The sequence below is a fragment of the Schistocerca serialis genome, chromosome 6, assembly GCF_023864345.2.
Source record: "Schistocerca serialis cubense isolate TAMUIC-IGC-003099 chromosome 6, iqSchSeri2.2, whole genome shotgun sequence".
Taxonomy (NCBI): domain Eukaryota; kingdom Metazoa; phylum Arthropoda; class Insecta; order Orthoptera; family Acrididae; genus Schistocerca; species Schistocerca serialis.
The window spans coordinates 231908894-231980982 of record NC_064643.1 but is presented as its reverse complement, the minus strand read 5'-3'; the positions used below and the strand labels follow the sequence as shown (position 1 = coordinate 231980982).

The 72089-nt window shown below is 43.6% G+C and overlaps 1 protein-coding gene across 1 annotated transcript; it reads right to left on the bottom strand.

Annotated features, from left to right (window-relative positions):
- Positions 1-35310: 35310 nt before the first annotated feature.
- LOC126484790 (rho-related BTB domain-containing protein 1-like) lies at positions 35311-61059 on the bottom strand. Its single transcript, XM_050108387.1, is given in 4 exon segments — positions 35311-35721; positions 48894-48945; positions 59504-59594; positions 59597-61059. Coding segments are annotated over 4 exon segments (1608 nt in total). The 5' UTR covers positions 60651-61059.
- Positions 61060-72089: the final 11030 nt, after the last annotated feature.

Here is a 72089-nt window from a genome sequence, read left to right as displayed (position 1 = left end):
ATTACCTCCCACTACATATTCCTTTGGTATCACTTTCTTGTCACTTCACGCCTTTCAAAACTCTCTTCTTGCTATTAATCTGTCCACAGATACAGTAGCTTTTCCATGTATTTCTTTCCTCCCGAGAAACTCCTCATTGCAAAACTTATGAATCCTACCATATTTCAACTTCGTCTGCAGAACCACATCTCAAATTCTTCGTTTCTATCCTGTCCTGGTTTTCCCACAGTCCGAGTTACTACCAACTAACGGTGTGCTCCAAACGGACATTCTCAGAAATCTATTCCTCAAGTTAAGGCCCTTGTTTGATGCTAGCATATTTCTTTTGGCCAGGAATACCTTTTGGCCAGTGTTAGTGGGCGTTTGATGTCATTGCTCCATCCCTCATAGGTTATTTAACTGCCTAGGTACCAGAATTTCTTACTTTCATTTACTTGATGATCAACCATCCTGATGTTAAGTTTCTCGATGTTCTGTTCCCTGCTACTTCAAATTACTTTGTCTTTCTTCGACTTACTCTAGTAAATATTCTTCAGTGTTTACACTGTTCGTCGTACTCAACCAAAATTGTAATTCTTCTTCACTTTCACTGAGGATACCAATACCTTCAGCGAATCTTATCGTTGATATCGTTCAATCTTGAACTTAAATTCCGCTCTTGAAACTTTCTTTTAGTTTCTTCATTGCTTCATGGATGTATAAATTGTACACAAGCGACGAAAGACTACATCGCTATCTTACACCCTTATTAATTCGTGCATTTAGTTCTCGGTCATCCACTGTTATTGCTCATTCTCGAGATTTGTACATATTGTACATTACATCTCGTTTCTTATAGAGTAGCTCCATTTTCCTCAGAATTTTGACGATTTTGCACCATATTACAATATCTAACGCTTTTTCCAGGTCGGCAGATCCTACGAACGTGTCGTGATTTTAATTTAATATTGCTTCCATTTTTAACACCTTACTTTTCCTAAAGCCAAACCGATCGTCATCTAACACATCCTATATTTCCTTTTCCATTCTTTTGTATATTATTCGTGTCAGCAACTTGGATGCATGTACTGTTAAGCTGATGGTGCGATAAGTGTCGCGGTTGTCAGCTCTTGAAATTTTTGGAGTTGTACTGATGATGTTTTCCCGAAAGTCACACGGTATATACATTTTACGCAGCAACGATATTACTCGTTTTGTTGTATTTTTCGCAATTGATTTTAGAAATTCTGATGAAATGTTATCTAGATCTTCTGCCTTATTTGATCTTGCGTCTTCCTCAGCTCTTTTAAATACTAATACGGGACTCACTATCTCTTCTATATTGACTTATGTTTCGTAAACAGTGTTCCCTCTTATAGAGGGCCATAGTTTACTTTTACCTTCTGTTTTCTCTCTCCTCTGCGTTTAAGAGTGGAATTTCCGTTGCACTATTAATGTTATTTTCGCCGTTTGTAATTTCACCGCGAGTTGCTTTGACGCTCCTGTAAGCTGAGTCAGTCGTTCCGATAATGACTTCTTTTCGATTTTCTCACATTCTTCATGCAGTGATGTCACCTTAATCTTCGTATTCATTTCATTCCTCAGTTGCTTGTGTTTCTGTTCTCATGAATTTCCCTGATAACATTTGTGCTTCCTTTTTTCACGAATAAACTGATGTATTTCTTTTGTTACCAATGATTTCTTCGCAGTTATCTTCTATGGACCGCTGGCCGGAGTGACCGAGCGGTTTTAGGCGGTACAGTCTGGAACCGCGCGACCGCTACTGTCGCAGGTTCGATTCCTGCCTCGAGCATGGATGTCTGTGGTGTCCTTAGGTTAGTTAGATTTATGTAGTTGTAAGTTCTAGGGGACTGATGACCTTAGAAGTTAAGTCCCATAGTGCTCAGAGCCACTTTTGCTATGGACCTGTGTTTACTTTTCCTCATTCTGTGATTGCCCTATTCGATTATGTCCATTCCCCTTCAACTGAACTGCTTACTTAGCGATTCATTATCGCAGTATGTATAGCCTTAGAGAACTTCAAGCGCGTATGTCTTTGTTCCTTATAACTTCCGTATCCCACTCTTTTGCGCATTGGCTATTCCCGGCTAATCTCTAAAGCTTCAGCCCACTCTTCGTCACTAATAAATCGTAATCTAAGATTATGTCTGCTCCTGGTTACGCCTTACAACTCATAACTGATTCCGGAATGTCTGGCTGACTACAATGTAATCTAGCTGAAAGCTTCGCAGATCTCCTTTCACGGAGAGGTGCGGCCATGAAACGGCGATCAGACATTGGGCTGCATTGAACAGTGAGTTCGCCAATGACAACGCGCCGGGAGAGGAAAATTTCTATTAACAGTTGAGCTGCGAGAGGGATGAGAAGTAAAGGGAGAAATCAGTGAGATAGCGCGGAAGCAGGAGGACATTGGAGATCTTCCATCCATCGCCAGCCTCCATCGCAGCTCTTCAGCTGAGGGGACCCACACGGCGACCCGTCAATGTGGAGACTACTCTGCGTCCTCGCTGCACAGCAAGAGAACACCCATAAAAGCAGTCGACTCGCGCCGCGCAACTCCGAGGCGACGCATCGTACTACGGAGCGCGTGCCGATGCAAGCACTACACATCGAACGACGACAAGTAATGAGGCGATGAGTCTTCCCCTCCCTTCTTCCACTTAATAACTGAGTCGTCTCTATGCCCAGTCTAATCGTCCCTGAGAATTGTAATTCTGTTTTGTGTTGTGTAAACGGTACTGAATTAAATGCATTTCCCACATGTTTTAATCATGTAAGCAATCTGTTCCACTCTTACATCAACCCCTTAATCATATAACCTTTTTGGCTGATTTCATTTAATTATGAGTATCAGTTAATTGTTGGCTCCCAGTGTGGGGCAATCTCGTTGCTAATCTTCATGTTATGTGATGTCACAAACGATTTCTTGAAGTCACTACATTTTCGCGCCCAACATGTGGCGTCTTTTTGTTTTCATTGTCACGGTGTTACTAGTGTGAGAACTTCTAAATTTTCCGACATGACTCAGGAGGAATTAGCTTCCCGCTCCTTTATTAGCATACGCTAGGCTCTTTGTGTTCGATGTCAGATGCACGTATGGCGTGCTTGTGTGTGTTGAATACTTTGCGAAAGGGGTGTATGAAGTAAATAGAGCGGTAGGTAATGGTTTCAGTTTCCGTTCACACAGCCTCCCATGTATTTTGTGATGTAGTCCCATAACATGTAGTTTGCTGTTGTCATTATTCTGTTCCACGTTCCACTGCCCTGTTAGTGGCTACCAGCGTTGCCATCAGCGTTGTATTGTCTCTGTTCGTTCTGTGGAATGGTTTTGGTTTGTGCTTCTGTTTTTATATGCAACTGAGGTTGGAAGATTGATGAATACATACTCCGCAGGACCAATGGAGGAGATTTCATGTTGAGTGAGGGAACACAAGCCACTTCTGTGAGGGACACGCGAAATCAAAGTCCACTGGACAGAATAGAAAACCACACATCGCAATTAACCGCCTAGTGAGAGGCAAATAAAACACTATTTTAAAGATTGGAAACCGAGCTAACAGTTACAGTCAAAGGCCTGATCGGCAGATCACCGAAGTTAGGTACGAACTGGAGAACTGTTGTGTACATAGTTCCGCGTAGTCAGCGCGTACACTACTTTCCCACTAGAGTGCGCCCCGCTAAGCACAACAGCGCAGGCGCAGCGCTCGTCCATCTCCGCACTATGAGATGGCGCTGCCATAGAGACGGACCCAATTCTGCTTCCGCCGATCCGCGTATTAATATGTAACGCAGCCGATGACATTGCTGATAACGTAGAACCTTTTCTCCTCGCGGATCACACTCGCGCAGTGATACATGAACGCACCAGGTATTATAACGAATGTACAGACCTCCGATTAGTCAGTCTGCATTTGTCTGCACTGGTCTGTACCAGTCTATTGTCAAGTTTCAGTCTGTGCCTAATAAGATTACCATATTCCTGTACATAGCCATGAAGATAAATGTATAGACACTTTTGGCAAGGATCAGAGATATATGTGAGAATAAGATTAACGTACCAATACCAAAGGAAATTCAGATTGTCAATTGTAAATAGCATCCAGAACCAAGTTAAGTAATTCTTATGCTTGTTATTACTTTAATAAATGTGCGTGAAAATTAATCAAGTTCTGTTTAAAGTTGGTTACCATCAATCTGCTACTCTACGCGTGCAACTGGCATTTCTATCGTCTGACCTAACGGCAGAAGATCAACACGCCACGATAAGACCACGAGACTTATTGCTGACACTCGCCTACTGCGTTAGAGCGACAAGTCAAATAATCTGAAGGTGTGTGTACTGAAGGTCTTACAGTATGGACACCACAAGAACGAAACCAAAACTATACTTTTACGTCTGCCACAGACTGCCGCTGCCAGGCAGACTACACTCAAGACACCCCTGTGTACCATATAACATACACAATCACTTCCAGGCGCAACCAAGAGGAAAACAATTTTTCAAAATAAACTGAACTTGCTAGGGATTAATTCGAACCTTTTTCTGCAGAGGTCGCCTCACAGACACAGGGAAACTTGCAGTACTCCGCCGACCTCCGCCGGCTTTATAAGGCCAGTGCAGCAGCAGTACTGCCAATTCCTCGCCGAGCTAGGACCAGCTCCGATAGACCTCTTGATGAATAGTCGGCTACATGTTATTTGTTTTCTATGTGCGTGTATAGTGATTGTTCGAGAAGTGTAGTTCAGTTTCCATAAACGCCGTTATACTGAGTGTTCTACAATGCTGAGCCTGGAAGATGAGAGAAAAGAATGTGAAACTCGGGTTGACAGCTTATAAACGCGGTTACACTGGAAGACGACTGACATCTCTGTGCGTATGTATGAGGAAAATAGATTTTCCAAGGAGACACAAACAAGAGTGTTTGTCCTCGAGCAAGATGTGCCTGCAATGCGACAATGTAATATCCTTGTAAGGCAGCTCATGTCAACGAATTTGCAAGCAGGACCCCCTATGAATGGGGTACAAATACCATCGCCCAAGATCGTTCGAATGGGCTGCACACACCATGAGGCATACCTGAAGTGTTAAGACGCGTATCTGTGCGCGAAAGGAGCGGTGGAATGTAACGCTTTACTCGTTGCACGGCAGACGCTCGAACTGTAGAAGGGTGCGTGGTTTGGTGTAATTGTCAGCGAGAACAGTAGTTCCAAGCATTTCTGCACAACGTTTCTGGAAACGTATTGGAACCTGGTCATACACGCAAGTGCATTGGGGACAGTATGAAGCACAGTTACGGCATTGCTTGGCAACATACTCTGCTCACTTTGTCGTTCTGGCGGAATACTTAGACGACAAGATGACTGAAGAGGAGTGGTGCAGCGCGATTTGCTCACATTTTCCTACTCACCTACAACCTTGCACGTGTCCAGGCAGTGTAGAGAGAACAGTTCCTCGATATCTTAAGGTCCTTGGAAGACATCGAAGATCAAGAGAAACGAAGGACGGTACACGCTAGTCCAGTGAGGATAGAAAATCATGCGCGACAATGGTTTGCTCGGTGCAATGACAGGCGGAACTGACACAATAACGGACGAAGGAAAGTAGAAGGGAATAGGCGTGAGCGACATAGAGGCCCTGGTCCACACCAGGCAGAACTGGGCCGGGAACGAAGAGCTACACCACTTACGCCATGTGAATTGTGTGCCAGCATCGAATAGTTACAAAGAGCATGTGATTAGTGGTTCACCTCAGGCAGAGGTGCGTGAGATCACCCTAGTGAATGACCAAAGGCAATGAGTTATCGTAGGGTACTCCACAATAGAGAAGAAACGTCACATATGCAATGTGTGGCACTGGCAATCTCAGGCGAAAGACGACATTCACCAGTACTATGATGTCACAGAGTGGCCGGTGACCCCTGATCAAGGTAATCGTGGAATGAATTAATGAAGAAGAGAGCACGTTTGGATTGTAGACAGGAATTGACGGTGTATTCGACGTCTTCTTACGCAGAACTGGTTGAAATTGGTAGTAGTTTATCCCAGATATCCGCAAAAGGAATCTCACTAATTCCTGCTTTTGGGGTGAAAAGGAAGAAGGCAGAAAAACAGGTCTTGATGTCGCTGAGTGACGGAAGAAGTGGCATCCAGGTGAATGCAGTTGTCATATGTGGTCTGTCACCCGATTTTGTAGTAGGTGATGACATACTCTCAGTAGAGCGAATGATCATGGACTGGACCACTAAAATTGTGGTCATTTCGTTCAAGGTTCCGGTCTTATGGGGTGTAGAGTTCTTGAAGGGCACAATTAATTTAGTGAAATGTTAGAAGAACGAAGAAATTTTCATAGGTGAGGTACGGGAGTTAAATGCTGATTTATTAGATGTAACATGGGTTCCAGATGAAGTCAGTTTGCCGTCTGTAAGTCAGGATGAGAATTCCACGCACACAGCCTGATGTATCTGCGCTAGCAAAATAGAAATGAGGAAAACACAAGTCCGAAAACAGTTTATTGGACTGACTAAAACGAAACAGTAATACAATTTCCAAAAGAACAATACTCGATCCCAACTGCGGATCGTCACCAATATACAATAACAAGCAATAATAGAAAAGACCAGACACTGCACGGGGAGAGATCACAATCAAGCAATTATACAATGTCAAGATGTTCGTCGATTATGCCAAGACAATCGGCAAGAGACCAACCAGCTAGAAGATTCGTCTGACCATAGCTGCCGCATTGCTAGCTCTGCATACTTCCAAGCGGTGAGTCGAACTGCTCTTTGCAGGCGTTGCGCCGCCCTATTAAGCCCGTTTGGCCGATGTATCTACCGGAACCATTTCCGTTCACGTGCCTAGCGTAGGAAAGCAGTTCCTGGGCTAGCTGCGACCTCTGGGGAAGCTGTCTTGCAGGCTCCGCGAACGGGTAGCGGTCCCTGGCGGCCGTTGGTGGAGACCTGGTGTTGTGCTGTGGCCACCGGAGTATGTTTGTGTTGAGAACACAGACGACGTAGGTTTCTCTCGTGAATATACATCCTGTGATGAAGGCATCCCGTTTTGGCTAGATGTGAAGTGGGATGCCGACAGAGTAGCCGCTACGATGTCTGAAGTAGGGGACCACATCGCAGCCAACGAAAAAAAAATCCGATAGACGTGATGCGGCTGGTGAAGGGTTAGAGACCATCGCACATGTGCTGTTGGGACTTAGAGGGACATGGGCCGGTAAGAAGTACTTTCCTGTGACAACCCTAGCGTAGCTAAATCAGTACGGAAGACACGCTCCAAAAGAATATAATTATATACAGAGAGAGACCACTGTTAAATGCCCTGAAGACGTGTCAATATAAGAGGACGAAGATGAAACCTCCAAAACAACAGGGGAACTCATGTTCAGTGTAGAATGCGAAAGCGATTGCAGGGTGGCTGAAGAGCACTGTAAGCTGCTCCACGATAGGGAGAGTGTAGTATACCCTCAGTTGCCAGAAGTGAATGTTGTACCGTCTACAGTCTAGAGGTGTGAAAAAGTCTGAAGGTTATCGGAGGATCACAAATTCTTTCACGCATCGAAGTGGCGAGATAAATTGTTCACGACCAACTCAGAAACAGGAGACATTGCAGATGTCTCCCTGTGTACTGACGGTCAGCCAGAAATGGAAGTGGAGAACGTTAAGGCTGATATGTTTTTAATACTTGGAAAGTATGGGTGCGCCTGGAGCAGAGACAGGGGGTGAAGAAAATGATAATGGAATTCAGGCATACATTCTCGTCCCTACTATAAAGATTTCGGAGAGCAATTCACAAGTTTAACGTAACGTGTGAGTGACCGCCAACAAGGAAAGCGTTCTGAGTGGCCTGGATGCACCAAAAACCTACAGTTGATGCAGGCAGCCGAAGTCATATCGCAGGGCACGTTTGAGTATGTGAATCCGCTTGCGATTGTGCTTAAGAAAGACGGATTGATGCTTTGTTGTCTCAATGCAAGGTTGTTCAATGATCACATTGAGACAGATGGAACAAGACTGGATCCTATTCGAGAATTACTGCCCCAGTTCTCGGGAGAAATTCCCTTTGGCATTACAGAATGACAAATTTCCACCCCGCAGGGAGAAGCACGGTCATGAGACGGTAATCATTGGGCGGCATGGCAAGTTGAGTCTACCAATGACAACGCTGCAAGGGGAGAAAATTTTGAGGAACCGTTGAACTGAGAGAGGGATGAGTACTGAAGAGGGCTATGGGTGAGACAGCGAAGAAGGAAGAGGGCATTGCGGCTCTAATGTCTGTCGCCAACATTCGCCTCCCGGAAGGCTGTTTTGCCTATAGGGACATATGGCGACCTGTCAACATGGAGACCACTCCGGGCCGCGCAGCACGGCCTCGGAACACCAGGGCAGTGTAGCCGACTCGCGCCACACAGCTGCGAGGCATGCATCATAGCAAGGCAGTGCGTCCCATCTTGAATAATGGTGAGATGAAACTTCCTGTCAGATTAAAACTGTGTGCCGGACCGAGACTCAAACTCGGGACCTTTGCCTTTCGCGGGCAAATGCTCTACCATCTGAGCTACCCAAGCAAGACTCACGCCCCCTCCTCAAAGCTTTACTTCTGCCGGTACTTCGTCTCCTCACCTCAGATGGTAGAGCCCTTTCTCGCAAAAGGCAAAGGTCCCGAGTTCGAGTCTCGGTCCGGCACACAGTTTTAATCTGCCAGGAAGTTTCATATCAGCGCAGAGTGAATACCTCATTGTGGAATGGTGAGATGATTCGTTCCCACCCCTTTCCATTAGTAACTTAGTCGTGTCCCTGCCCAGTCAGATATGTGTAACTTGGTTTGATTTGTGTAAAGGGTACTGAAATAAATACATTTTTTTCATGTTTTAATCCTCTACGCAATCTGTTCCATTCCTACACTAAACCTATAACCTCATAACCTTCTGTGATTGGTTTCACTTAATTATGGACATTGATTAATTATTGGCTCCCAGTGTGAAGTGATCTCATTGCTATTTTTCATGTTATGTGATGTAACGAACAATTTCTCGAATTGATTACAGAGTATTAGTCTTATATTTCAGGCATTGTTTAAGAAGGGAGTCTTTGAAATTCCTACCAAGGGAATGAAATAGGAGAAGAGAGTTATGAAAATAGTCCGCTATTAAGCAAATTTTGAAGCTGTAACTGTTATTTGGTTTCTCTCTCAGGCGTAAAAGGAGTACTTGAGAATTTTTGGGAATTCCATCCCTAAGGGGATGAAGTAATGAACGCATTTTTTAAAAGAGTAAATCATTATTAAAAAACTGCTAAAGCATTGTGAAAGCTATATCTATGAAAACTGGTACTTGACTTCACGATTGGGAAATTGATTATGTGTTTCATTACTTTCGGATATTCATCTCCTACAGAGGTGAAATACGGGATGAAAAGTCTTATGAAGATATTTCGTTATGAAAGCACTGGTGAAGTTAAGTCTATCACAATTAGTATTTAATTGCTCCTATAGAAATAAAAACTAGGCGTTTCAATTATTTTGGAAATTCAGTCCCTAAGGCAGTGTAATAGAGATTCAAAATTTTTATGAAAATATTTCGTCATATTGTTAGGAATTTAAGACTGCATTTGAGGAAGGTTTGATTTTATTCTGTAGGCATAGTTTAAGAGCGGACTTCTCGAAAAGTGGGCCTAAAGTTTGTGGAAAATATGTCACTATTGACCTAATTCTGAAAGAAGAGGTGTAAAACTGGTATTTGGTTTCTCATTAAGAAATAAACAAAATATATGTTTTGCATTTTCGGAACTTTAACCTCAAAGGGGGAGAATTAGTAGGTCAAACTTTTTAAAAATATAAATAATTGTTAAAGAAGTACTAAATCAGTTTTAAAGGTGCTTATATTAAAATGGTATTTGGTTATCAGTCGAAAATATATATTGATACGTGTATCACTGTTTTTGGGAATTAATCCGGTGAGAAGGGGAAAAAGGGAATAAGATTTATGAAAATATAGGCTTTTCATGGAATGTATAAAAGCATTTTTGAAGCTAAATCTGTCAAATGGATCTCAATTAGAAATAAAGAAATGAGTGTTCCAATGTTTTTGCAAATTCGACCCCTAAATGAATCAAATTGGGTATGAAATTTTTAAGAAAATATTTCGTTGTATTAAAACAAACTTTGAGCTAAATCTATGAAAAATGGTACTGGATTTCTTGGCTAGAAATAGGGAAATACATTCTGATGATGAAAGTTTCCACGGAAATATCACCACAAAAACGCAAAAGGCAGCAACCAGAATTTCTTTTTTTGTCAGAAATGCATGCGGAAAATACCTAGTTTCTGTGAGCGCAAATAGCGAGAAAAGTTCAGATGCAAGGATGCGCCCCTATCGAAATATCGGTGATTGTCGACGAAATCATCCGGCTTCATTCCCCGAAGTTATTTGAGTAGTAGTCCTCATAGTTACTGTCTATCTCTTATCTTAGCCCCTGAATCACTGAAGTAACCAGCCCAAGCAATTTCTCTCAACCCAGTTATGGAACAATCAAATACCTCACGGCCTCGCGGCGTTTGCTCACAACGACAAAAGCTATAGCAGGCCAACGTCACCGAACCTGGAGCATTACGCGGCACTGATTTCAGATTGATCAAAAGGCTGACAAATACCAACGTTCACCAGTTACAGTTACAGCACACACGAGAGCACACATCACTTCATATTCTGCGGCGAATCGCCATAACCACAGCTCAGAGCCACCTTTCCTCCGTATCTATGAGCTGCAGTCTTCCTCTGGATGCCAGAACGGACACGTTGTCTGCCACCCCAGCTCAACGATGTCCACGTTACAGACCACGCCCAGTGCTTGTCATTACATCCCACTGATGTTGCTTCGACGTTTCTCTCAGCTCCACGAAGCTCTGCTTCCTAGTGTTTATTTGCTCTGATGACCGTCAACGAACTCCGCTCGGCTCAGCCAGGGACCAAGTCTGCCCTCTTAGACAGGCACGCCGATAAGAAGACAACACGCTATCCAGTGTTGGCGGCGAACCCAAAACTTGTCCGTCGCAGACAACACCGTCTCCTGGCGCTGGTTCTAATTGATGTGGCAACTTCTACTCTGTACTGCCACCTCTCTCTGACCTGACATCTCATCACCATCCGACATTTTCAGACGACTCCCGCCGACACGCAAATGCATAGCCCGCAGTAATGCACCGCACAATTCTGAACCATTTCCGCTCTGTGGCTCCAACTCTGGTATTGTAAAGGTCTGTTTTCTTGTTGTATTATTACATTTTACAGATATTACTACTAATCGTTTAGAGTTCTCTAAAACATTAACATAGTTAATATGTATACTTTCCTCTTTTCTCTGTTGACTTTGCTTACCTTGGTTTATAATTAATTTGTGCATATGGTTGCCATGAGATGTATTAAGTAGAATCAATATTGCTGTTCATTGTGTAATGTTAATTCTATGAATGTATGCGACTTCGTTGTAATTTTAGGAGCTTCGCCCAATTAGAAAAATTAATATCTGTGAATAATTTTACGAAGAGACAGCTCAGGAGTGATTGTGAGCTATGTTTTGCATTGGAATCTGAACGGTTGGTTATGGCGCAGTGAAAATAAAAAAGAAAAGACTACCCGTGCCGACTGCTCGTCGGGATTGATGCTCAGTCAGTCGACCACTGCCGTTTCTGGAAATCTGCGTTTTCTATATTAGATTAACTCGATTGGCCTTGTCCCGTTCTGCTTTTAGACGAGTGAGGGCTTTATTCTTGGTGTATTATGAAGGACCAGCTATCGGCGAAACAACAGAACGTCGGCACCAGAGATCTTGCAGCAGTAATCTTGGGAAGGAAGCTGCCGACAGCACACCTGTGCAATAAAACCGTCAAATGTCAACCGAATTTTCATTGCTGCGAGATATTAATAGAAATAGAGTCCTATACATAAATATTAGTAAAGTGTGTTGAACAAGTTCACGAGAATTTTCAAATTACATTTTAACGATTGACCTTCGGTAACACCTGAAATTAAAATTATACTTATGTTCTTAAGGAAAATTTTAATGTTAGATGTTAACGTACTTGCAACATGAATAATTGTGTTAACTAACGATGTTTGGAGACGCTCTAGGTAGAGAGTGAACAACTTTGTTCTAATGACGCTGGGAACTCACATTAATAATGATAGTGTTTGTGGAACAGTATAAGTACATATAATCAATTTACGGCGATTTCAAGGCGAAATTGTTTACAGTTGTGTAATTTCCAGCGAGGTTGACACTGGTTCTTCGGTGCTGACAATAACTTTATCGCCATCAGGTATCATTTACTTGTTTGTTGAGTGACTGTTTAACAATTAGAGTTTCTTACCAAGGATGTCACTATTCCTAACAGATCTAAATTTCTAATAATAATAAGACAATACCGATCAGATTTAATAATTTAGTGCAAGGTGTTTGCCAATAAGTAGGTTTCACTGCCTACCCATATATCCATCTGCAGTAATAAACAGTAACCCAGAGTAATTTATTGTTGTAGCAGATCTTGCTAAATAATATTTGTAGACATTTTCTCTATCTATACCTTTCGCATATATGTATTTATTTTGTATGTGACTGAAGTGTGCTTGTGTCTATATCTGCGATCAGTCTTTCTTAGGGATAGACGCAGCCCAGCAAATAATGACAGAGAGGCATTAGTTCATGATACAAACAAACTGTCTATAGGCAGGATTAAATACACAGGAGTGTGCCTGTTTAAGCCCAACAGTTCACGACGTATTTTGGTGAATGTTTTGTTACAGAACCGTTATGTGTTACATGCAGTAAAACATTTTGAAATTTTACAAGCTAGCTGACATGGTGGGAAAAGTGTCAGCTGCATATTTACTTGTGGGACACTGTGTAAATTATTACAGAACACGTACCCTAATGACAGTCGCTACAAATGTTTATCAACATTTTTAACCGAGTACCAGTAGTAAATCCGAATCGATAAAAGTAACTAAGAAGAAGTTAGGACCGTTTTAGCATCCAGGAGATGTGTTTCCATTTGAAAACTGCTGGGTCACCACGCCACACTGAACATTTAAGGACAGAATGTGTATAGGTCACTGTTTGTATTTATTTGACCACTTCCAACAAAAGCTGTTCAGCACTGTGGGATGGTATCAGCAATACCTGATTTAACTACCCCTACCTGGTAATGTAAATAGCTAACCACATAGAACCGAAAGCGCTTCACTGCTTATAACTAGCTGTAGCTAACAAACTGTAAGTATATATGATCAACTTACTAAACAAACTGTGTAGGAAAGATAATAAATATAATAGCTATATGTAACAAATATGCAGAACAATAAAATGTTGACTAAATGTAGTTATGAGCAGCTGTTTAAATGTGACTGGGTACAGCTAACTAACAGAACTGAATACAACCGTATAGAATCAAGCTTATAGCTAACGATTTTCTGGAAGTACTTAGCTAATTTGTGAACATCTGAGAACAGCCACCTGCAGCTGTGGAATCCATTTGTATCAGGAACTGATTGTAAAGCACCGCAATCGTGATAAACCTATAATAGGAAATATTACTTTTGGGGCAAATGAGGGAGGCTGGGGGTCACTAGTTTTAAATATATAGACAGGGGGAAGAAAGAGGAAAGTGAGAGACTGTGTAAGCAGAAATGTGTGAGAAAAATCAACATGTAAGTCGTGAGAAGCCTGATGGGGTCGGGGGAGGGAGAGTTGTGATGTAAAACGGTTGGAAATGATTCGTTGAGGTGGGATATGAGGCTGGGTGGGTGGGGGAGATAGGAAAGAGACATGAACTGAAGAGGACTACTTTCCCGGGGCATGTACTTTGCCAGTGCGTCAGAGAATAGTGTCGTTCGTCGATTCTGCAGAAAGAGCACCACCAGCTTCACCCCAGGTTCAGAAAAGTGTAATGCTGTTACCTAGTTTGATTTCCGAAGAGCAATAGAAGGAAACTGAAGACTATGGTGTATTGTGTATGGAACTATGTACCTAAAAACGACAGACAGGCTTTGTCTCCGCCATAGCCCTCAGTGGTTCACAACCCCACAACAGGTTGCAGCAGTCCACTCACCCCACCGCCGCCCCACACCAAACCCTGGGTTATTGTCAGGTTCGGCCCCCAGTGGACCCATCCCTCCCCCCCCCCCCCTTCCCCGCCGGGAACGTCTCAGACCAGACGAGTGTAAACCCAAACGTTTTTGTTGTAGAGTAATAATGTACACGTAGGTGGAGACAGTGTTTGCACAGCAGTCGCCGACATAGTGTAACTGAGGCGCAATAAGGGGAACCAGCCCGCAGATGTAAACCGCCTTAAAATCCACCCGTAGGCTGGCCGGCACACCGGACCTCACCACTAATTCATGGGGCGGATTCGTGTCGGGGACCGGCACGCCTTCCCTCTCCGGAAGCAGCACCGTATACCACGCGGCTAGCCGGGTGGGAAAGACTATGGTGCTAAGACCGTACACCCGATTATTCAAAGGATTCAGAAATAACTACTCCTTTCTGTAGAAAGAAAAGTAAACCACCCTTCCCTAAAGGATATACAAACAATCCATATTAATCCATTTCAACATACCAACGGAAAACAAGGTATAATGGCTTTCCCTACGAAACTTATTCTAACTACAGGTATCTTCCCATAAAAAAGATGGAAAATCTCCCCAAGTATGGTTAGCAAATGAAAGAAAAAAAACCCCTTTAAAACTTAATGTTACGAGGTAGAAATCCAAAACAGTTACGTAAATACAATTCGTTACCTTATTATCCAAAAGGAAATTTACATTTTTATACCATTAGTAGCTTCAATTTAGCATTTATTGTTTCATTATCATTCAGTCGGATTTTGTGGCCACTGGATAAGGCATGTATGGAGGAGAGAGCAAAGAAGGGCTTACGCTTCATTAAATCTTACTGTTAACCACAGTAACAACAGGTCTGGTAAAGTCTGTACGAGGCCTATACTACGAAAACAAACATTTCACACAGTAATCTAAATATCAGAATCCTCTCACACAAGGATAACGGGAGCAAGAGCTTCAACACTATCAGCAGTCTCCCATTTCCTGAAGCAATTATTCCAATCTATACGTAAATCACACTCCACCAGTCACCATTTGGATAAAAGCGATTCTTAGAAAAACTTTAAAATGAAATCGATTGGTTCACTGCCCATTCCAATCTTGCATGTTAAGATTTCTAATGAATCTCTGTTGGTGATCACAGTTTCTTGCAGACAGCCACTCCACGCTTTTGCTCGCCTCTGTGTTCGCAGCTCCACTCTCCTATTCGGCCGCCTCCGCGCTCTATCTACAACAGTCAGATATTGGTTATATTGACCAGCAGCTTAGCTTGTGTCGCTGAAAAACAGCCGGAAGCTAATGCTCAGCCTGGGTCTAACAAGATCGATACTTCGACACGGCCCACTATGAAGCCCAACGCTAACAGCGGTCGCTACGTTTCTGGTCTCTATAAGGCACGTTTTAAATTCAGACTTGCGCACCTGGCGCTTGCTGAACTCTGCCGTGTCCGTCATGGCACAAAAGTACGTATCTGCAGAAAGTGATGGTGAAGATGAAGTATGTAGAGGACATAATGGGCGTGCAGTGGGCGAAATTTATAGCAATAATATCTCTGGTTTAGTTGCGTTGGAGAATGTAAATCCAAATTCTAGTGTGTTGCACAGAGGCACTAAGATGAACGATTCTAGAAACATTGACAGTAGTTTCCTAACAGTTCAGTATGTGAAACAAATGAACAGTAAACTAAACGGAAACGTCTGTGAATTGAACTACAGGGTGGCGCACGAAATGTGTTACCATTTTGTTTTAGAATATAAACTTTATTGCCAATACAATCTGAAAGGAACATATACTACAATGAAGAGCCATCCATGGAGATTTGTTCTAACTCAGCACATGTTCAATATGTCCACCATTTCGTTTCCTAACTTCCTTCAAACGAACACTGAAGTTAGTGATTATCGTACCGCACATGTCTTCTGTAATTTCACTGCGAACTTGAAGAGTAAGGCATCTGAGCTCCATTAAATCACGTGGACGTTTCGGGAAAATTTTTTCCTTTAGGTCCCCCTAAGAAAAAAGTCACATGGATTGAGGTCTGGACTATTGAGGGACCAATTTTGTCCGTCATTGAAGCGACCTGGAAACCTGACTGAAATGATCCTGATGTCGAAATGCTCGTGTAAAAACTCCAACACAATGTTTGCAGCATGTAGCCTTGCTCCATCTGGCATGAACCACTGCGTGTTGAAGGGCAAGGCAGTAGTAAGAAGCTGTGGAATGAAGCTATTGCGAAACATGCTCAAATAACGCTCGCTGTGCACAGTTTCTTCAAAGAAAAAGGGTCAAATAAGTCCGTGACTGGAAATTGCTGCCCACGCTGTAATCCTCGGAGCTTAATGTTGTTCATGAAGCACTTGTGGGTTTTCAGTGGCCCAAAAGCGTACATTTTGTTTGTTAACGACACCGATAAATGAAAATGCGACTCGTCTGGAAATCGAATGTTGTTGAGAGTTTCTTCCCTATCCTCTGCCCACTGAGCAAACAGTAGTCTCTGCTGCTTGTGTTCTCCAGTGAGCTTCTCTGCACAGGTCATCTTGTATGGATACATATGGAGGTCACTTTTAAGAATGCGTTGAACGGAGCGTCTGGATATTCCCAGTTGCACTGCTGCCTTTCTACACGATTTACCGGGACTTCCCTGTAAAGCAACTCGTACCGCTTCAGTATTCTCCGGCGAACAAGCAGGCTTAGGCCGAGGTCGCTTCGCTTCCAATACTGTTCCCTCCTGTACAAATTTATCGTACAACCTGTGGATGGTCTTCTTGCAAGGGACCCATCTTGTGTTAAACTGTTGTCGAAAACTCCTCTGAGTCACAACAAGGCTTTTCGTTTCATGAAAAAGTAACACAATTGCCGATCGTTGCTGTGTCGTCAGTCTTTCATTGTCAGCCATTGCTGCTTACTAGTCTCCTAGCGGCAGTATCGTCAATTACACGTCATTTCGTAACTCACTTGTTTTTCCAAGCTCTGCTGGTACTGCTGTAGAGATCCCAGCGGGATATCTAATGTGCGTCGTAAATTGTGAAAGACACAATTGGTAACATATTTCCTACTCCACCCTGTATAAAATAGATGAGAACACACGAGAGTTAAAGAAAACGTAGCACGAAATAAAGAAAGACATTTGATAAAAAGAGCTCTTACAACTGACAAACACTGACGAACATTCCGAGTAGACGGCGGACAGTAAGCAACCAGGATAAAGAGAGACCATCGGAGATGGTTGACGTTCAGTCTCAGTTAATCTTATAACACTAACAAGCTCATCAGACTATGAAACGGTGCATAATAGCTCATGATTTCATTGTTATTACACGAAAGCCATATATCAGATTATATAAGACAGAAACTTCCTTCATGATGCACGACAACATTCTTCTGATCTTGAAATTAATGTTAATGAGCTGGGTGAACCGATCAAGACCAAGCAAAACTGTAGCATTGCCATTAATCGAAGTTCGATGTCACAGGAGGATGTTGATTCGTTAATGTAAGAGAGATACAGAAATAACGGCTACCACAAAGTAGTTATTGACACTTTCACTGTCACAGAACAATTTGAAGTCTCAACTTCACGGATTCCTTATGAAGCAAGTAATATTCTTATTTTTAGCACAATACTTGAATCTTGGTGATTAGATATGGTGAAAATGCGACACGGGAAAATTGGCATCTGCAGAGAATGAAACAGCATGCCCAACTGAATATTTGTGAAATGATGATGATTCGAACTCAACAGCAGTTCTGTATAAAATTACAGGTGAAAGAATAGATTAAATAAACTGATAAACTGCCTGAGAAGCTGTAAAGAAGAAGATAGTACGCTAATTTTGGAATGAAGGAGAGAAAAAAGTTCTTCAAGGGGAAAAAGAAGAAACCTCATATTTACTGTAAGGTTTAACAACTTATGGTCAAATTCAAAATTTTGTCTTGTACAGACATTCTTTGTGTGTATCATCCATCGTAAATGACTGCGTGTCAACGACTAGTTGAAATATTTTCAGTGATCGTTTTTAAGGCAATCGCGACCTCGTGTTGCGTGTAGGTGACATTCATTAAGTAGATGGAGAGGAGTAATGGCCCTGGTAGTGTTTTTGGAACATAATAAGTTGATGATACGAGTGTTTTGCTTCATGGGAATTTGCTTATGACGAGCATTTACGTGTTCGATTGCGTGAGCGCTGCAAGCATTGTTTCTGTGTGGTACTGCCGTCAGTTTCGTTCTGCTTATTCCTGAGGCGTTGGCACGGCGACGCTAACTACGTCACTGCCACGTCATCAGACGCAAGCTGCAGTCACATGGGGCTGATAGGACGTCAGGACACGTGAGTAGGCGTACGCATCATTTCGCAGCACTGCCGAGCTACCAGTCCATGGCTCACCATGATATCGGCGCCCAACTAAGTACTGTGCACGGGATGTGCTGCAGAGATGCCGACCCGCGATGGAACGCATTGCGTGTTGTCAAGCTCCAATGGGCGTCAAGAGGCCGTGTGCACTGGGAGGAGTGGTCACGGAATGGCGATCAGTCATTGGATGGCGTAGCAGCATATGTCTCCCTATGACAGCCGCGCGGGATTAGCCGAGCGGTCTAAGGCGCTGCAGTCATGGACTGTACGGCTGGTCCCGGCGGAGGTTCGAGTCCTCCCTCGGGCATTGGTGTGTGTGTTTGTCCTTAGGATAATTTAGGTTAAGTAGTGTGTAAGATTAAGGACTGATGATCTTAGTAGTTAAGTCCCATAAGATTTAACATACATTTGAATTTCTCCCAATGACAGCGACGAGAGTAGGAAAATTTAGAGGAATCGTTCAGCTTACGAGAGAGATGAGAAATGGGAAAAATTGGCGGGACAGCCTGGAAGCAAGAGGAGGTGGGGGCTCTTCTATCCGTTTGTCCGTCGCCAAAGTCTGCCTTGCGGCACAGCGATGACTCTGATTCATCGAGACAAGACAAAAAAAAAAAAAAAAAAAAAAGAATGAAATCAAAACGCAAACGCGTGCTTAAATATTCTGTTGGCACCTAGATACATAGGGAGAAATAATCATCACGATAAAATAAGAGATATCAGGGCTCGTACAGAAAAATTTAAGTGCTCGTTTCTCGTGCGCGCCATTCGTCAGTGGAACGGTAGAGAGACAGCTTAAAGGTGGTTCATTGACTCCTCTGCCACATTATTGTGAATAGCAGAGTGATCACGTAGATGTAGAATGCATTTACGTCACACCACAAGAAGTAAGTGTGCTCCCTGCCGCCGTTGGATAAGCAGCTGCAGCAGCAAGTCGTATACTCCTAGCTCACTCATTTGTTACATAGTTTAATTCTTAATTTCTTTGTGTGTTTTTGGTACTTGCATTGTTTAATTCGTAAATTTCGGGCGTATTATAGTATTTGAGAGTTGTAGCATCGCGTTTTAGTACCTGAATAGTGTAAATTCGCGTAGTCTCCTTCCGCCGCCGAGCAGTGTCAGCAGTGCGCAAGTAGCAGCATTACTGCATTTACTAGGCAATCTTGTATTTTAATAACCGTTTAAATTTTGTCTGTAGATTAGTTCAGACGTTCTTTGCAAAACAGTTTTTAGCATGGATAGGGACTGCAACTGCTGTGTTCGGATGCAGGCTGAGTTGGCATCCCTTCGCTCCCAGCTTCAGGCAGTGTTGGCTTCGGTCACACAGCTTGAGGCTGTTGCCAATGGGCATCACTGTGGGGGTCCGAATGGGGGTTTGTCGGGGACGGCCAGCTCGTCCCACGCATCCCCCGATCGGACTACGACTGTGGCTGCCCGGGATACTGCCCGCATTGAGGCTGATCCCTCACCTGTGGTAGAGTGGGAGGTCGTCTCAAGGTGTGGCAGGGGGCGAAAGACATTCCGGAGGGCTGAACGGAAGGCCTCTCCAGTTTGTCTGACGAACCGGTTTCAGGCTCTGTCTCAGGCTGATACTGATCTTCGGCCTGACATGGCTGCTTGTCCTGTTCCAGTGGTTGCCCCTCAGTCTGCAAGATCCGGGCGGTAGCAGAGGGTGGGCTTACTGGTAGTTGGGAGCTCCAACGTCAGGCGCGTAATGGGGCCCCTTAGGGAAATGGCAGCAAGAGAGGGGAAGAAAACCAATGTGCACTCCGTGTGCATACCGGGGGGAGTCATTCCAGATGTGGAAAGGATCCTTCCGGATGCCATGAAGGGTACAGGGTGCACCCATCTGCAGGTGGTCGCTCATGTCGGCACCAATGATGTGTGTCGCTATGGATCGGAGGAAATCCTCTCTGGCTTCCGGCGGCTATCTGATTTGGTGAAGACTGCCAGTCACGCTAGCGGGATGAAAGCAGAGCTCACCATCTGCAGCATCGTCGACAGGACTGACTGCGGACCTTTGGTACAGAGCCGAGTGGAGGGTCTGAATCAGAGGCTGAGACGGTTCTGCGGCCGTGGTGGCTGCAGATTCCTCGACTTGCGCCATAGGTTGGTGGGGTTTCGGGTTCCGCTGGATAGGTCAGGAGTCCACTACACGCAACAAGCGGCTACACGGGTAGCAGGGGTTGTGTGGCTTGGGCTGGGCGGTTTTTTAGGTTAGATGGCCTTGGGCAAGTACAGAAAGGGCAACAGCCTCAACGGGTGCGGGGCAAAGTCAGGACATGCGGGAACGAAGCAGAATCGGAATTGTAGTTGTCAACTGCCGAAGCTGCGTTGGTAAAGTACCAGAACTTGAAGCGCTGATAGCACCGAAGCTGAAATCGTTATAGGTACAGAAAGTTGGTTGAAGCCAGAGATAAATTCTGCCGAAATTTTTACAAAGGTACAGACGGTGTTTAGAAAGGATAGATTGCATGCAACCGGTGGTGGAGTGTTCGTCGCTGTTAGTAGTAGTTTATCCTGTAGTGAAGTAGAAGTGGATAGTTCCTGTGAATTATTATGGGTGGAGGCTACACTCAACAACCGAGCTAGGTTAATAATTTGCTCCTTTTACCGACCTCCCGACTCAGCAGCATTAGTGGCAGAACAACTGAGAGAAAATTTGGAATACATTTCATATAAATTTTCTCAGCATGTTATAGTCTTAGATGGAGATTTCAATTTACCAGATATAGACTGGGACACTCAGATGTTTAGGACGGGTGGTAGGGACAGAGCATCGAGTGACATTATACTGAGTGCACTATCCGAAAATTACCTCGAGCAATTAAACAGAGAACCGACTCGTGGAGATAACATCTGGGACCTACTGATAACAAACAGACCCGAACTTTTCGACTCGTTAAGTGCAGAACAGGGAATCAGTGATCATAAGGCCGTTGCAGCATCCCTGAATATGGAAGTTAATAGGAATATAAAGAAAGGGAGGAAGGTTTACCTGTTTAGCAAGAGTAATAGAAGGCAGATTTCAGACTACCTAACAGATCGAAACGAAAATTTCTGTTCCGACACTGACAATGTTGAGTGTTTATGGAAAAAGTTCAAGGCAATCGTAAAATGCGTTTTAGACAGGTACGTGCCGAGTAAAACTGTGAGGGACGGGAAAAACCCACCGTGGTACAACAACAAAGTTAGGAAACTACTGCGAAAGCAAAGAGAGCTTCACTCCAAGTTTAAACGCAGCCAAAACCTCTCAGACAAACAGAAGCTAAACGATGTCAAAGTTAGCGTAAGGAGGGCTATGCGTGAAGCGTTCAGTGAATTCGAAAGTAAAATTCTATGTACCGACTTGACAGAAAATCCTAGGAAGCTCTGGTCTTACGTTAAATCAGTAAGTGGCTCGAAACAGCATATCCAGACACTCCGGGATGATGATGGCATTGAAACAGAGGATGACACGCGTAAAGCTAAAATACTAGACACCTTTTTCCAAAGCTGTTTCACAGAGGAAGACCGCACTGCAATTCCTTCTCTAAATCCTCGCACAAACGAAAAAATGGCTGACATCGAAATAAGTGTCCAAGGAATAGAAAAGCACCTGGAATCACCCAATAGAGGAAAGTCCACTGGACCTGACGGGATACCAATTCGATTCTACACAGAGTACGCGAAAGAACTTGCCCCCCTTCTAACAGCCGTGTACCGCAAGTCTCTAGAGGAACGGAGGGTTCCAAATGATTGGAAAAGAGCACAGGTAGTCCCAGTCTTCAAGAAGGGTCGTCGAGCAGTTGCGCAAAACTATAGACCTATATCACTGACGTCGATCTGTTGTAGAATTTTAGAACATGTTTTTTGCTCGAGTATCATGTCGTTTCTGGAAACCCAGAATCTACTATGTAGGAATCAACATGGATTCCGGAAACAGCGATCGTGTGAGACCCAACTCGCTTTATTTGTTCATGAGACCCAGAAAATATTAGATACAGGCTCCCAGGTAGATGCTATTTTTCTTGACTTCCGGAAGGCGTTCGATACAGTTCCGCACTGTCGCCTGATAAACAAAGTAAGAGCCTAAGGAATATCAGACCAGCTGTGTGGCTGGATTGAAGAGTTTTTAGCAAACAGAACACAACATGTTGTTATCAATGGAGAGACGTCTACAGACGTTAAAGTAACCTCTGCAGTGCCACAGGGGAGTGTTTTGGGACCATTGCTTTTCACAATATATATAAATGACCTAGTAGATAGTGTCGGAAGTTCCATGTGGCTTTTCGCGGATGATGCTGTAGTATACAGAGAAGTTGCAGCATTAGAAAATTGTAGCGAAATGCAGGAAGATCAGCAGCGGATAGGCACTTGGTGCAGGGAGTGGCAACTGTCCCTTAACATAGACAAATGTAATGTATTGCGAATACATAGAAAGAAGGATCCTTTATTGTATGATTATATGATAGCGGAACAAACACTGGTAGCAGTTACTTCTGTAAAATATCTGGGAGTATGCGTGCGGAACGATTTGAAGTGGAATGATCATATAAAATTAATTGTTGGTAAGGCGGGTACCAGGTTGAGATTCATTGGGAGAGTGCTTAGAAAATGTAGTCCATCAACAAAGGAGGTGGCTTACAAAACACTCGTTCGACCTATACTTGAGTATTGCTCATCAGTGTGGGATCCGTACCAGATCGGTTTGACGGAGGAGATAGAGAAGATCCTAAGAAGAGCGGCGCGTTTCGTCACAGGGTTATTTGGTAACCGTGATAGCGTTACGGAGATGTTTAATAAACTCAAGTGGCAGACTCTGCAAGAGAGGCGCTCTGCATCGCGGTGTAGATTGCTCGCCAGGTTTCGAGACGGTGCGTTTCTGGATGAGGTATCGAATATATTGCTTCCCCCTACTTATACCTCCCGAGGAGATCACGAATGTAAAATTAGAGAGATTAGAGCGCGCACAGAGGCTTTCAGACAGTCGTTCTTCCCGCAAACCATACGCGACTGGAACAGGAAAGGGAGGTAATGACAGTGGCACGTAAAATGCCCTCCGCCACACACCGTTGGGTGGCTTGCGGAGTATAAATGTAGATGCAGATGTAGATGTAGATGAAACTAGTAGGTGCGAAGGGAACCAAGGCGCAATTACTCACGCATAGCCTAAGAACAAAATTTATGGCTGTTACCAATGGTAATGGTAATGGTTCTCCTATCTAGCTAGCTTCCTTCAGTGGCCGAGTACCTCACAGTTAAACTCAGTACTGCCGAGATGGCAGGAATTAGGTTCGACCAATCAGAGCGTTCGCACTTCCCTGGTAAATGTGAACATCCAGCTGCCCACTGTTTCCAAGAAGTCCATTAAACATAGGTAAACGAGCACGGCCGTATGTCTGGTTTTGTCGCTGATAACCACATCCTCTTCCAGACAGACGCCCTCTTCTCTCTCTCATGAGAAAAGCACACGGTAGATACAATCGATACTGCAGGATGGCGCATGTAGAAGTATCCCATGTGAGTATAAAGGAAATGCAGTGAAATCACAGAAAAGAAGAGATGAAATGAGCTTACCATTTATTTACAGTAAAAATTACATTGAGGAGTACATTTATACGAGGGAAAGTAAGTAACGATCGGTCGCAAAATGGAAACCACAGTGAAAATCTGATGAAGTGCTGCATAGTTGTGTTGGGCAGTGTCTCTAATATGCCCATCGATCGCGTTACGTTGTTGTCTTTTGGTTCTGAGAGCTCAGGGAGCACATAAAGGTACCTAGGACAATAGTGTTTCCTGCCAAGTAAGAGACCCTGGTGAGAAATCTCGCCTGAAACTATGCAGCCAATATTACATAACTGTCATGCGTTTTCTTCTTCCAGAAAATTCTCAGCCGCATTCTGCAGGGGCAATGAAGATTCTCCTGCATCGTTTTCAACTGGAAATGTTTGATTACCCACGATTTTCTCCCTCTGAGTTTCATCTCTGCTGGCTATGAAACCACATTTTTGCACAGACAAAGAACTGTAGGCCAGTGTAGAGAATTGGCGGAAAGCACTGGCGGCTGCATTCTATAGGGAGGGTATTGGAAAATAGGTACAATGCTACGACAAAGGTGTAAGTCGGATCGGCGACTATGGAGATAAGCAGCTGGAAGTTATAGCCAACTGATGCCAATAAAACAGTTTAGAATTTCACTGTGGTTTCCATTTCGCGACCTATCGTTCTTTACTTTCCGAATAGCCTTCGTAGAAGGTGTTGAAAGAGACCACCTGCAACTTCAGTACATAGCTGTGCGTCTAAGCATATTCCGGTACACCTGGTGTAAAGATCTGATATCGATGGCGCCAATTTCATGGGTGATGTCTTATAGTTCCTGTATTATGTCTTGATTTGATTCATAGACTCTGCCCTTTAAATGTCTCAATAGGAAGGAAAAAAACTACATGTTGTCATATCCTGCAAACATGCTTGCCATAAATGTTTGCAGCTAGTTCCTTCGTTAATAAAGCGTTATTGTCTTTCATATTCAGTGAATTGAGCACAAAAGTACCAAAAATTTCCCTATATACAGCAGTGTAGAAGGCAGTGCCAAAAAATATCTCTACAATTACGCTCTTCTTACACCAATGCCGATTTTTTCATCACGGAGTGGCTGTTCACACACAATGTGAGCGTTCACTGTTGCCCAGGATATTGTGTTCTGCGAATTCACATGATCGGAATAGTGGAACTATGCTACATCTCTCCTGATATAACGAGAAGTGTATAAGAAACCGTCGTTGATGTATTCAGAAGCCACTTGAGGTACACGTTTGTGACTCTCATCCTGTCTTAACTGCTGCACAACCGTCACACATTATACGTGTGGACCTCTCGGGTTCTAAAAATTTCTTCGTCGAATGTCTGCAGTAACTTCTGGAGATACCTGAACCCGAAAATTTCGCGAGTTTTCTTAATCGAATCTATTTTCACATATGCTTCCACAGTTGCAATTCTTTCTTATGTCGGGAAAGTCATTTTGCCTACCGCACAGAGCGAGGTCTAATTTCACTGGTGACGTAAACTGAAATGTTGACAGAAGAATGCTAAGAACCGATTACTGAAGACAACTGTCAGTTGTTATAGCTGTTTACTCTATTTCAGAATTCGAAATATTGCATTCGAATTCCAAGGGGAAGTGGGAAAATGTTAACAGGACCACACTGTAGAATACCAAAGACGTCACGCGCACACGACACGCTATGACGGAATTCTATCCAAAATCAAGTCCGAATGTGTTCGTCGTGAGGAAGTGCTTAAAATCAAATGTGGGAAACAATAAATGGATTGACTGGAGAAGGATGAGAGCCAGGTACATAACTATGGAAATCACAAAGAGTTCTTGTTGGTGGAACGCTGTTGACAACACGAAAAAAACAACAAAAAACCACTTTCTATCGAGACGACATAGCCCGGCACGAACGATCTACGGTCTACCAGGAGGAATGGCCAACCATCTGCAACACACGTGTCCTTCGCTTTATAGGTGTCACGAGACGCTGATAGCTGTCTGCAGTGCGTCTTCCACCGCATCGATAACAGCCACATTATCGACTAGTAAAATGCAATACAGCTGACATTTAACGCCGACTGCAAGTTCCAGTTGACTCACAGCAACCATGATTTAAACACTATGGTACACACCCGCGATCTAGGGGTAGCGTCTTTGTTTAGTAGTCAAAACGTCTTCGGTTCCGCATTCGAAACCCGTCACCGCTTAAACTCTGATTAATAATTAGCATTGGCGGCTGAAGACTTCCGGCATAAGAAGGCACCCCCATTCTACCAACGGCCTTGTCAAAGAGGGTAGGGGAATGGACTGAGGCTCAGGGCTGTCTCTTGTCGTAGAGGTGGAAAAGTGCCTCTAAAGGATGAAGAATCAGCAATGATCAACGGCATGCGGGTGCGAAAAGTACTGGAAACCACTGCATTAAAGACACATAACGCGTGTCCACAGGGCATGTGGCCTGTAATTGAAAAAGTGTCATGATGATCTATCCATTGACAAAAGATTCCGGATTATTCACCCATTCGTACCTCCGGGAGGGGCTGCCAAGAGGGAGATGACCATGAGAAAAAGACTGAATAATCAACGAAAGGGTAACTTTCTATGAGACGGGGCACTGAATGCTAGAAGCTTGAACGTGGTAGGGAAAAAGGAAAGTCTGAAAAGGGAAATGCGAAGGCTCAATCTAGATATAGTAGGAGTCAGTGAAGCGAAATGGAAAAAAGACAAGCATTTTTGGTTATATCAGTATAGGTCAACATCAAGAGCAGCAGAAACTGATATAACTGGAGTAGGGTTGGTTGTGAATAGGAAGGTAGAGCTGACAGTGTGTTACTGTGGACAACACAGCACCACGTTTAAAGTTCAGTGACAGGGTTGTTCTTAACAGAAAAAGCACCAAACCAACACCGGAAACGGCAGTTCTGATACACTCCTGGAAATTGAAATAAGAACACAGTGAATTCATTGTCCCAGGAAGGGGAAACTTTATTGACACATTCCTGGGGTCAGATACATCACATGATCACACTGACAGAACCACAGGCACATAGACACAGGCAACAGAGGATGCACAATGTCGGCACTAGTACAGTGTATATCCACCTTTCGCAGCAATGCAGGCTGCTATTCTCCCATGGAGACGATCGTAGAGATGCTGGATGTAGTCCTGTGGAACGGCTTGCCATGCCATTTCCACCTGGCGCCTCAGTTGGACCAGCGTTCGTGCTGGACGTGCAGACCGCGTGAGACGACGCTTCATCCAGTCCCAAACATGCTCAATGGGGGATAGATCCGGAGATCTTGCTGGCCAGGGTAGTTGATTTACACCTTCTAGAGCACGTTGGGTGGCATGGGATACATGCGGACGAGCATTGTCCTGTTGGAACAGCAAGTTCCCTTGCTGGTCTAGGAATGGTAGAACGCTGGGTTCGATGACGGTTTGGATGTACCGTGCACTATTCAGTGTCCCCTCGACGATCACCAGTGGTGTACGGCCAGTGTAGGAGATCGCTCCCCACACCATGATGCCGGGTGTTGGCCCTGTGTGCCTCGGTCGTATGCAATCCTGATTGTGGCGCTCACCTGCACGGCGCCAAACACACATACAACCATCATTGGCACCAAGGCAGAAGCGACTCTCATCGCTGAAGACGACACGTCTCCATTCGTCCCTCCATTCACGCCTGTCGCGACACCACTGGAGGCGGGCTGCACGATGTTGGGGCGTGAGCGGAAGACGGCCTAACGGTGTGCGGGACCGTAGCCCAGCTTCATGGAGACGGTTGCGAATGGTCCTCGCCGATACCCCAGGAGCAACAGTGTCCCTAATTTGCTGAGAAGTGGCGGTGCGGTCCCCTACGGCACTGCGTAGGATCCTACGGTCTTGGCGTGCATCCGTGCGTCGCTGCGGTCCGGTCCCAGGTCGACGGGCACGTGCACCTTCCGCCGACCACTGGCGACAACATCGATGTACTGTGGAGACCTCACGCCCCACGTGTTGAGCAATTCGGCGGTACGTCCACCCGGCCTCCCGCATGCCCACTATACGCCCTCGCTCAAAGTCCGTCAACTGCACATACGGTTCACGTCCACGCTGTCGCGGCAGGCTACCAGTGTTAAAGACTGCGATGGAGCTCCGTATGCCACGGCAAACTGGCTGACACTGACGGCGGCGGTGCACAAATGCTGCGCATCTAGCGCCATTCGACGGCCAACACCGCGGTTCCTGGTGTGTCCGCTGTGCCGTGCGTGTGATCATTGCTTGTACAGCCCTCTCGCAGTGTCCGGATCAAGTATGGTGGGTCTGACACACCGGTGTCAATGTGTTCTTTTTTCCATTTCCAGGAGTGTATATAGGCCGAAGACGCAAGCTGGAGATGAAGAGAGAGAGAAAGTATAAGAGGTTATTGAAACGGTAATACAGTTTGTAAAAGGAGATAAAGATCTAATACTCTTGTTGTGGGTCGAGTGCAGTTGTAAGGGAAGGAGTAGAAGAAAAGGTTGCTAGAGAATGTGGGCTAGGGACAAAGAATGATTGAAGAGAAAGACGAATTAATTTCCGTTATAAATTTTAGCGAGTTATAGAGAATACCTTATTCAGAAGTCTCTAGAGGAGGCGGTATACATGGAAAAGACCGAGTGATATGGGAAGATTTCAGTTAGATTACATCATGGTCAGACACAGGTTTCGAAATCAGATACTGGATTATAAGGTGTACCCTGGAGTAAATATAGACTCATATCACAATGTAGTAGTGATGGAAAGTAGACTGAAGTTCAAGAGATTAGACAGGCAGCATCAATACCCATAGAAGTGGGATGCAGAAATACTAAGGCATGACGAGGTACGCCTGAAGTTTCCTAACGCTATAGGTATGGCAGTAAGGAGTAGCTCAGTAGGCAGTAGAGTTAAAGAGGAAAGGACATCTCTAAGAAGGGCAATCATAGAAGTGGGAGAGTAAAACATGGATATAATGAAGGTAACTGCGAAGAAACCATGGTTAATAGAAGAAATACATCAGCTGATTGATGGAGGAAGGAAGTATATAAATGTTCAGGGAAATTAAGGTATACAAACATACACTTCGCTGAGGAATGATTAAATACGAACTGGATGGAAGCTAGGACGAAATGGCTGCATGAAAAATGTGAAGAAAGAGAAAAAGGAATGGTTGTTGGAAGTACTGACTCAGCATACAGAAAAGTCAGTAAAATCTTTAGTGACATTAAACGCAATGGAATTTCACTAATAAATGCAGAAGAGAGAGCGGATATGTGGAAACAGTACATTGAGGGGGAAGATTTGTCTGAAGTGATATAAGAAGAAATAGGGGTAGATTTAGAAGAGATACGGGATCCAGTTTAGAATAAGAATTTAAGAGAGCTTTGGAGGACTTAAGATTAAAAAAGGCAGAAGGGATAAGTAACATTCCATTCGATACATACGGACTCTGAAGTTTCGTCTGGAATATCAACGCTGAATACAGAAGATCGTTTACGTCGGCGATTTTGATGTGTCCCAATTTTGCATGTAGCATCATTAAGCATAAATTGTGCCAAATACGAGGAAGATGAACTATATCAGTTGGCCTTCACCATAGCGATAAGCGTCCAGTACGTGGCGTGATTGTATTGCATTGTCTTGGGTACACAACATAATCACCTCTTTTTTACGTAGTCGGTAATCTTGACAGTGGTTATTGCCTTATCTTCGACGTCAGCATGTCGTTACCTAAAGCAACGCAAGACTTCAACATTCTCTTTCAGAAAATGAAAGAAAGACAAGGGATTGATGTCTCATTAACATCTAATTCATTAGAAATGACTCATGGGTTGACGAAGGAAATCGGCAGTGCCCTATCAAAGGAACCATCCCGGCATTTTCCTGGAGTGATTTTAGGAAATCTCGGTAAACTTCGCTGTTCATACAGTCCTGACCTACTTCGATGGAGGGCATGTTCCACTTTTGTTGCGGCCAGCTTGTTCCACAGATTTCTCATCCACTGCGAACATCTGCTCTCGCGTTGCCGAGCCACTAAGACTGATGAACTCCAGCACAGAGGTGATCCAGCATAGAATGACTAAACCGCATCTGTCATCGATGAGCACATCGACTCAGTGGCAGGCAGGATAACAGCAGTAGCAGGTGCCAGAGGACTAATTAAGTGTACAACATTTCGCGAGCCTCATTTGTGTTTCGGTTGTCATGGCATCAGTGTACTTGCTGTCCTCCATAACTTAACGTCATCGTGTAAGAGCTCGTCCATCCTTAAGAATCACTATCACTCTCAGTGGCAAGGGCCACTGTCCGCTGTCATCTTAAGTGTCAGCGGAAAATTATCATCAAGCAAACATTCTTCTTAATTCTTTGAGCTACATGGTCAGCTGGCAATAAAAACTCTTCCAAATATCGGCAAGAAGGTGTTATGAAGAGCTTATGGAATTGAGGGCCAGGTGTCCCCACCTGGCGAAGTTCGGCCACATTGGGCGACATGCATGTCGATGAGGATAAAATGATAATTAGCACAACATCCAGCCCCCAAGCACAGAATATCTCTGAACAGACTGGAAATCGAACCCACTCATGTTGCTTGGCAGTCAGACGAGCTGACCACTCATCCAGCTGGGTAAACTACGAACGGGTACAAACAGAAAATAGCAAGCAGCAGTTTGATATCGTAATAGTCTATAACGCAAATGATACTACATTTGTCGCATTGGAATCTTTGACCTTGTGCAGTTGTCAACCATTCCAAAATTATTTTGTTACGTTCCTAGTCGCCATGGTTTAAGGATGAAAATGTCCTAATTGTGTGCTATTTTATATCTCGACATTAATATCTTACTTCAAATGTAAGATTATTTCTTATGCAATCGCTCTATATCAATTCCTCCGCTTCTCTGTCCAATATTAAGACCTGTATACCTCCAGTATATTTACCAAAACAAATTTGATTAGTAAGGTCATAAGCAGATCGATGTTTAATTATTGGGAATACAAGACATGCATTTCAACAAGGCAATGAACGTTACATTATCACTTTTTGTTGACCTGTTGTTACCAATAGTGAAAATCATATATTCATAGAATGTGCCACTTGATCGTTTCTCATACCTCATTTCAACAAGATTTTCACTAAGCTGGAATGCACGCCATCACTTTTGTTGAAAAATTTTCACAAGCTAGAGAACATTAACAGATAGTCACCTAATGCTCTTCCTAGAACAAAGTAATGGCAGACAAATGCACACAAAATTTGTGGGGCGTATGATTGGGACAGCTGTCTGATGAAGATTATTGAGCTTATAACATACGAGACCCCGAGTTACGAAAGAAAGTGTTGTGAGAGACTTGCATCTCACTAGCTACACATTTGAAACTGAAATGACAATATGTGAATGTGTATACGATAAGAAAAAAGTGTGAGTTTCCACGTACTACGAGGGCTATTCTGAAAGTAAGTTCCAGTCGGTCGCGATATTGAAACCACAGTGAACATTAAAAGTATTTTAGTTCCAACACTTAATTACTTACACCTTCCAGCTACTTCCCTTAATAGTCGCAGCTCAGACTGAGACATTTGTCGTAGCATTGTGTTTTAACCGTGATCGGGACGGTCGGGGGGTTGGCGAGAATGAAGCGCGTAGGAGCCCCCCGGGAACTGCTGGCGAACAAAGAGACGAACGGGAAAGGACGGACAAAAACAACGACGGACGACCGAGCAAGACCTTACGAACAACAACACGCAAGAAGTAACGGGGTCACAAGCGACAACCTAACGAATCAAATGGTTCAAATGGCTCTGAGCACTATGCGACTTAACTTCTGAGGTCATCAGTCGCCTAGAACTAATTAAACGTAAGTAACCTAAGGACATCAGACACATCCATGCCCGAGGCAGGGAGGTAAGATTCGAACCTGCGACCGTAGTGGTCGCTCGGCTCCAGACTGTAGCGCCTAGAACCGCACGGCCACTCCGTCCAGCCCTAGCGAATCCACAACGTCCATTCGTACACGGAAACAGAGTAAACACCCTGTCTGTAGGCGAGATGTCGATAGACTCACGCGAATATCAGAGTGCTTTGCTGAGCTACAGACAGGCGCTTAAATACAAGATAGGGTAAGTCGCTATTCGCTGCTGGGACCACGTGTTCCACCGTGGCAGCCTCACGTAATACACGGGCCAGGAACGCCGACAGCCACGGCTTACGGCGCGACGGCTGCAGAGACCTCAAACGGTAATCGAGGTCCACGCCGTCTGCTGCGGAATCGACACCCCACGCTCGGTTCCAGACGTTGCACCAACTTTAGAATACCCTTGTGACAAAAATCAACCGCCTGCGATTTTTGTCGGTTCTTCACTCTGATCTGCAGCTTGTTGTCTGCGCAAAAATGTTGTCACCAAAACCAGCCGTTCAAGAGAGCAGGGATGAAAATCGTAGTGGGAAAAATCCGGGCTGTAAAGTGAGTGATCAAACGTTTCCTGCCGAAAACGCTGCAGGAATGTCCGTATCGCACCCGACATGTCCGGCCGAAGATTGGCACGAAGAAACAAATACGTGACAGTCACATTGTGTTGGCTGCATGAAATCTGGCGAACTCCCTCCTCACAGACATTCCTTCTTGGCGAAGATGCTGTTTTCCAGGCACCTTTATAGGTTCACTGTGCACTCAGAACCGGAAAGTGCGACGTGACGCAATCAGTTGGGTTACTATCAAAGCATCATCGAATTTTCACTGTTATATCCATTTCGTGACCAATCGCATCTTACTTTCCGAGTAGCCCTCGTATATGTTCCGTAAAGGAACCAATCTCAAATATGAAAATTTTTCTGAAACCTTAATGCACTACTAACCATTAAAATTGCTACACCAAGAAGAAATGCAGATGATAAACGAGTATTCATTGGACAAATATATTATACTAGAACGGACATGTGATTAGAACGGACATGTGATTACATTTTTAAGCAATTTGGGTGCATAGATCCTGAGCAATCAGTACCCAGAACAACCACCTCTGGCAGTAATAACGACCTTCATACGCCTAGGCATTAAGGCAAACAGAGCTGGAGCCGGCCGAAGCGGCCGTGCGGTTAAAGGCGCTGCAGTCTGGAACCGCAAGACCGCTACGGTCGCAGGTTCGAATCCTGCCTCGGGCATGGATGTTTGTGATGTCCTTAGCTTAGTTAGGTTTAACTAGTTCTAAGTTCTAGGGGACTAATGACCTCAGCAGTTGAGTCCCATAGTGCTCAGAGCCATTTGAACCATTTGAGCCAAACAGAGCTGGGATGGTGTGTACAGGTACAGCTGTCCATGCAATTTCAACACGATACCACAGTTCAACAACAAGAGTAGTGACTGGCGTATTGTGACGAGCCAGTTGCTCGGCCACCATTGATCAGATGTTTTCAGTTGGTGGGGGATCTGGAGAATGTGCTAGCCAGGCAGCAGTCGAACATTTTCTGTATCCAGATAGTCCCGTACAGGACCAGCCACATGCGGTCGTTCATTATCCTGCTGAGTTGTAGGTTTTCGCAGCGATCAAATAAAGGGTAGAGCCACGGGTCGTAACACATTGGAAATGTAAAGCACACTGTTCAATGTGCGGTCAGTGCGAACAAGAGGAGACGAGACGTGTAGCCAATCGCACCACACACCATCACGCTGGATGATACGCCAGTATGGCGATGACCAATACACGCTTGCACTGTGCGTTCACAGTGATGTCACCAAACTCGGATGCCACCATCATGATGCTGTAAACAGGACCTGGATTCACACGAAATACTGACGTTTTGCCATTCACGCACCCACGTTCGTCATTGAGTACACCATCGTAGGCGCTCCTGTCTGTGATGCAGCGTCAAGGGTAACCGTAGCCATGGTCTACGAGCTGACAGTACATGGTGCTGCAAACGTCGTCGAACTGTTCGTGCAGATGGTTGTTGTCTTGCAAACGTCCCCATCTGTTGACTCAATGATCGAGACGGGGCTGCACGATCCGTTACAGCCATGCGGATAAGATGCCTGTCATCTCGACTGCTAGTGAAGAGGCCGTTGGAATCCAGCACGGCGTTCCGTATTACCCTCCTGAACCCACCGATTCCATATTCTGCTAACAGTCATTGGATCTCGACCAACGCGAGCAGCAATGTCGCGATACGATAAACCGCAATCGCGATAAGCTACAATCCGACCTTTATCAAAGTCGAAAACGTGGGTACGCATATCTCCCCATTACACGAGGCATCACAACAACGTTCCACCAAGCAACGCCGGTCAACTGCTGTTTGTGTATGAGAAATCGGTTGGAAACTTTCCTCATGTCAGCACGTTGTAGGTGTCGCCACCAGCGCCAACATTGTGTGAATCCTCTGAAAATCAAATCATTTGCATATCACAGCATCTTCTTCCTGTCGATTAAATTTCGCGTCTGTAGCACGTCATCTTCGTGGTGTAGCAATTTTAATGTCCAGTAGTGCTCATAGAACACATAAATGATAAACAAAAGAGGATGAGCCGTAAGTAATTGAAGCCTACTGAAATAACAGCTTTCGAGTGTGTGAAACAGAATCGTAAACAATCTGTAATTTTCATACCAGTGACCATGTTCCAAGACAAGAAAATAAAATGCCAATCGTAACGAAACATCGTATTTTTTTTAAATGACCAAGACGTAACCAATATCAATACGCTCCGGTCGGAGCCTGGAAATGTGAGTCATTTTAATCGTGTAAGGAGAGTTATTAGGGCTTCATGCGAGTCACAGTGCCTACGTTGTGGCGATGTGAACACAGTGGCAAAACTGATTCCATGGCTGAAGAAAGCTGACATTATATGAGCAACGACCATACAAATCCACTGAAGTGGTCTTTACGGTGCACATCATGTAGATACCTACACGTTCTAATAGAAGCATCTGTAGAAATAACGAGACGTTAATCGCTCTATAGAATACTCTAACTTAACCAAAACTATTGGAACGCAGAGTGTGTCTAGTTGCTCACTCGGAGTCCAGTATCGACACATGTTAGAAGTTATTATTATGACATGATTGTTTACTCGTATGTCCAATCACCACTGTGATGTACCTGCCACATCCTCCTAGAAAACATCGAACGAAAAGAAAATGTATGCCAAGTAACAGTTGATACCAGTTATTTGATGATACTTACGTATGACACTGACTATGACGTCAAATTTGCTAGAAGGAACTGGAATTTTAAGAACGTCTGAGTATGTATGACCACTGATTACGCTACAATTTGTTTTACATGAATGCGGAAAGAATGAGAGAAGTTGATCAGTTTTCCTTAGGATACTCCATTGCCATGGCACCATCGATAAACCAACGGAGATAGCCGACGTTAGTGTAGACGGCGCCATCGGACTCGCATTCTTCGTTTGCCCACGAGCTAATGCCGACCTGAGTGCTGCCACTAACGAGCGGCCCACCAAAGTCGCCGTAGCAGGTGCTGTTGCCGGCCTCGCCGGCGCAGATCATTCGGTCGGTGACGCCGAATGTGGCCACGCAGCTGGCTCGGTCGATGACGGTGATGTCCACCTTCGTTAGCGTGGTCGACGCCTCCTGTCCCGTGGAGGCTGTGGCGCCCCAGCCGGTGATGGCGACTGCGAGGCCGCCAGGTGGATCGTAGCCATCGGCTGGCAGATTCACAATCTGTATGTTGTCACCGATAGGGAAAATAGGTTTTGCCTGCAACGTAGAAAGCAATTCGTCAATTTCTGATTATGTGTCTGAAGAAAATCGGGCGATGCACTGACCCAGTTAAGCAATCAAATATAGATATACAAAGAGCTATTAATGAAATTTTGAGAACACTCAATATGGAAGTACTCATAAATAAAAAACTGGAACTAACCACACTTATTGCTGAATGATTTATCCCACGGCAAATAATTTCATGGTTGAGAGAAATGAGGATAGATTGTGGGCTACATTTTCGCCATGTACAGTATATCTACATATCTCCCTTGGATGCCTGACAATGTCGAATTAACCTTCAAAGTATAGGCGAGAAGAGCTTTAGTGAGTCCAGCAGATGGGAGCTAGGGCCCCCACAGCTGCGGCACCTCGCACCCTACCACCTGCCCCTTCGCAAAACCACCACAGTTGAGGACACTTATGACTGAGTGACAAGATCATCTCCAGTCGTTCTTCTCATTATTTTTTGATGAAGTGGTTTCTTGAATCCGCAACTTGGATCATAAAATAACTAAAATGTAGTAAAATAAATATAAAATTACGCTGCAGTGACAAAAGTTACAGGATACCTACTAACACCGTTCCGATCATCTTTTGCCGAGCGTACTGCGGCAGCGCTACGTGGCAGAAGCTCAACAAGTTGTTGGCAGTCCACTGCAGAAAAAAGCAAATAAATTGAGCCACGCTGCTTCTCTAGCCGTCCATAATAACGAAAGAGTTGCCGATGCAGGATGTTGTGTAGGAACTGACCTCTCAATTTTATCCCGTAATTATTCCATCTAATAGTCATTGGGGATTTAAGTGCTACTGTAGGGGAAGGAGAACGTGAGATTCGTAGTGCGAATGATAGACATGAAGAACTACTTGAGTTCAGCCAAAAATTTCAGTTAGTTATAGCGAATATTCTGTTCAAAAATCACAAGCATAATCAGCATAACGGCCCATGCAACCGAGTTTCTCAGAGTTTAATACACTGGAGAATGAAAAAGAAAATTGAGGAAGTGTTAGATGACGATCAGTTTGGCCTTAGTTATAGTCACGGGAGAGGGAGTTCTGACTTTGCGGTTGAGAATGAAACAACGGCTAAAAAATCGAGACACGTTCACAGCATTTGTTGACCTGGGAAAAGATTCGACAATGTCAAATGGTGCAAGATATTCGAAATTCTTAGAAAAATGGCGGTAAGCAGTAGGAAATACGGATAGTGTACAATATGTACGAGGGCCAAGAGGGAATTACAAGAGTGGAAGACCAAGAACGATGTGTCCAGATTGAAAAGGATATAAGAGCTACATGTAATCTTTCACAGCTACTGCTTAATCTATGCAACCGAAAGAGCAATGACGGAAATAAGAAGAAGGTTTAAGAGTGGAATCAAAATTCGGGGTGAAAGGAAAACAAAGAAAATATTCACTGGTGACATCGCTATCCTCAGTGAAAGAGAAGAAGAACTGCAGGATCTGCTGAATGAACAGTCTAATGAGAACAGAATTATGGATTGAGATTGAATCGAAGAAAGACGGCCGGCCGCGGTGGCCGTGCGGTTATAGGCACTTCAGTCCGGAACCGCATGACTGCTACGGTCGCAGGTTCGAATCCTGCCTCGGGCATTGATGTGTGTGATGTCCTTAGGTTAGTTAGGTTTAAGTAGTTCTGAGTTCTAGGGGACCGATGACCTCAGAAGTTAAGTGCCATAGTGCTCAGAGCCATTTGAACCATTTTTGAAGAAAGACGAAATAATGAGAAGAAGTAGAAACGAGAACAGCGAGGAGCTTAACATGACGACTGGTGATAACGAGGTACATGAAGTTAAGGGATTCTGCATCCTAACCAGCCAAATAACGCATGACGGAGCAAGACGGACAAAAAAAGCTGACTAGCACCAGTGGAAAGGGCTTTCGTAGACAAGGGAAATCTACTAGTATCAAACATACACCTTAATTCGAGGAGGAAATATCTGAAAATATAAGTTTTTAGCGTAATATTGTACGGTATCGAAACATGAAATGTGAGAAAAGTGGAACAGTTGAGAATCGATGTATTTAAAATGTGAACAGGAGAATGTTCAAAATTATGTTCTCTGATACGGCATGCAATCAGGAGGTTATGGAAAGAATCGGCGAGGAAAGGAATGTATGGTAAACAATGAGAAGAAGATGGGTTAGAATGGTAGAATATATGGTAAGACAACACAAGAAAAACTTTCAAGTTGCTACAGGGAGCTGTAGAGTTCAAAAACTGTACAGGAAGAGAGAGATGGAACACATCGAGTAAATAACTGAGGACATAGGTTACTAGTTCAGGCTCCGCCTGTGAGCTCTGAACAATTTTTCTAATTTTATCCAGCCACCCGAGTTTGGAAATGAAAGTTCAAAACTGCCTGCAGAAGAAAGTTGTGGCTTGTATTTAAAATTCCTTGCAATGGCGTGTAGCATTTCACAACAGATTTTTCCCGTCTTGCAATTTCTATCAAGTTCGATTAATGCTCTAAGGTGATTTATCACAATTTGTACAGTGCTGAGCGCTAATACGGATTTCTGTATGAATGCAACCCAATAGTGTCGTGCAGAAAACGTGGCCATGTATCGGACCACTACTAGCACAACACGTTTGACATAGCTACGTTAGCTGACCACTGCCGGAATTTTACAAGCAAGGCTGGTATCTTCACGTTTGTAGTCTCAGAACAAAGTGCCCGCGCCGTCCGCTCCGGCCACCCTTCACGGCAACCGCTTGCAAGTGGCGCTGTCGCATGGCGCTAGAGATTCTCGTCACAGCTAGAATGGATCGCCAAGCGGCACAACACAGAGGTTACCATTAATTGGTGACAGTATTAAGAATCACTTATAAAACAAACTGACAAAGTATCGAACTGATTTTTGATGTTGATTACTACCAGTACAGGTATAAGGGAGTAAATGTTACTACGAGGGGCGTTCAGAAAGTAAGCTCCGATCGGTCGCGAAATGGAAACGACTATGAAAATCCGATAAAACTTTGCACAGATGTGTTGGGTAGTGTCTCTAGTATAACCCCAGTTAGCATCACGTCGCTCTTCTCATTTCTGAGCTCGCAGTGAGTGCGTAAAGATGTCTAGAAAATAGTGTCTGCCGCCAAGTACGAGGGCCGGGTGAGAAATTTCGCCCGAAGCTATGCAAGTAACATTACATAACTGTCTTGCTGTTTCGTCTTCACGACAATTCCCAGCCGCATTCTGCAGGGGCAATGAAGATGCTCCTGCATCGTTTTCAAATGGAAATGTTAGATTACCCACAATACAGTCCGCAATTGTCTCCCCCTGAGTTTCATCTCTGGTCACATGAACCGCTGTCTTTGAAGACAACATTTTGACACAGACAACGAGGTGTAGGCCAGCGTGGAGAATTGCCGGAAAGCACTGGCGGCTGCCTTCTATGATGAGGCTATTGAAAAGTTGGTACAACGCTATGACAAAAGTCTAAGTCAGAATGGCGACTACGTAGAGAAGTAGCTGAAAGGTGTAGCTAATTGTTACAAGTAAAACATTTCTGATGTTCACTGTGGTTTCAATTTGGCAATCAATCGGAGCTTACTTTCTGAACAGGCCTCGTATATGTAAGGTATTTTCTGTTTCCATATTGGCGTATGTAGTATCTTACATGATAGCTGGTAGACTGCAAACTTTTCATTTGGTTTGAATTAGAATGCACCAAAGCATAACCTATACTGAGGTGACAAAAGTCGCGAGATAACGATATATACGTACACAGAATGCGGTAGTATACCGTACACGAGGTATAAATGGGGGTGTATTGGAGAGATGTGGTATGTACTCAGGGGATTGATGCGATAAGTTTTTCGGCGAGATTATGGCCACAGGATAACAATTAACAGGCTTTGAACACGACATGGTGGTTCGAACCAGACGCATAAAACTTTCCATTTCGAAAATCGTCAGGGAATTGAATATATTTGATGTGACGTAACAAGACTGTTACGCCACACTGAAGTAGCCGAAAGAAAGGCACGCGTACACACACGCCGACTGGCGTCAAGTCTGGAACAAGATACGTTATGACTGCTATCAAGAAAATACGTAGCTTTGGAATATACTTAACTTTATTTATTCCTTGTGATACATCTCTCTTGGCTATACAAATGAGACTCGTAAGATACATGCACTGTTACAATTGGCGCCTTGCTAGGTCGTAGCCATGGACTTAGCAGAAGGCTATTCTAACTGACTCTCGGCAAATGAGAGGAAGGCTTTGTCCGTATTGTCGCTAGCAATGTCGTCCGTACAACTGGGGCGAGTGTTCTATCGTATCTCGAGACCTGCCTTGTGGTGGCGCTAGGTCTGCGATCACACAGTGGCGACACGCGGGTCCGACATGTACTAAATGGACCGCGGCCGATTTAAGCTACCACCTAGCAAGTGTGGTGTCTGGCGGTGACACCACAATATTGAGATCAACAGTCTCAAGAGTGGGCCGAGAGTACCACATTTCAGGCATTACCTCTCACCATGGACAACGCAGTGTCGACGGCTTTCACTTAAAGGCCTAGTGCAGCGGTGTTTACGTGGAGTGTCAGTGCTAATATACAAACAACACTGCGTGAAATCAGCATAGAAATCTATGTTAAACGTACGACGAAACGTGTCCGTCAGGACAGTGAGCGGAAAATTAGATTTAATGGGCTATGGCAGCAGACGACGCCACCTGCAGCGACCCTCCTGGTCTCGTGATCACATTGCTTGGACGCTAGCTGACTGGAAAACAGAGGTCTGTTCAGATGGGTCCAGATTTCAGTTGGTAAAAGCTGATGGTGGGATTCTAGTGTGGCGCAGAGCCAACGTAGAAATGGACCCAAGTTGCAAATAAGGCAATGTGCCAGTTGGTGGAGGGCTATGTTTACGTGGATCGGACTGGGTCATCTGGTCCAGTTGAATTACTTAGACACCACTTTCGGCCATTCATGGACTTCATGTTCCCAAACAAAGATGGATATTTTATGGGTGACAGTATACTACTATGTCAGGCAGTAACAGCGAATACTCTGATAAAGAGTCACGGGAGAAGGAAGTATTCTTGAAAAAGATCGGAATGTACGAGAAAATTTCAGTTAGATTACATCATGATCAGGCAGAGATTCCGAAAACAGAAACTGAACTGTAAGCCATACCAGGGGCAGATACGGAATGAGAACTCAATTCAATAGTCATGCAGAGTAGGTTGAAATTTAAGAGACTAGTGAGGAAGAATCAATGCGATTGTTTGAGGAACTTTTTGAATAGTTCGGGGGAATTGTATGGCCAGGCAGATAGACCGACGTGAATCACAATGAATATTTATGGGACATAATCGAAAGGTCAGTTCGTGGACAAAATCGTGCACCGGTAATACTTTCGCAGTTATGAACGACTACAGACGCAGCGGTGCTCAATAATTCTGCAGTGGTCTTCCAGCGACATGTTGAGTCCATGCCAAGCTGAGCTCCTACAATACCCTACACAGACACGATATTAGAAAGTATCCCAAGGACTATTTTCACCTCACTGTAAGTTTCAGTGGTTGAAATCACGCAAGGCGGCAGACCAGGCTAGAGTGCGAGATCTACGTGTGCTAGTGTTTTAGCACCACACTCAGTTGTGCGTGACAGCGGTGATCTGACACATCGGATCTTGGGGCCATCCACTTCACTGATGTGGTGTCCGACCCGATAGCTGATTGGTCAGAGTGATGGATTGCCGTCCTACGGGCCCGAGTTCGATTCCCGGCTGAGTCGGAGATTTTCTCCGCTCAGGGACTGGGTGTTGTGCTGTATTCATCACCGTTTGATCCCCATCCGTCGCGCAGGTCGCCCAATATGGCGTCGAACGTAATAAAACCTGCACCAAAGCGGCCGGACCAGCCCCGCAAGGGGCCTTCCGGCCAATGACGACAGACGCTCATTTCGACTACTGTGGTCGACTCACACTTGTGTGGGCGTGTGTCGTATTAGTACACCGCTGAGAGACGATGGCTCGATCCACCAAGCAGGATCTGGCTGAGATGATTAACGCATGTTGACAGGCAAATGACAATTGGCGGTCGGCTGCACTCTTGGACCGGGGAAAGTATTTCCGCCGATAGCACCGCATCACAAATTGTTAGCAACAGTATTTGTTCGTTTGAGTGAGATGGGCTCGTATCAGAAAATGTTGACCAGCAGAATGGGTTAAGCCAGACAAGGATATGGAACTCTTTCCTCGACAACTGCCACTATCTGTTGGACAAGGCTCAAAGCCTTAAAACACACACGGACTTCCCCATGTGGCGACAGTTTTGAAGCTGGTTGTCGCGGAGGAGGCCATGGTGCTGGAATTCTGTCATCCATGTACGTGAGGCAACCTAACGTTAGTCTACGGCGAATCCCCTTGGTAGCCGTGAACGATGAGCACCGCTTCAGCCTCGGTGTCTTAGCAGCGATTATTGTTGTCCGCTACATGGTATCTTCCACAAAGCCTCAAAGGCATGGCTTACGTGCACTTCCCAGAGGTGAGTAAGTCTCCTCTTTTCGACGAAGCGCCTTTGGCGTTACAAATGGTAATGTCGTTCCTAAGTTGACGGGTCGCTGGATCTTGTGGTTTACACCTGTTGATGACCAGAAAAAATTCGTGTATGTGGAAACCATCCTGGACCTGCAGACACACTAACACATATAAATACCGCCAGTATCTCTGTTCCGTTGCATGCTGCCACATTTGAATGTGTATGCCCGTGAGCACTGTGTCGTGTTTCAGAGTGCATAAAGACCCGTGTGAACCACTGCCGAACAGTTTGTCTGACGGTGGTCTCATTACAACATGTCGAGCTCTGCGTTGTATTTTACATACATGACGAATTAGTATACACCCTGTATCAGAGACACCATCCATTTCTGGTCTTGTGTCCGTATCCAGAGTTTTGCTCCCTGTTTCGTCAGCGATCGTTTGCTGCAGTTTGTCCCAGTTTCGACAAGGCGCCCTGTGGATATCTGAAACAGAATATGTGCTATCTTCGTGTTGTATAATATCCCTCTCCGCAGGTATCAGCTGGAAATGGTCTTGCAGCTGTTAAGTCTATCTATGTGTTTGGTTGTTATTGTAGGACGTAGTTATCAATAAGTAACTAATATATATGAATTCTTTTACTTTACCTTCTCACTGAATTTTTTTCTCGTTGTTATTTACCTTTTCTGTTACGGTAGTAATTCAGTATTAATTCCATTTTTATTTAGCGATTCATTGTCATATCATTGGTGTTATAATAAGTCACTAACCAGTTAAGTGTTCTAGCTTACCGTATTACCAATTCCTTTCTTGTTTGTTACTTACTGTCTGTACTACTCCAGCTCAACGTTACTTTGTTAACAATTTAGTGTTACACCATTGTCATCTGCCAAACACTAAAGATAAGTGACCGAATGAGATGCAGCAACTGCAGCGGAGTTACCTTACGATAAACATCTTATAACATTCTGAGTGTTTTGTTACTGAAGCCGTTAACACCGTACATCGAGGAGGAGCTGACATTCCGGTAATAAAGATTTTGTTAGGGAGAATGAACCGTAGACCAACTACATACATTAAGGCAAATGCCATTAAAGGACTGGGAATTTCGCACAGATGTTCACTGTCCTTTTGTGGACTTGCAAAAAGTGTAGGTTAGTATGAAGAGGCAAGCAATATGGTAAGAACTGGAAATGGCACAGACACCCAGAAAACATATAAAACTTACACAAGTATGTATACAAGACACAACAGTTCAGTGACAGGAAGTGGAAATTTAGCATTTGAGAAATCTTTCACGCAGAAGGATCGTACAAACATACCGCCGTTTGAGTCTCGTACAGATTCCCTTATGGAGGACATAGTGATAGACATCCCTGAAGTTGTGAAGCAGCTGAATGGGTTGAAAATAAATAAATCGCCAGGTCCTAATGGGATTCCAATTCGGTTTAACAGAGAGTACTCTACTGCATTGGCTCCTTACTTAGCTTGCATTTATCGCGAATCTCTTGCCCAACTTGAAGTCCCGAGCGACTGGAAAAAAGCGTAGGTCACGCCTGTATATAAGAATGGTAGAAGGACGGATCCTCAAAATTACAAACCAATATCCTTAACATCGGTTTGTTGCAGGATTCTCGAACACATTCTCAGTTCGAATATAATGAATTTCCTTGAGACAGAGAAGTTGCTGTCCATGCATCAGCACGGCTTTAGAAAGCATCGCTCCTGCGAAACGCAACTCGCCCTTTTTTCACATGATATCTTGCGAACCATGGGTGAAGGGTATCAGATGGATGCCATATACCTTGACTTCCGGAAAGCGTTTGATTCGGTGCCCCACTGCAGACTCCTAACTAAGATACGAGCATACGGGATTGGTTCTCAAATATGTGAGTGGCTCGAAGACTTCTTAAATAATAGAACCCAGAACGTTGTCCTCGATGGTGAGTGTTCATCGGAGGTGAGGGTATCATCTGGAGTGCCCCAAGGAAGTGTGGTAGGTCCGCTGTTGTTTTCTATCTACATAAATGATCTTTTGGATAGGGTGGATAGCAATGTGCGGTTGTTTGCTGATGATGCTGTGGTGTACGGGAAGGTCTCGTCGTTGAGTGACTGCAGGAGGATACAAGATGACTTGGACAGGATTTGTGATTGGTGTAAAGAATGGCAGCTAACTCTAAATGTAGATAAATGTAAACTAATGCAGATGAATAGGAAAAAGAATCTCGTAATGTTTGAATACTTCATTAGTAATGTAGCGCTTGACACAGTCACGTCGAATAAATATTTGGGCGTAACACTGCAGAGCGATATGAAGTGGGACAAGCATGTAAAGGCAGTTGTGGGGAAGGCAGATAGTCGTCTTCGGTTCAGTGGTAGAATTTTGGGAAGATGTGGTCCATCTGTAAAGAAGACCGCTAATGAAACACTAATACGACCTATTCTTGAGTACTGCTCGAGCGTTTGGGATCCCTTTCAGGTCGGATTGAGGGAGAACATAGAAACAATTCAGAGGCGGGCTGCTATATTTGTTACTGGTGGATTTGATCATCACGCGAGTGTTACGGAAATTCTTCAGGAACTCGATTGGGAGTTTCTGAAGGAAAGGAGGCGTTCTTTTCGTGAATCGCTACTGAGGAAATTTAGAGAACCAGCATTTGAGGCTGACTGCAGTACAATTTTACTTCCGCCAACTTATATTTCGCGGAAAGACGACAAAGATAAGACAAGACAGATAACGGCTCGTACTGAGGCATATAGGCAGTCATTTTTCCTTCGTTCTGTTTGGGAGTGGAACAGGTAGAGAAGATGCTAGTTGTGGTACGAGGTACCCTCCGCCACGCACCGTACGGTGGATCGCGGAGTATGTATGTAGATGTAGATGTAGATGGAAAGGTGTCATCGAAATTCAAGATCAAGATTGGTGTCCGATAGGGAGATTCCCACACTCTTCTTCTGTTTAATCTGGTTCTGGAAAGAAACAATGAGAAATTTAATAAGCATGTTGATAGAAGGAACTACACTCTGGCCAGCGCTGATGATGTTACTTTAATAGTACAGAATGGTTCAAAATGAAAGAGTGTTAACGGAAGGGGCACTGGGAGCAGGCTTCAAAAGGAATGTGGATGTGACCAAGTACCTCGTAGTGAGCAGACAGAACTATGACAGACATTTGCATGTGGATGATACGCTCTTGAAAGGATACAAGAGAAATCAAATAGTCTGGGGCAATACTCAGTGAAAGGAATGAGATCGACCAGGAAATAAAGGGAAGAATACACACAGCAAATAGTTCAAAGTTTGCACTCAGAAAGCTGTTGAAGTCCCGGCTTCTATTGACGTATACGGAGATAAGGACACTAGTGTAACCTGTCATTCTATATGTAGCGGAGACCTGGACAATGACACAAAAGGCTGAAACAAAAGTACTGACATCTGAGAATGGTGTTCTCAGACAGAATTAGATTATAATTAGCCGTAACTAACTAACAAGTTAATAGTTTTGCTTTACCTCCTCACTAACTGTTTTTAGAAGCTATTTGCATTACCTGTTACTGTAAAAATTTAGTATTACTTTCATTTTTATTTAGAAATGCATAATCGTATCATTGGCGTAATTATAAGTTACTAGCCAGTTTAGTGTTGTACCATACACTGCCACTAATTATTTTCTTGTTTATTCCTTACACTACCAGTTCCTGTACTATCTTAATATAATGTCAGTTTTTTAACAATTTAGTGTCACACCACCGTTATCTGCCTAACACTAAAGAATGAAGTTTCAATGAGATGCAGTAACTGTAGAAGAATGACCCTACTATACACAACTTATAAGAGCCTGAGCATGTTGTTACTGAAGCCATTAACACCAAACGTCGAGGAGGTACTGAGATTCCGACAAGCGGGGCTGAGAAAGAGGTAATGAACCGTAGACCAGCTATATACAGCAAAGAAAATACCATTAAAGAGCTGGGAATTTACCAGAGATGTTCACTGTCTTTCCGTGGACTTGCATAATGCTTACTAGTGTGTAAATAGGCGAGTAATGTGGTAAGATCTGGCAGGTCACAGGCACCCAGAAATCGAATAAAACTAACTCAAACAGATATAGAACAGGCAATATGACCAGTGGAAGTGATTGGAAAGGTGTAAGAGAAATTCAAGGTGAAGTTTGAAGTACGACTGGGAGAGTGCCACTTGCCATTTCTGTTTAATCTGGTTCTGGAAAGAGACAATGAGAAAGATAACAAGCCTGGAGACACAAATACCTCTTGTTAGAAGGATCAACACTCTGACTTATGCTGATGATGTAGCTTTAATAGCACAGAAAGTCCAAGATATTGTCCTGAATGAAAGAACGTCAACGGAACAGGCATTGAGAGCAGGTTTAAAAATGGATATGGATTGGACCAAGTAGGTCGAAGGGTAAAATATATGTCAAATATCACAAGAAGTTTATAGTTTCTTCTTCAAACGTGCCACAACTTGAGGTTGCGCCTACTTAACACATGGCTTGTAGTTACACGCTCATAGATACACGAATACAAGTAACGCAGTCCCAGAACACAAGAAACTGTACTGAAATGCTCCTTTTTTTAAAGTAAATATTTACTTCTAAGGCTCCTGTTACGCCCGCTAAACCCGCTGGGAAGAACAGGTAATAGCGTTGTGGAAAGGGCCAAATGTTGAGGTCAGTTTCTCCTTCTAATTGTCATTCATTGTAATTTAATAACCTTTACAACCAAAGCGGCACATAGCCGGACCTTTACCGAATGCACCTCTTTCACGGCTAAAGGCCTCCAAACAAGAAATCTTAACAAATCAACAGGATAAAAATCCAATTAAGATAGCAATAAAATAATTTAAAAAACTAGCAAAACATGCAAAGTTCAATACAAATGGCTGAGGGCCATAATTAAATTTCAAAATTTTAAAATATACTACCATAGACTTTTAAAGGCAGAAGGCCAGTATGTTTAACAACAAGAAATCTTAAAAATGCTATTAAACAGGCAAATCAAATAATTGAAAAAGGTATCACGGTTACGTGGAAAGCCTTAAGACTAAACAGATAGAACATACATATGCAAGGTGCAGTACCAATGGCCAAAGGCCACAATTAAGTTTCAAAAATTTAAACTATATTAACATAATGTTTAAAAGGCAGAAGGTCGCAATGTTTAGGCTTGAAAGATAAATTTAAAATTACTTTTGCAAAATTTGCTTAAGAAAATAAAAAATAACCATAAGCCTAGAATTTAAAGTAGGTGACAACAGATAATTAATCACCGGTGGCACTCAGAAGCCTCCAGGGAGGTCGGTCTACCCCCGTTCACTTAGGCGAGACAGGTGGTGAGCCCAACTATACTTGATCCGTCGTAACCCAACCAGGGGACATCCACGGACCGACCGACACAGCAACTTGTTTCCAGTCAGTCAGTACATGAGAACTCAAACCGGAAAGGTTACAAACGTGGTAATCCACAATGGAGTATGTATAACTGTCAACATTACACATCATGTTGGACAGCGACAATAGGTGCGGAAAGTACGCTGCCTGAAATTGCGTTAGTGGCCATGGCGGGTAACCGGAACACTAACAGCCATTAGGCAGAAAACTCCTCTGGTACACTTGAGAACACGGTAATATAGTTTTCGCTCAAAAGACCACTGCCTGAATTTGCGTCAGTGTCCAGGCCACGTAACCAGAACACTAACGGCCACAAGACAGAAAATTCCACTGGTGCAATCAAATTGTGGTCAACTAAAATAGTTAATTGCACCGCATGGTGGCTAAATTTCAGCAGTAGAAACAGTCGGTGTTGCTCACAGGAAAACCTCCCCAACAGCAAACCACCACAACATGAATGGACGTGGCTTGGGTAGTCGAAACCACTACTCAACTTTGACGTCCTGGTTCGGTGAACCACGAAGCTCGTAGCGATCGGACAGCTCCACACACGCTGCGACACTGAGCAGGGACCGCCAGCGGACCCAGCCAACTGCAACACGCGGAAATAACTTCGCAACAACCGACCGACTACCTCCAGACCCTGTAGCCGGAAAGTATATGCACAAAACCATGTTACACGGCGCAAATATCGATACACATTTCTGCTGCCACACGTAAAAGAAAGAAGAACCACGACGTAACCGCAACGAGGAGGGAAATGGCATGGCATTGTAGGCCGGGAGTCCCCATTCGGGGATGTTCGGCCGCCGTATTGCAAGTCCTTTTTAGTTGACGCTGCTTCGGCGACTTGCCTGTCAATGATGATGAAAATGATGATGGACACAGAACACTCAGCTTCCTGCCGGGAATCGAACCCGGGCCCCCTGCGTGGTATGGGGTAACGCTACCGCTAGGCTACGGAGGCGGACCAAGGGAGGGAAACCAAACACAGATAGACAGCGAATTTCACGAAAGCGCATAGTTGGGAGTGAACACGGCTCAGCACCCTCTTCGTATTTTGTGTATCCAACCACTGCATTGATCGAATTGGTAGACGGACATGTTAGAGCGCGGGTGACCTATCAGCTTATTAAAATTCTTCGGAGAGTACTATGTACGCTATTGAAGAGTGATCGGTACAAGTATATCAAGACGCTTTAGTTTCTTTTAAATAATTATGCCACGGAGAGTGTGACTGACGTTCGGTCGCTTACCATCCAACAATTCGTCACCATCAGTTCCTACTTTTAAGCTGAAAAAGTTCTAAGAACACAGATAATGTTATGTACATGAAAAGGATACAAAGTTTAGCTTACATAGCCTATAACACAAGAAAGATGTGTCTTAGACGGTAGAATAGCGGCTTTTCATCATCTTCCGTGATGCTAATTGCTTACTTTCACAGGTAGCACACTGACTGTACATAAACATATATAAGTGCGTGTGCGTGTGCGTGTGCGTGTGCATGTGCGTGTGTGTGTGTGTGTGTGTGTGTGAGCGCGCGCTCGTGCGCGTTTGTCTGTGTGTGTGTGTGTGTGTGTGTGTGTGTGTGTGGTATGTTGAGTGGTGAGCGTGTTCTGCGGCTACCATCAGCTATAGTGTCGTCCCAATAGTGTGTCTTGTTAATACACGTCGCAAAAATTGTCTGAAACTGCCCTGTTTGCGGCTAAACACTTCTGGATTGAACACCTGCTTACGCAGACGTTCCTGATAGCATCCGATTAATAGTTGACCGGGAAAGCCTTTTCAGTATGGTCGTAAGTAGTGCAAGTTTCAATGGCTTGCGTCACCCATAACGCTCCGTCGCCCTGAGTATGTGTAATAAGTGACTGAATACTTTGTCCCTCCTTCAATGCACTTGGAACACGTTCCTAAATTCCCTTATAAAACAACTATGGTGAAGTACTTTCGTCCGATGTAAACACCTGGAACTGGTGATTCTTTAAGAAGCTCTCTTCCAGTAGTAATCGTGTCACCAATTCATTAGCATATTCAGTGTATTCAAGTACAACGTCTTTCTTGTACGGGAACATACACAATGGATGTATAAGTCTAGGTCATAGACGTGTGGTTGACAGCATACGGAAGCTTGGGTCTGGCAATGGATCGTTCACGGATAGCCAAATAGTATTGTTCTTAAAGCAAAAAGAAATTTGATTTTGGCTTTGGGAAACTTTTTTTTTTTGTTCCTAAAGATTGCTTCCTCGCCAACAAGACGAAGGAGACTCATTTTTGTTTACTGGAAGGAGAAACCAGTGTAATTGGAGTCTTTGTTTTCTTTTGAAAAAACAAAAGAAAAATAAAACTTTTCCTTATTTATTCCTCAATAAAAAAATTAAAGAAGGTGAAGTGGTTATGATACTAAGCTGTTATCTGGATGGTCGTGAGTTCAAAACTCACCTGCCCTGTACAATTTTAATTTCTGTATTAAAAAAAAATAAAATAAAAATAAATAGTAAGGCGACCGCTCGCGATCAGCGGGAAATACGGATTCAAGTCCCGGTCCGGCAAAAATTTTCATGGTCGTCATTCCACTCTGCAGCTGATGGTTGCCTTTATTCGCATTTGCGATATCATTTACTGTAGTCAGTGTTCGGTCCTACTTGCTCATATTCGTTGCAATACGACCGCTGATGGGGATTGTTGTGACGTACGACACATTATAACATTATTTGTTTATGGTTCATTTAAATTTTTATATATATTTTTTGCTTTAAAATTTTCGAATATTGGTACTCTTTTTTTCTGTAGGTGTAAAGAGTGCCATACTGGAGTTTGAAGTTCTTTGCATTGTATGTGGGTAATGTATGTAAAATACTTTGCAAATTGTTTATTACGTTAAATAATTTTCTAATGACAATTTGTATTTAAAAATATTTGTGTGTATTAATTCTTCATGCTGATGAAAATTTGACTATTTAAGAAATGGTCATTCTCAGGAACAATGTAAGAAGTAGGTGTTAAGTAAAAGTCAGTGTACTTTTTTTTGAAACGAAAGTGGCTTTGGGAAGCGGAAAAGGTGGCAAGGGAGAATTGGCGCCCTACCTAGAGCAAGGGCGGGAAGTAAGTCACACAGTCTGTAGGCAACAGTGGAGCAGGATAAGCTTTGCCTCCAAATTTGCACAAAAATGCCTCGGGTGGAGACCGAAAACGGCTTGCGGCATATCTGACAGCTGTTGGACTACTGTACTTGTATGTAAAATTGAACGACGTCAAGAAGAGAAATTGAGACCATAAAGCAAGATACTTGCAGGCCATACTTTGGATAGTGCAACCGTGATAATTGTTCGCCACACCGAAGCCTACAGCCACCAGATAAAATTTTTTTGTTATTTTACTTTTGTACAGCGTGAACCATAATTTAAACTGTGTTTTAATAATCATTCTTTAACTTCAAAGAAACTGGTTCACCCTGTTACTTCGTCCTAATCCTACACCTTCATAGGGTTCTTTCTTGATGTTTCATGAATCCGAATATCCTGTTTTACAAACTTATGAAGTGCCAAGTTAATATAAAGAGGCACCATTTAAATTGTTTTTGAGTTTTCTTAATTATTGCGAAGTGTTATAGTAAAAGTTCGATTAAGTAAAATTCAGTCAGAGTGTAGTCAGGTTACAAGAATCTGTTAAATGACTATACAGATTTATTTCAAAGAATAATAGCTTTTGAAAGTAAATTCCAGCAAGAAAAAGATTTTCTTGAAGTGAAATGTTGAGTATAAAAAGTGTGTGCTTCAGTATCTAAGTATTTTAGTATTTAAGTTTGATAATTATAGAAAATGCGTATCGAAAGGTCCCTCATGGCCAAGTTGTTTTAGCTTCCTTGAAGTTATCTACTGGGCTTTTTCCCTTTTAAAAACGTAATGTATAAGGATGTAGTCCATCATTGTTTACGTGGGGTACTATTTATTTGAAGAAGCAACTTAAACAGTAGCAAGAATGTAGGCAAAATTCATACTTCTGCTTTTCCAATACTTCACTGTTTCATTGCCTGGATAGGCTGGCGACCATTAGTACACGTTTTAAACCACTATATGAACATGGAACTGAGTTGTCCTAGCTCCAATGTAATATCATTCATACTGCGTTTCTATCTAACCGTGGGATAAGATCTTAGGAAAGGATGTGATTAGTCTGATTTATTTATCCATTAAACACAAAACACGGTCAAATCCCGTAAAAACAGTAACTCTATTGACTAGTTTTTCCGATTAACAGGACTACCCTTCCATAGTGTACCTTATTTGGAAACTAAACTAAATTCTATTCAGAGGGTTATAGGTGGTTTTTCCCGTGACAGGACTATTTGTTCTGTTGGGGTATAGTATACATGGCAACACAGGGTTTTTTGTTATTTAGGTAACAACATACTAAATTACAATAGTAGTGGTAGGGTTATAACATCACACTGAGGGCTCTGTACAACTGCGATCGCGTGATGCAAGTTCACGACCAGAGAGTTATGACTGTTTCGTCATTGTGGAATGTCACCCTTCAGTTTTCTACTTCTATTTGAATAGCATCACCTGAGTTACTCCGCTCAATGAATGCTTCGGCATTTGCTCGCTGTACTACCCCTTCCCCTCCGTATTAACTTTTCTTTTTCGTCCTGCCATGTAGTATACTCATTGGCAGCTTGTAGATCTGAATTTATTTAGACATATCATACAAAATATTATTTTTCCTCGTGGCTAACTCTTTCTCTCATGCTACAGTTGGCAGTGCTACCTGTTTGTCACGCATTTAAAGTATGGTATTTTCCTGTGGCACAGTTTGCGCGGCCAGTTATTTGTCCAGCGTTTCAAGCGTGTTTTTTACCTGTGTCGGTATTTGCGCTGCCAGTTCTGTATTTCCCTCAGCGAAAGCAACGTTGATTAACTTGGACAATTATCCTACGTTTCAAGTGTTGTGTTTACTTGTGTTGCAATTTGGGTTGCTAATTCTTTGTCTTATGCACTCATCGTAACTGAAGTTCCGTAAAGTGATACTGTGAATCGATGAGCGTGTTGATCAGTTGGAGAAACAACCTCAGTGGATTGAGCCTGTATATCAAATCCTAACTGAGAAACGGTAGATATTTCTGGCATCGTCGACTCTGAGTTACCACCGGAATCTACATCAAACTCAACTGGTTCGTCATTTACCGTACCCGTTATTACTGTCTCACCAATTTTAGGCGAGGCACACAATACGACATGAGCTTAAAACCAATTATATTACAATACGCACAAGAAGGCTGATGTAATTTATGCACCTGAAGACTAATTTACAGGAAACAAGACCAGATGGATGCTCCCAATTAAATCAATAGACGACAAAACGTTCCACTTTGCGTTAGCTCTGCTCGGAAGCAGCCATTCTGATCACGACTTCTCACAACGATGAAATCTTATAACTGAAAAAATTCCGATGACTGACTTCAAAGATGAACTGTTGAACACACGTCCGGAGAAATAATGATAAGCGAAATGCAAACAATAAAACAGCGATGACCAAAAAATTCGTTCACTCTGATGTTCACAGCGTCTCAGTCATATCATGTAATTTCCATTTTGTTGAAGTGTTTTGTCCTTTTAGAGGTACTTCCCTCTTTTCCGAGCAAGTACATTCTCTACAGTAGTTTTTTAAACATGAAATTGGAAGTACCTGAAGTAGGCGCAAATAATGGTGAAATCTTGTTTGGCCAGCCGGAGTGGCCGCGCGGTTCAAGGAGCTACAGTCCGGAACCGCGCTGCTGCTACAATCCCAGGTTCGAATCCTGCCTCGAGCATGGATGTGTGTGATGTTCTTAGTTTAGTGAGGTTTAATTAGTTCTAAGTTCTAGGCGACTGATGACCTCAGAAGTTAATTCGCATAGTGCTCAGAGCCATTTTTGAAATCTTGTTTATTGGTCCCATAGTGGTATCAGATAAGGCGTATTACAGTTCTTACGGAATATACTACGTAAGCTATTGAAGACTGATTTGTACAAGAATCTCAGGGACGCTTAAGTTTTATTTAAAGAAATATGCCAAGAGAGAACGCGAGTTTTGTTCGCTCATTTACTGCCTAACAATTCGTCAACAACCTTCGCACTTTTCAGACTGATATAAATTTCTAAATCTGCAAATAAAATTAGGTACTCGAATGAGTCAGTATAGATGGTAACACCATCAATCAATTAGTCATCGAGCGATGTGGCTCGGAGGCACACTGGACTCGCATTCGCGAGGACGACGGTTGAAACCGAGTTCGGCCATCCTGATTTACGTTTTCCATGATGTTCCTAAATCATTTCCGGCAAATGTCACAATAGTTCCTTTGAAATGGCACAGCTGACTTCCTTTCCCATCCTTCCCTATCCTGATGTGACCGATGACCTCGCTGTTTGGTCCCCTTCCTCAAATCGGGCAGCAAGCTATCAATAAGTCAACTAATTATGATACAGAGTTTGACTTATGTAGCTTAAAAGAGGCCACATGAACTACAGAAATGAATCTTAGACGAGCGCATTTTCGTCTTTATCCGTGATTTTTAGTCCCATTAATTACAATGCTCGCACATAGATCATGCACCAACATGAATCGATAAAAATAACACCTTTTGTCTTCTCCATCACGAAGAAACTTCAGAACAATTCATCGTTGAAATTGTTAATTGCTACAAATATCATTTTATTACAATGGAAATGTAGTAATACCTCTCAAACACGTGAACCTGCCATGTCTTTCGTGTACTAGAAATAAACCGCAAGTGACTACTTTCAGGCACTAAACACCTCAAAGTACCTCAGCATGCTGTTCAGGTACAAAAAGTTGTTTGGGAGACGACTACCGTTTCTTTCTCGGACATAAATGAAAAACTTCACGGATTTGCAAATAAACTCGCTCAACTACATGACAAACATTCTCCACTAAAGAGCGGAAAAGTGAAATGGAAACCTCTATTTTAGCCGACTGATGAGCTAAGACAGTTCATGACTCTGAGAGACGCTGTACGTTTAACATACAGACTACACTCTCCATCAGGTAATCATACCTCTTACAAGAAGAACTGCAACAGTCAGAACAGCAGTGAGAAGTATTACACTCAGTAAGAGCCATACATTAACCCACGACAGGTGCAGATCAACTGTTCTAAGGAAAATCCTACATGATTTTGGTATAGGCGAAGTAAAAGCTACAAAATATGGCTCTGAGCGCTATGGAACTTAACATCCGAAGTCATCAGTCCCCTAGAACTTAGAACTGATTAAAACTATTTTACCTAAGGACATCACACACATCCATGCCCGACGCAGAATTCGAACCTACGACCGTAGCGGTCGCGCGGTTCCAGACTGATGCGCCTAGAACCACTCGGTCACAACGGCCGGCTAAATGCTGCAGTTTATCACATGGTCCCCGTCGAGGAACTGAACCGGTACTTCATACCGCTTACAGCTGCTATTTATCCGTAAAGAAACAGTCTTAGCCTAATGATTACTTCGTCTATATTTTCTTACATCTACATGTTATTACAGATATTTTTGCATTCTTCTAGTAATGTCCGAGGCCTTAGAATAAATAGCTGTCTCTTAATTAATGGTGCAAACGCACACAGTCGAAAGTACACGATACTACAGGCGACAAAGTTTCAGTAATCGTAAAAGGTCTACAAAGAACTGTTTGCCAGATAATTGCAACTTCGTGATTGCCAGCCACTACTGACGTCTTTCTGAGTAAACGCTGCATGCCGTTCTGCAGTGTATTGGTTTACGTTTTCGAAACGTGCATCTGTAAACAGAATGGATACGGCAGTACTGTACATAGTCAGAGCGCCGCTCATGTCAGTTGTTTGTGGAGCATCAGTTATATCGTGCGAGTCATACTGGTAACGTGGAACATTACAGTAACGAGGAGTATGCGGATATGCATTTCATGTATGATAGGGCAGCAGCAATGCACGGGAGGTTACACGTATTTACTACGATGCATACCCTGCCCTAAGGCATCCAGATAGCCGAACATTTAGAGGGTATCATCACGGCCAAAGAGACACTGGGAGCTTTGCAATGCTGTGGGTGCGGTCGGATGTATACCAATCTTTGTTTCCCTCTGAAATTTGTACACTCTGCTGCTACCTCTAGTATCACAGAAGTTATCCCTTGATGTTGTCGCACATGTGCTATGGTCCTGTTTCTTCTTTATCTCAGTGTTTTCCAAATATATCTTTCCTCACCTATCCTGCTGACAACCTCCTCATTGTTCATGAGCTCACTTCATTTTCAACACTCTGCTGTAGCACCACACCTCAAATGCTTGGATTATCTTCTGCTCTGGTTTCCTCACAGACCACCCTTCACTTACCACATTATGTTGCGCTCCAAACGTAGATTCTCATTCATCTCTTCCTCAAATTTGATCTGTGTTTGGTACTAGTATATTTCTCTTGATTAGGAATGGCATCTCTACCATTTTTAAATCGCTTTTTATGTCCTCCTTGCAGCGTCCATCATGGATTGCTGCCTACGCGACAGAATTTCTTAACTTCGTCAACTTCGTGATCACCAATTCTGATGTTAACTTTTTCGCTTTTCTCATTTCTAGTACTTCTCATTACTTTCGTCTTTCTTCGATTTACTATCAATCCACGTTTTGTACTCATTACACTGTTCATTCATTCAAAAGACCCTGTAATTCTGCTTCACATTCACAAAGGATAGCAATGCCATCAGCGGATCTTATCATTGACGTTCTTTTAGAATGAATTATAATCCCACTCTTGAACGATATCTAACATGATGATTTGGTGACAGATGTTCTGGCTAAGGAGAACCTGTACCGTGGCCTATAAGATCACCTTATCCGAACCACGCGGATTTGTATATCTGGGCCCACATTAAAAATGTAGTGTACAACGGTCCAATTGACACGGTTGAAGAACTGAAGAAGATATTTGACAATGCTTGTCAAGGATTTCGATATGCTCCAGGGGCCGCAGCTCATTTCGGAGTTCGGTGCAGGCCTGGACACAACACTGAACAGCCTTTAAACTATGGAAATTTTAACTGGCCCATTAACTACGAGTACTGTCACGTAACTGTTGTGTTCACCTTCACCTGCACGTCTACCGGTTTATCTCTAATAACTCCTCCTATTGTACAATATTTGTAACTGGGACGACTTTTACACGGAATCAAGTCAGTGGTGTCTGATATCCTCGCAGTCGTAACTATAACGCGAACTGTTCGTTTGCGGACCTATGTTTACTTATAATTTTTGTTCTAGTATTGTCTACATCCAACTATATGCGTTTACGTCATTAATTATTATACGCACTGTGCAGTCCACAACCAGTTAAACATGTATTTAACTACAAACAACCTACTAGACAAATACCAATGCGATTTCCGCTGGCATCGCAGCACAACATCTGCTATAATAAAAGTAACGCACGACCTGAATGCCGGCCGCGGTGGTCTAGCGGTTCTGGCGCTGCAGTCCGGAACCGCGGGACTGCTACGGTCGCAGGTTCGAATCCTGCCTCGGGCATGGGTGTGTGTGATGTCCTTAGGTTAGTTAGGTTTAAGTAGTTCTAAGTTCTAGGGGACTTATGACCTAAGATGTTGAGTCCCATATTGCTCAGAGCCATTTGAACCATTTGAACGACCTGAATCTTGCCGTGGATGGAAAAGAGGCGGCCAACGTGTGCTTCTTACGGTGTAGCAAATGCTCTGACACGGTCGACTTTGACAATTTACTTGTCAAAGTAAACAGTGGAAATTTCTTTCCAAGTGTGGTACAATGATTTGGTTTGTACCTGACGTCTCGCCAGCAATCCGCCGTGTCCGGCACCATAATGTCTCAATGGAGACCAGGTAGTATATGTCATCAGTCAAGTCCTACAGTGAGTGCTACCTATAGACTGAAGATATCCAGTTGTATCTAAGTGTAAAACCAGTAAACTAGGAGATAGTTACTGAAAATTTCAATACTGACCAGTGTGCACTACCAAAACGGGCACAAAGAATAGCATTAGCCTCAACACATTAAAAACCATAGCCATCCCACGCTTATTCGTCTGTAATATAGAGAATACCTACCGTCTTTCATCATAAATCGGTCAAATATCAAGTTTTCTACCTCGGTAAAAATTCCACGAGCAATATTAGACGGAAAGCTACGTTGGGTAGAGCATACAGCTACAGTTCGAACAAACATAGTAAGCGTTTCTCCATGCCCTCCAAATATGTGGTAAAGTCTGCCCTCTTGATCTGGAAAAGCCAGCTATATGTGTTGTGACTTTGCAAGACAGCCAAGCCACTAGGAGAGGAAGCCGAAAGGAACGCGTTTAAGCTCACTCAGGCTGGCGTGAGGTCTGGAACAGTTAAAGGAGTTGAGTCTAGTAAAAAAAAGTACGGAGCTTCTGAAATACTTAACTTTAATCCATAATTGGTGAACATCGGTCTGACGGTACATGCATCACAAGATGAATAGCAAATGATAATGGCGCCTCGCTATGTCGTAGCAAATGACGTAGCTGAAGGCTATGCTAACTATCGTCTCGGCAAATGAGAGCGTAATTTGTCAGTGACCCATCTCTAGCAAAGTCGACTGTACAACTGGGGCGAGTGCTAGGACGTGTCTCTAGACCTTCCGTGTGGCGGCGCTCGGTCTGCAGTCACTGACAGTGGCGACATGCGGGTCCGTCGTATACTAGCGGACCGCGGCCGATTTAAAGGCTACCACCTACCAAGTGTGGTGTCTGGCGGTGACACCACAATATGAAAACTTATACTTCCTGTTATTAAACAAAGCGAAGAACATCTTTCTCAGGAAAGCCAGTGTGTGACAATTGGTGATCTGCTCGACTATTTTACTCCATCCTGTTTAACTCCCTAGTCACAGTGTTTCTGCTAGCTGAACTGCTGGTACCACTTTGGATCTCATGAGCGATTCCTTCGCTGATTTCATGTGATATTTTACAACCATTCTCCCCAGTCTTCGGCCATCCCTGTCCGTCGCAACTACCTGCGTAGATCATGATTAAATAAATCTGTCACGAAGAAACCACATTTTCATTGATTATCAATTGTTTTCCATAATCAGCACAGTGCCTTTGGAGACATTAGATTATCTCAGTTAAACGGCATGGAAAAAACTGTTCCACAGAATAAAAACCTATGAATGACCCCAACGAATGTGCTGTGATTAATCTCACTTCACGTACTTAATGATCACTGTTTTTAGAAGTTTGTCGTTTGGTTACCATTATCTACTACAGTACTGATGGCAACGAAGTGAAATAAAGTACTCTGCAAGAGCTAATGTGCTTCATCCCCAAGAATATTCTGAGTCACAGCCCTGTTAACAGCTGTGATGTCGTACACGAAGCTATATAAAGGGGGGCCAAATGAAAACGAGACAGACGCTAAAAAAATAAGTAAACTGTTTGAAACGTCCCCTTATGAGCAATTATACATGACTGTGCTTAAACTGACACACAATATTTTGTTAGCGCAACGCAATCTGACTTTCAAAATTCCCTACAAAAGAATGGCCCTGACTAACATTAAACTATACCTTTCACAAATCACTTACCTCACAAAAATCTTCGCTGCTCAAGCTACTGCAATACAGCGAGCGCCACTACTGCCAGCTAAATAAAAGATTCAAACTATGGAAGGCACTAACTACTGATAGGGATAGTTAGCAAATGAAAGACATTAATAGAGAACAAACAATGTATTTACCTTGATATCATCATATATAAATATAGCAGTTCATGACAAATTTCAAAACTCCGCCATCTCTCTCCCCACATCCACCACTGCTGGCGGCTCACCTCCAACTGTATTGGTAGCCTCACACTGTTCAATTCTAATTGCTTGGAGAGCTGGATGGTTGAGTTCTCGTGAAGATCCTAATCTCTTACTGCTGCCTGGCAACTGGAGCGCCGTTTCAACTGCTCCCAGACACGAGAAGGCTTGAAGTAACTGTCAGACTGACGAATGAGGCATTCTGTATCATCATTGAAGTCACCCACAGTTGCCTCACCAAATGTGCTTACCATACTGGACTCACTAGAACTGCGCACTCCCAGATCAAGTCCTGCAACTAGCAGCTTGTGAAAAGTAGGTGAAGCAGCTGCCAAAACAAATCGGTGTGCTGAGAAACCTATACTACCTGCCACAAAAACAACATCTGTGTAGGCTTGATGTAGCCACAGTGCTTGCATAATTTCTGCATAGCTGCTAGCTGTCACATGAAGTTCTGGTGGCAGTGGCTTGGGAGGACGGAACGGTGCCTGTAGCAAAGGACGCTGAACTTTCTTCAGATTTGTCATCCAAAATCTCTGCTGTCACCGAGCAATAAGAGCAGCACGAATTGCATTTTCAAACACTTCATTCACACCATAATAAGTGAGAACACTGGTCTCACAGTAGGGTATACCCAGTTCCTTAGCAATTGTGCGGGCCTGGTCAGGCATCACCAGATCACTTTTTCTAGTTGGCCTCACAAAAGGACTACGATCCCTGAAGAAGCTAAGATATGTCTCATCTCTGTACATGTAACGCAGAACACTCTTGCACCCAACAAGCAGAACTGGTGTTTGAGGACAAAATCGCCTTATCCCAGGGTACCACATAATCTTACAGTTTCTCAGTGAAACTGGATTTGTAATGGAAAAACACAACAGCACCACATCTGACCTTCCATATGCAAATCTGCGATCCTTCTCATGATCACCAAATGTATCCCACAATCGAAGAGACACATTGACTCCATCAACCACCTCCCAGGACCGTTCCAACACGTCTTTGTAGATGCGGCACTGGTCGATGGCCCAGACGGTGGGGACGTGCGTCGTCAGCAGCTGCGACAGGGAGACGTGCTTGTTGCAGGCCCGCGCGCAGATGAGGCGCGTCTTGCCCACGGCGGTGTCGCCCACAACCACGCATTTCACCAGCTCCTGATGGGGTTGTTCATTATCCATTATCGACAGCCATTACCTAGGCAGCACCTGAAATATGAGCTGTTTACAGCAATTATTCCCTGGAACCTGAGAGCAGTATTGTATCCAACCCATCATCGAAGTTAAAACAGACGGCTGTTAATTGTAACAACGGAGCACTAATTATACATCTCATCAGGAAAACACTTCACAATCACACAAATTTCATAGACAACACCTATGAAGTATTTTTGCAAATATTTATGGACTTCTTTACTTGGAGTTTTCTGAAAACTTAGCACGTAGTGTTGTAAAACATTTATTGAGTTAACATTAAGTCACTGGCAGCAAGTTCTGTACGGGTACCAGCCACAAGAAAGATTTTAAAAAATCGTCCACATTTGCAAACGACTATCAAATACCTCCTGTCAGTCGCTATGACATATCGCAACACACATGTTGATGTTTAAAACTTTCCCGGCCTACTGATTGTTCCATAAAAACACGGGAGAACTGCCGGATATCAGTAACGTCCTGCCACGAGAGAGGAACTTCGTAGTCAGTTATCTACATAAAAATCAAAATCGACTTGATATCGATACACCAAGCTTTCACCGTGGAGGGCGCGAGGCACAGCGCACGGAGTTGTTATGAATGCGCACGCTGAGGAGCGCATGCGCAATGTCACTTCAGTATGGCTCCAAATAGCAGAGCTCAGCGCGTACTCGTCAGTACTACTAGAGTGGTACTCACCTGAAGATGGCCAGAAGACTCTGCGCCGAAATATCGTGGCAGGACTTTACTGACATCTGGTAGTTTTCCCGTGTTTTTATGGAACAAGTAAACTGTTATTACTTCAAAAGTGATAGCCACAGCTGTTAATACATTTATCCCACTGTGATACATGGCTGCTAATGCTTTTGCGGGAAAATATTTGCAGTGGTCTATGGAACCATGATTATTCCCAGATGTACACTTCGTCCGCACCTAATCGAAAGCCACGAATATCTTTCTTCAGATTCGAAAGATTTGCAAATCGCATGGGGAGTGCTTGGGACCGTTTGATGATGTCTGAAGAATTTCGTGCGAAACTTATGCAGCGTAACCGGAACAGCCTAGTAAACACGTGGACGAGCGTTTTCCTTCAACGAGGTGATTCCGTCTGTCAACTATTCTAGGCGTTTGGACTTGATGGAGAGCTCCAGTATTTCCAAGGTATCCATCTACTACTGTGCGTTACTTGTGATACAGTGTCCTAGCGCGCTCTTGTATTCAAAGAAAGGAGTCATAATCACTTTCCCTCACATCCTCTGTACAGTCGCCATCTCTTCCCATGCGATTTCCATATTTCAGGAATCCTGTAGAAGAACATTCGTGGCCGTCGATCCTCTACGGACAAAGAGGTGCACGTCTACATAGCAGAAAGGCAAACATTTTTCGACGAGGGCATTGGCCCTTGTGTCTCTTACTGGGATAACTGTATTAACACTCACTGCGATGACGTTTGAAATAATAAAGAGTTTACTTACGTTTTCTCAACTGCCTCGTTTTCATTTGACACTCCCTTTTATTATGTCTCCACACTGATTGTGAAGGTGCGCATTGTGGATGATATTTTGATAAATACCTAAATTTCTGGGCTATGTAACATAGTAAGAAGCGCTGATACCAATGAAGGTAAAGAGTTTACAAATTAGGCAGAATATAGCCCACGAACTGGTGTGGCCTCCGTGAGCTAACGCGATTCTGTCGTCTAGGTTTCATACCCACTCGCCAAGTTGTCAACAACACTTTTGAAATGTTCTAAATCCGAATGCACCTGTATTCTAGGGGTCGGACGCGGTGGATATCGGAGCTGTCTTGGGAAGTATACTCTCGACCCCCTGAGAGATTTCAGAGTCAAATTTACGAAAGATGTGCACGGTATGGCCGCGGTAAATTAGTGGCGGTTAGTACAGATTGTACGCGTGATAGTTCGTCAGGACCTGTTCAATGACTTGAGCCAACTACAACGTGCGGAGGACATTTAGGTGGCATCAAAACTTTATCACGTGACACAAGTCCTCCACTACCGGAGATGATAGATCGCAGACCTCAGCCGGCCTTCGGTTACTTCCTAGCCACAAGACACCCTCCCCTACGTGATGGAAGGTTGTGGCACGTTAATGTCTGGGAACGGGCAGCTGCCCTTTATATGAGTAGTATGTGGAAACAATGGACCAGTCAACTCACCTTCCTCACGGGTCGTCTATGGGAGGTCCAGATGCCGGTCTCTCGTGTCTCATTGGCGTCGGTGTCACACGGAGCGACATAGCTCTTCGATGTATTAACATTCATTCTCGAATACAGCTAAGTGACCTCGAATCTCCCCACAACGCGCCCGCTGAAGACAAAGGATTTTACACTATCGTTCTGCTGCAGTCCCGCGCAACATCAGTAATCAAGTATCCAACTGTTAATTGGCCACAAGTGTGGAAAACGATACTCCACCACTTTCTGCCAACAGCAGTGCGGGCGACGTTTTATCAACTCATCAACATAAAATATGCGACCAAAGACCGTCTCCACACAGTGGGATTAAAAGATTCACCACTGTTGCCTCCTGACCACCGATGAACATCGCATCACGTGCCTGTCGTTGCCCGGTGTTTGGCGACTGACATAGAAAATTTTACCCTGTTACCTCCGTAGCACACCTGACGTGACTGAACCTCGGACCCCCCTGTGTACGGATGATTATGACGTTCCCTTCGCAAAATATCATGCGCTTACACCTTTCAAGTTAAAGGACGTAGACATGGAGAGCCTGATTATTGATGGTACCTGCAAAACGCGCACGACTCCGTTTAAAGCACACCGAGGTATCGCTAATTTTTTGCAAATTATTTACTCAGTCTAACTCCCCATTCGTCTAGTTTGGGGAGTGCCATTCTCAGTGTGAGGTTCCGCGCCGCATCACACCGAAGACAGAAGACCTGAATACTAAGCAGTGAAGAAGGGAAGAGACTGGTTGATTCATGGAAAGCTGCAACTTTTGAGGCTCCATGAATCTGTTATAGGTATTTTAGACAGCACTGTTGCGGACAGAAAACTTCAATCGAATTAGGCAAGGAAACTCCAATTGCACCATTTCTAGTAGGCAGATTCTTCTAGCTGAAACAGAGCAAACAATAGACGAAGTGGTTTTAGATTATCCTATGAATCTCATGTTTCGTAACATAGTGACCTGTAACATTTTCATCTCAACACATTTACTGATTATAATCATGTAATAAACATACAAATTAATTAATTAAAAGTAATAGAAGTGTGGAGAAATTTTGGGAATAGTTACAGGCGACGCCGGAAGAGTGACTGTTAATATTTTTATCGTAGTGTAAAAATGCCAAGTAGGGGAGATGGGATTTCCCTTTTTTGTGGAGGCATGGGGGGGGGGGGGGGGCGGGAATTAAACTTATTTACATAGGGAGCTACGAGAAGAGAACATAATCAGCATCGCGCGAAATGAATGCATAAGGTAGCGTCTTTAATTAATAATCAGAACGTCCTTGGTCCCGCGTTCTAACCCTGGCGGCTCTTAAATTTTGAATAAAAATCATCAGAACTAGAGGCCGACGACTTCTGGCATAAGAGGCCACGCTCATTCTATTAACGACGTTGTCAAAGTGGACGGAGCTCCGGACAGAGCTGTAGGAAACTCTCTTGGTCTTGGGATAGGAAATTACCTCTGAAGTCGGAAGAATCAGCAATGATCAATGGCATGTGATTACAGAAGACAGTGGAAATCACTGCATTAAGGACACATAGCGTATATCCACAGGACATATGGCCTAAAATTCGGAAAGAAATGTCATGATGATCTCTCCATTGGCAAAAGATCCCCCATTGAGATCTCTGGGAGGGGACTGCAAAGAGGGAGGTGACCATGAGGGGGCCGTCCAGGTAGGCCGAGCGGTTCTAGGCGCTTCAGTCTGGAACTGCGCGACCGCTACGGTCGAAGGTTCGAATACTGCCTCGGGCATTGATGTGTGTGATGTCCTTAGGTTAGTTAGGTTTAAGTAGTTCTAAGTTCTGATGACCTCAGAAGTTAAGTCCCATGGTGCTCGGAGCCATTTGAACCATTTGATCCATGAGGAGAAAACGATTGATGTACCAACTTCTGTAATTCTGTTATTCTTTCTGTGTGGAATGTCACTTGTTGGTCAAGTAAGCAACTATCTATTAAGCCTAAATTAAGTTCTCTCAGAGTGTCCATACCTCTCTGTACTGCTAATTTGCCATGCCTTTCAGCCTTTTGGAAGTCTCAGTCATAGGGTAATTAATACTCTACGAGTCTAGGGATGGAATATAAGAAGCCTGAACGCGGTAGGAAGCTATAAAACCCGAAAATGGGTCAAACTAGTTAATTTGTCAGTCAGTGAAATGAAAAGGGGAGAAGACAACAATTACGGCAACAGAATATGGTATAATGGGAATAGGATTCGTTATAAATAGGAAGGTAGGGCAGAGGGCGTGTTGGTGTGAAAAGTTAAGTAATAGGGTTGTTTTCATCAGAATCGACACAAACCGACAATAATAGCTCAGGTATCCGTGCAGACGTTGCGAGCAGAAGATGAAGATATAGAGAAAGTGTATAAGGGTACTGAGCGGGTGATTCAATACATAAAGGGAGGTGAAAACCTAATAGCCATGAGAGATTGGAATGCAGTTGTACGGGACGGAGTAGAAGAAAGGCTTATAGGAAAACATTGGCTTGGTGGTAGGAATAAGAGACCAGAAAGACTACTTGAGTTCTGCAGTAAATTTCAGGTAGTGATAGCGAATATTCTGTTCAAGAATCACTAGTTAAGGAGGTATACTTGGAAAATACCGATGTGTAGAAGGATTCAACTTTGATTACTTCATGGTCAGGCAGAGATTCAGAAATTAAGAATGAAGCAAATAAGAACAGCCGGTAAGCTAAGGTAAATTGGCTACATGAATAATGTGAAGAAATCGAAAAAGATTGTCGAAAGGACTGACTCCCCACGTAGAAAAGACAAAATAACCTTCGGTGAAACTGAAACCAATGTGGTAACCTTAAGAGAGCAATGAAAATTCGAGTGTTGATCCTAGAAGTGACAGCGGATAGGTGCAAAGGGAATACAGGATCTTCTATGAGAGGAATAACTTATATGATAACGTGATAAAACTAGAAACAGTAGTCGATAGGGAAGAGATAAGGGATCCTCTATTAGAATCAGAATTTAAAAGGGATTCGGAAAATTTAAAATCAGACTAGCCAAAAGGCGTCGATAACATCGAAGAAAGACGAAAGTAATCAGAAATAGCGGGAATGAGAATAGGGACAAAATAAACTCATAATTTTTCATCACGAAGTATATGCTATTAGGGAATTCTGCTACCTAGACAGCGCAGTAATCAATGATGGCAGGAGCAACGACGACATAAAAACCAAAGTAGCGTTGGCAAGAACGCAGTTCCAGGGCAAAAGTAGTCTACTAGTTTCATAGGAAGAAATGTGGCCTAAGACGATGATCGAAAAGGTCATTTGGACATGTGGATGGAAATGTGTTCCGAGATAGCGAACACTTGAAGTTGGAGATAACAGATCTGTGACAATGTAAGTTGCGGTGACTGATATCACGCAAGATAACACAACAGGAAAGTGGGACTATCCTGTCAGAACTAGTGGTTTGGCACCACGCTCAAGAGAGCAGTAATGTTATACATAACAGCGGTACGCTCACACATCGGACTAGAGGGACCCACTTCACTGCTGTTGGCGGATCACGTCGGTGAGGATGTCTGTCGTGCAGTGCACTGCTGAGAGTCGACCGCTCGGTACACCAACCAAGAAGCAATCGACATTGTATTTACATGCGAAGAAGCAAATGGCAATCGGTGGGAAGTAGTAGAGCTGTTCCAAGCGAAGCATCCCCACTGACAGCAACGCACCATGAAGTGTTGGCAACAGCGTTTGTTACATTTTAGATTGTGTGAGCGACAGAGAAAGCCGGGTGCACCTGGTGTGAATATCACCCCGGTATCAGCACCTCTCAGATGGGCCATCGTCATGGGGTAAGTCAGGCGACCACGTGATACACTCTTCCCAACAATTGTCACTCTCTGTATGACAATGTGCACAAGAATGAGATTTTCAATCTGCAGCGTAGTGTGCGCTGATATGAAAGTTCCTAGCAGATTAAAACTGTGTGCAGGACCGAGACTCGAACTCGGGACCTTTGCCTTTCGCGGGCAAGTGCTCTACCAATTGAGCTACCCAAGCACGACTCACGCCCCGTCCTCACAGCTTTACTTCTGCTAGTACATCATCTCCTACCTTCCAGACTTAGAGCGCTTGCCCGCGAAAGGCAAAGGTCCCGAGTTCGAGTCTCGGTCTGGCACACAGTTTTAATCTGCCAGGAAGTTTCATATCAGCGCACACTCCACTGCAAAGTGAAAATCTCATTCTGGAAACATCCCCCAGGCTGTGGCTAAGCCATGTCTCCGCAATATCCTTACTTTCAGGAGTGTTAGTTCTACAAGGTTCGCGGGAGAGCTTCTGTGAAATTTGGAAGGTAGGAGACGATGTACTGGCAGAACTAAAGCTGTGAGGGCGGTGCGTGAGTCGTGCTTGGGTAGCTTAGTTGGTAGAGCACTTGCCCGCGAATGGCAAAGTTCCCAAGTTCGAGTCTCGGTCTGGCACACAGTTTTAACCTGCCAGGAGGGTTCAATGTGCACAAGCCTTATCACCCTCGGACTTCCTTCTGTGGCGACCATGTTGTCACTGGCTGTCGCAGGTCACCAAGGTGCCGGGATTTTTGTCATTCATTTACATGAGGCAATTTGTATTGGGGGCGTTATCGTCAACCTTCACGACACCAACTTCTGGTGTAGGGCGAATCCCCATGGTGGCAGTGAACCATCAGCACCGCTTCATTCTCGATGTCTGGACGGCGATTGTTGATGACCAACACGAGTGACTGCCCACAACCTCTCATAAACGAGGCATTTGTACTCTTCCTGCGGGTGTCTCGGTCTCCCCTGCTCGAAAACCTTTCTTTGGTGGCAAGAAGGGTACTGTGGCTACGACATGATGCTGTTCTTGCTCACTTTGGCATTTCCGTGCCGTGGATTCCTGACAAAATCTACCTCAGCTAAAGAAAAGGACAAGGTGCTCCAGTCAAGACCGTCTGCCCACTGAAACTTTAACATCATACGTGCTGGGGTGTTGGAAGGAACTCGCACATGTGGAGACCATCCAGCACCTGCAGACACTGGAACGAGGTACACATGCCTCCAGTGCCACCATTCGGTGGCAGGCTGAGACGTGTGAGTATAAATGCCAGTGGGAGTTACGTAGTCTTGGAGTATGGTTAGATACCCTTGGGGGTCTCTTCGAATGTATTGCCTAGCTGCAGTCTTACGACAAGCCATCAAGCAGTGAGTTTTTACTGTATGGCCATGACGAACTAATGGATACCTCTTAACATAGAGAGAATCCGTTTCTACCCATGTATCTATATGCCTTGTTTTGCTCTCGATCCTCTCAGTGATTGTCTTCACATTGCAAAGCCCTGTGGTTGTCTGAAAACGAGCGTGTAGTCTTCGTGATGTGCAATATCCCTCTCCCCAGGAATCATACTGAAATGGCCTGGCCATCAGTAATTTTGATGTCTCTTTCTGCCTTTAATTCTCTCAATGTGTTTGTTTCATTAGTGTAGAAAACAGTTAGCGGTAACTAACGAATACATTAATGGTTTAACTTATTACTTACTAATTTTCAGTTCTTATTTACCTACCTGTTACTGCACTAATGTTGTCTTACTTCCATTTTTATTAAGTTATTTACTGACATATTATTCGTTTTATCCTACCTTACTAAGAAGTTGAGTGTTCCATATTACATTATTTTTTATTCCGTTTAATGTTTCTTATTTACAACATCAGCTCCTATACTTTTTTTAGCCGTGTAGTGTCACATCATTGGCCTTGCTCATTGTTAGCTTTATTCATAGTACATCTTCTTTTACCTTGCACTTAACGGTGTTGTGTGTTGATTATTATGATTCTGGTTAGGGGGATATGTTTCTGTCTCTACATCGCTGTCTCTCTACTGCTGGAAACGCAGCAGACTTTGAACAAAGTAACTCCTTTCTTCCTGAAACTATCTTTCCCGCTTTTTCCTTCCTTCCTCCTAAGACTTGGCCCAAACAAAGCACTCCATAAATATAGGTGGCTATGTCTTTCTAAGACACAATTGACATAACAAGCGAGGGGGTGGAGGATAGTCTTAAATATGCCCTAATTTATTGCGTAAAGTGCTACTTGCATCCAACAATACTGAAGATAAGCCAGTGCGTTATGTTGTTGTTATGGTTTTCAGTCCTGCGACTGGTTTGATGCAGCTCTCCATGCTACTCTATCCTATGCAAGCTCCTTCAGCACCCAGTACCTACTGCAGCGTACATCCTTCTGAATCTGCTTACTGTATTCATCTCTTGGTCTTCCTCTAAGATTTTTACCCTCCACGCTGCCCTCCAGTACCAAATTGGCGATCCGTTGATGCCTCAGAACATGTCCTACCAACCGGTCCCTTCTTCTACTCAAGTTGTGCCACAAACTCCTCTTCTCCCCAATTCTATTCAATACCTCCTCATTAGTTATGTGATCTACCCATCTAATCTTCACCATTCTTCTGTAGCACCGAATTTCGAAAGCTTCTATTCTCTTCTTGTCTAAACTATTTATCGTCCATGTTTCACTTCCATACATGGCTACACTCCATACAAATACTTTCAGAAACGACTTCCTGACACTTAAATCAATACTCGATGTTAACAAATTTCTCTTCTTCAGAAATGTTTTCCTTGCCATTGCCAGTCCACATTTTATATCCTCTCTACTTCGACCATCATCAGTTATTTTGCTCCCCAAATAGCAAAAATCCTTTACTACTTTAAGTGTCTCAATTCCTAATCTAATTCCCTCAGCATCACCCAAATTAATTCGACTACATTCCATTATCCTCGTTTTGCTTTTGTTGATGTTCATCTTATACCGTCCTTTCAAAACACTGTCCATTCCGTTAAACTGCTCTTCCAAGTCCTTTGCTGTCTCTGACAGAATTACAATGTCATCGGCGAACCTCAAAGTTTTTATTTCTTCTCCATGGATTTTAATACCTACTCCGAACTTTTCTTTTGTTTCCTTTACTGCTTGCTCAATATACAGATTGCATAGCATCGGGGAGAGGCTACAGCCCTGTTTCACTCCCTTCCCAACCACGGCTTCCCTTTCATGTCCCTCGACTCTTGTAACTGCCATCTGGTTTCTGTATAAATTGTAATTAGCTATTCGCTCCCTGTATTTTACCTCTGCCACCTACAGAATTTGAATGAGAGTATTCCAGTCAACATTGTCAAAAGCTTTCTCTAAGTCTACAAATGCTAGAAACGTAGATTTGTCTTTCCGTAATCTTTCTTCTAAGATTAGTCGTAGGGTCAGTATTGCCTCTCATGTTCCAACATTTCTACGGAATCCAAACTGATCTAGCCCGAGGTCAGCTTCCACCAGTATTTCCATTCGTCTGTAAAGAATTCGCGTTAGTATTTTGGAACTGTGACTTATTAAACTGAGAGTTCGGTAATTTTCACATCTGTCAACACCTGCTTTCTTTGGGATTGGAATTACTATATTCATCTTGAAGTCTGAGGGAATTTCGCCTGTCTCATACATCTTGCTCATCAGATGGTAGAGTTTTGTTAGGCCTGGCTCTCCCAAGGCTGTCAGTAGTTCTAATGGAATGTGGTTTACTCCCAGGGCTTTGTTTCGACCTAGGTCTTTCAGTGCTCTGTCAAACTCTTCACGCAGTATCATATCTCCCATTTCATCTTCATCTACCTACTCTTCCATTTCCATAATATTGTCCTCAACAACATCGCCGTTGTATAGACCCTCTATATACTCCTTCCACCTTTCTGCTTACCCTTCTTTGCTTAGAACTGGGTTTCCATCTGAGCTCTTGATATTCATACGCATGGTTCTCTTTTCTCCAAAGGTAACTTTAATTTTCCTGTAGGCAGTATCTATCTTACCCCTCGTGAGATAAGCCTCTACATCCTTACATTTGTTCTCTAGCCATCCCTGCTAACTATTTTGCACTTCCTGTCGATCTCATTTTTGAGACGTTTGTACTCCTTTTTGCCTGCTTCACTTCCTGCATTTTTGTATTTTCTCCTTTCATAAATTAAATTCAGTATCTCTTCTGTTACCCAAGGATTTCTACTAGCCCTCGTCTTTTTACTTACTTGGTCCTCTGGTGCTTTCACTATTTCATTCCTCAAAGCTACCCATTCTTCTTCTACTGTATTTCTTTCCGCAATTCCTGTCAATTGTTCCCTTATGCTCTCTGTGAAGCTCTGTACAACCTCTGGTTCTTTCTGTTTACCAGGTCCCATCTCCTTAAATTCCCACCTTTTTGCAGTTTCTTCAGTTTTAATCTACAGTTCATAACCAATAGATTGTGGTCAGAGTCCACATCTGCCACTGGAAATGTCTTACAATTTAAAATATGGTTCCTAAATCTCTGTCTTACCATTATATAATCTATCTGAAACCTTTTAGTATCTCCAGGGTTCTTCCATGTATACAACCTTCTTTCATGATTCTTGAACAAGTGTTAGCTATGGTTAAGTTATGCTCTGTGCAAAATTCTACCAGGCGGATTCCTCTTTCATTTGTTAGCCCCAATCCATGTTTACCTACTACGTTTCCATCTCTTCCTTTTCCTACTGTCGAATTACAGTCACCCATTTCTATTAAATTTTCGTCTCCCTTCACTACCTGAAAAATTTCTTTTATCTCATCATACATTTCATCAATTTCTTCATCATATGCAGAGGTAGTTGGCATATAACCTTGTACTACTGTAGTAGGCATGGGCTTCGTGTCTATCTTGGCCACAATAATGCGTTCACTATGCTGTTTGTTGTAGCTTACCCGCACTCCTATTTTTTTATTGATTATTAAATCTAATCATGCGTTACCTCTATTTTATTTTGTATTTATAACCCTGTAATCACCTGACCAAAAGCCTTGTTCCTCCTGCCACCGAACTTCACTAACTCCCAGTATATCTAACTTTAACCTATCCATTTCCTTTTTTAAATTTTCCATCCTATCTGCCCGTTTAAGGGATCTGACATTCCACGCTCCGATCCGTAGAACGCCAGTTTTCTTTCTCCTGATAACGACGTCCTCTTGAGTAGTTCCCGCCCGGAGATCCGAATGGGGGACTATTTTACCTCCGGAATATTTTACCCAAGAGGACAGCATCATCATTTAATCATACAGTAAAGCTGCATGCCTTCGGGAAAAATTACGGCTGTAGTTTCCTCTTCCTTTCAGTCGTTCGCAGTACCACAACAGCAAGGCCGTTTTGGTTGGTGTTACAGGGCCAGATCAGTCAATCATCCA